The sequence below is a fragment of the Choloepus didactylus genome, chromosome 9, assembly GCF_015220235.1.
Source record: "Choloepus didactylus isolate mChoDid1 chromosome 9, mChoDid1.pri, whole genome shotgun sequence".
Classification (NCBI taxonomy): Eukaryota; Metazoa; Chordata; class Mammalia; order Pilosa; family Megalonychidae; genus Choloepus; species Choloepus didactylus.
In genome coordinates, this window is record NC_051315.1 from 131,664,281 (window position 1) to 131,736,369 (window position 72,089).

Sequence of the window (72,089 nt, forward strand, 5' to 3'; positions counted from 1 at the left end):
TTTAGCATTAATAAAACCATTGCCCCGTCCGCTCCCCAGCTGGACATACCAGATCGGGTCACCATCACTGAGCTCCAACAGCTCTGCGGTCAGATCAATTGGCTCCGCTCTGCATTGCCGATCACCACCGCGCAGCTCCAACCACTCTTTATGCTGCTGAGTGTCCCAGAAGCCCCGCCGCTAGCAATCTCCCGGTGCATTAAGCTCACCCAGGAGGCAAAGGAAGCCATTGCCGCCATTAACAAGGCGCTCGCCGCCTGCTGTCTCAACAGGTTCAGCACTAGAGAGGGCAATCTTATAGCACTCATCCTTCCTACGCCCGGAACACCCATGGGCTGCCTGTGGCAGGAAGGCCCTCTACTTTGGGTGCACCCTGCTAAAAGCCGGCTTAGGAAAATTTGCCCCGCAGTGCGGCTCTGGATCAGCCTAGCTTCAGATCTAGTCACCCTGGCTGTTCATGTATTTGGAGAGCCGCCAGAAAAAATTGTTTGGCCCCTGGACGCAGGCCAAACCCGCCTGCTTATACGTGATAACCCGGACATGCAAATCCTCTTAGAAGGATTTCAGGGGGAATTCAGCTGCCACTATCCTAGCCATCGGCTATTACAGGGACTCGCCAAGCTTCCCTTCCGCAGCCCCTTCCATCCTTTCCCCTCCTCTGCACCCATCCCGGGTGCCACTACCGTCTTCACTGACGCCTCCAAAACCCGTTTCGCCTTCCTCTCTTATTCCCAGGACCACCCGGAACCCCGCCTATTCAGTTATGTCAACCTTCATTCAGTCCAAGTGGGGGAAATTCTGGCAGTGTCATACGCGCTAAACACCCACTGTAACCACCCAGTAAACATTTTCACAGACAGCCTCTACACGTATCAGGTCTGCCGAGTCCTCGCGTTTTCCACCTTTTTCCCGGGAAACTCGGCCATTGATAAAGCACTTTCTGACCTCAGGAGCATCCTGGAGCATCGACAGGATCCTTGGTTCATTAGCCACATTCGTAGTCACTCAGGCCTTCCGGGGCCCCTGGCTAATGGCAATAGTATAGTAGACCAAGCGGTCTCAGCTCAGAATACCCAAGCTATGCTAACCCACATGGCAGCCCCTCCGGGAGATGCTGTTAACCAGGCTAAGTTATTGCATTCTAAATTTCACTTTTCGGCTACGTCATTGCATCATTTATGTGGCCTCCCCCTAGATACCTGTAAACATCTTGTCCGCAATTGTGCAACTTGTGCGCCCTTTGCGCCGCTTGGCCCCCTGCAACCTCAGGGAGTCAACCCACGAGGCCTAAAACCCAATTCTAGATGGCAAATGGACGTAACTCACGTTCCGTCCTTTGGACGCCTCAAATATGTACATGTAATGATTGACACCTTCTCGGCCATGTGTTATGCAGTCCCCCTCGCCGGGGAAACGGCCAAACACTGTATCAAGGCCCTAAGACAGGGAATTCTCTTCATGGGAGTTCCCTGGGACCTAAAAACAGACAATGGGCCTGCCTATCGCAGTGCCTCCTTTGCGGCCTTCCTTCAGTTATATAACATCACCCATCATTTTGGCGTCCCCTATAATCCTCAGGGGCAAGCCGTTGTGGAAGCAGTCCATCGCCGCTTAAAAACACAAATTGAAAAAGAAAGGGCAATGCTCCCCCAGGCAACTCCAGGGGACCTTATCATAGCAGTCCTTATTCACCTTAATCTACTCACATTCAATAAGGATGGGCTTTCGCCCCTACATAAACACTGGGGGCCCTCGTATAGGCCCACCCAGGCCCCGATGGTTTACTGGAAGGACCCAGAGAATAATGCCTGGAAGGGTCCCTCCCCACTCCTCGCCCAGGGGTGCGGGTTTGCTTGTGTTTTCCCAGATGATGCAGCACAACCAATCTGGATCCCAGGAAGGGCAATCCGGCCCGCCACCAGCAACCACGCGTCTAACGAGACGAGAACGCCGTCGTCTCCACAACCTGGTGCACCAGATGACAACAGTACACCTGGGCCTGGACCCCAGTCCGAGTGAATTCCTCCAACCCCAATCTTACCTCCTCTTGTTGGCTTTGCCTCTCCACTTCCTCCCCCCTGTATGAGCCAGTTGCCTCCAACCTCTCCTTTTCAGAAAACACAGAGGACAGCCCCTCGGAATGCAATTGGAATACCTCTGCCGTCCCCCTAACCTTTCATTCAGTCTCCTTTACAGGAAAGTGCATCCGCCCTCGCTCAAGTAACTCTCCCAACCTCACAGCTTGTGCCAACTATTCATCTCCCAGCAGCTCTGCCAAGTTTCTTATTCCCCACAACTCCTCCCAATGGCTCTGCTCCTCTACAGGACTTACCCCCTGCCTTAACGTGCAAACCCTCAATACAACTCATGAAACTTGCCTCCTAATTGTCCTTATCCCTAGGGTCCTATACCACAGCGAGGAAGACTTCTTCCTCCGCCTGGAAAGAACTGCAGCTCCTGCCCCTCTGCAAAAGCGAGAGCCCATCACCGCCCTCACCATTGCCTCCCTCCTAGGTCTTGCAGGCGCTGGCACCGAAATCGCTGCGTTAGCCAGTCAAGGTTCCGCCCTAACTCACCTCCGGGCGGCTGTTGACGAGGACATTCGGCACCTACAAAACGCTATTTCCCATCTTAAAAATTCTGTTAACTCCCTCTCTGAGGTAGTGCTCCAAAACCGCCGAGGTCTCGACCTTCTTCTCCTCAAAGAAGGAGGCCTTTGCGCCGCCCTAGGAGAAGAATGCTGTGTTTATGCCAATTCCACAGGTCTCGCCGAAGACAGCCTAAAGAAGGTCCGAGAGGGACTAGAACAACGCAAAAGAGACCGTGAAGCTGCCAACTATTGGTCCCACATCTTTACCTCCCTCCTCCCTTACCTCCTCCCCCTCATAGGCCCCCTACTAATAATTATTCTAGCTCTCACCTTAGGACCCTGGGTTATCCGCAGACTTCACCAACTTGCTAAAAGCCAGGCCAATACCAATGCTGTCCTCTCATCATTTGTGCAAGTCCAGTATCAACAACTTGCCTCCACTGAAGAAGCTAACCCTCTGCAGCGTCGCCACCCTCGTCCATCCCGCAAGCAGCGAGGCCCCTGTCAAGCGCCCGGGCGCCACACCAACGTCAAGCTCCAACCTCGCTGAGCCACCGTCAACCCCTTTTCCCCTCCCCGGCCTCCCCCTTCCCTCATCCCTTAGCGGACCTCTCCAGTAAGCTTCTTCCTTTAATTAGAAAAGAAGGGGGAAATGCGGGATACTGATTACGTGCTTCAACTTGGCGGGCCTGGGCTGGGGGACCTGATCAGCCCCTGGGGAGGGTGGTGGGCATGGGCGACAGCGCCCTCCACAGCCCCCCAGGCCTGGGAAAGTGAGGCCGGAGGCAGGCCCCATTTCCTCACCCAAAACACCACCGTTAGGGGAGGCTTGCCGGAGGGAACCGCCTTTTCCCCACCCCCTTATCTTGCCCGCACACCCCCCGTTGCCAGAGCAACTCCCGCCACCACCAGTGCGCATACACTGTTGCCAGACACCGTTGCCAGAGCAACTCCCGCCCCTTTTCAAACAACCTCCGTGCCCTCTTAGAACCAATCCTAACCTCCGCACCCTCTCAGAACCAATCCTAGCCTTTATCCCCTCAGCATTGGCTTGTAACAACCCCCGCCCTCTATGCCAGCCTATATAACCTGTGCTCACCCCTAATAAACGCTCTTGGCTTTACCCTCCTGAAAAAAGCGTCCCGCCTGTTCCTTTCTCGCCGCCCTCCACACCTTGCATGCCACCGCCGGGGACCTGGCCAAGTCCCCCGCCTCGCCCTCGCCTCCGGGAAAGAGCCCCCACCGCCGGTACCCTCCGAGCAACGCCGAGAGCCGAGGGTTCAGCAACCGGCCCCCCCCCCCCCTCCGAAGCAGTAGACGCGACCGCAAATGCCGAATGGCGGTGAAGGAGCTGCATGGCCTAATTGAACAGGAGCCCATACTTGGAGGGGCTCATTGCCAGGGACCCGGATTTGGGACGGGAACCAGGTGCTCAGCTTCCACTGCCCCTACCCATGGGCCTCCAGGCTGTGTCTCCTAGCAGACTGCCCACGGCCCTCTTTGCTTCCCCCAAAATTTTCTGTGTGGGGCCTTGCACGTAAGTTGTTGAATTAACTCACCAGTCATCAGAACATGATAGTGGTTAAGAACACAATTTTTTAAGTCAGACAGACCTGGGTTCAAATGGAGAAATCCCACAGTGTGGCCTTGGGGAAACCGCTTACATACATGTTGCATCACCTGCAGAAGGTTGGTGATAATTTCTGCCTTGCAGGATCCTTGTGAGAACAAAATGACAGCATATGACAGCTGTGAGCACAGTGATCAAGCACAAAGTAGGCACTGAGCATGTGGCAGCTATGAGCGCTGACGTCCTTGGGAAGAGTGTGTCCTAGCAGGCCCTCAGTGCCAGTCCCCCCACCCCCACCCCCCGGGGGAGGGCACCCCCTGGCTTTGCAATGCCTATCTGTGGTTAGACCCTCTGGCTGCTTGGTTTACTTTTCAAATATGGGATCTTTGGGCCCAGAGGAAAAGTTTGCTCAGCTCAGCATGGTTCAATGCCTCTTCTTTGGTGGGAGGAAAATTGCTGCTGGATTTCATTAGCGTTGAGACTGAACATTACTCAGAGACAGGTGTGAGAGCTGGTGGTACACGTCAACCACTTGAACAAACGAAACAAAACAAAAATGGCTGGAGCTGGGGTCACGCGGCTGGTTGGGGGGCCGAGCACTCAAACTCATGTCCCCTGACTGTGCCTTGGATTTTATTTTCAACTGGTTTCTAATTGTTTTCAGATTGTCCCAGTGCTGGGTATATTTAGAAGTGTCTATAGGTGTGAGATGGTGGCCTCTTTTGGAGTGCTGATTTGGTTTCGGGCATCATGTCCTGCATCCGTTCAACTGGGCAAAGTAGTTCTCCCAGCTTGTCAACGAGACTGAGGCTCGGGTGGGGTCATGTTCCAACATGGGCCGGGGAGCGGCAGAGCCAGGGCTGATCCCTCCCGGAGAGTCGCTCAAGGCCCAGAGCTTAACTGGGCAGAGGCTCCGGATGCAGATCACAGGAGCGCCGGGCCTGTCTGGACACTTCCCTCCACTGTGGACAGTGAGTCCTCTGCTCCTCAGTGGACAGCGATGGTGCAGGGGGCTAGCGGAGTACAGGCCGCCATGAGAACAATGACCCCATCCATGGAAGACGCTGGGGAGGAGGTGACAGAGCTGGTTCTCAAAGGATGCTCCCTGAGAGCTGGACGAGCTGCTCCAGGCACAGAGAATAGCGAGTGCCAGGCTGAAAGTGTCCCGTGTTCTCAGGGAGGGGCGAGAGCCCAAGGACAGGGCAGAGCATGCACGGGGCAGACAGGGCTGAGGTCCAGCTCTGAGGGTCATCTTGGCCACATCCACAGGAGACCTTGGCCCCGAGACCAGGGGTTTCCCACTTCTGCAAAGGAGATCCTGCCTAGAAGCCCCTTTTCCACTCGCAGTGAGGAGAGTGGGCCTGGAACCTCACCTTCTTGGTCCAGTCCCCTCACTCTGCTGACCAGGTGAGTGTGTGTGTGAGAGGGCATGAGGCGGGACCCCGAGGTACTCCATGGAAACCCCGGGGAGCAGCCAAATTAGGTGCGCTGAGGAGGGGGCTTTGTGACCCATGACTGTACAGGATTATTCTAAGGTTAAACCTTTTTCTTGAGCTATCCAAAGAAAAACCGTATTCTACTTCTCCGAAGAAGGGTCTTCTCTTGCTATTCGAGTTCTTTTGCTTTCCACCTCCCTCCTCTCTCACTTCACCACACTCATGAGCCCAGCTGTGCAGTAGCAAGACACTGGTGGGCTTGTATTTTGTCCAAACCAGCAATTTCTCCCTTCCTAGACTTTTGTGATGGTGTATCTCTATCAATACCAATTTACTCACACATACCTCTCAGTCTATATTTTAGATACTGGCAAAGTTTAATTTCTTATGTTTACATATTTTAATATCTTACCCGTAGCCCTAGAGAACTATCGTATGCTCTCAGGGTGCTGCTTCTCATTTGGGAACCACTGACCCAAGGAACTACACTTGTCCCATTTTGTTGCTTCTAATTACATCACCTTAGATTCATGTGCTTTGAATTGTCACCTCCTGGTGAGCAGTAAATGTGGTTAAATAAAATGTGTAATAAAATAATATCTTGGTCCAGACTACTCAAGCAAAAAAAAAAAAAAACTCCTGCCGGAATCTCCTTGCTCCAATGGTGTCCTCATCGAGATGGCCAACTCTGACCATCTACCCGTCTCTGCACAGCCACTGGGAAGCTGGATGTTGCAGAGACACCTCAAACTCAGAGTTCCCGCTCTCCTGCAGCCCTCCTCCTCCCTCACTGCTTCTGTCCAGTCTGCCCCTGAGTACTGATGACTTTACGTCCTCAGGATCCTCCAGGTGACCCCTTTGTTCCTCAGCCGCTGCGAGTGCATACCTGGGAGACTGAGGCAGTGGAGGTTTGCTCGCAGCTCCCTGCTTCCTCCAGTTGTGGACTGAAAGGGCCAGATAACAAAATGCTCCCCCAGGAAGAGACAGACCGTCCAGCCGTGTCCTCTCAAAAGCACAGGGATGACTGTGACTTGCAGAACTTGACTGTGATCTCTCTGGGACAGACAGATGACCCAACGCTCTCCGAGTTGCCATCACAGCATCTCAGATTCGTGGATGTGACCAGAAGGGAGGAGGGGCCTGCCTGAGGCCACGCCTCCTTTTCCTTTGTGTTTGTACTGGAAGTGCTGGAAGGGGGCACAGCCCTGCAATGGAGTATTATTTGTCCGTGAAAAGGAACGGAGTACTGATACATGCTGCAATATCGAGGAACCTTGAGAAAGAAGCCAGTCATGAAAGGCCATATATTGTATGATTCCGTTTATGTGAAATGTCCAGAACAGGGAACTCTCAGACAGAAAGTAGATTAGTAGCTCCTTAGGGCTGTGGGTCAAGGCTGGGGTGGCATCGGAAGTGATGGCTAAAGTGTACAGGTTTCTTTTTGAAGTGATGAAGATGTTCTAAAATTGACCATGGTGATGGTTGCACATATCTGTGAATAACCAAAAAATCATGGAATTACACCCTTTAAACGAGTGAATGGTAATGGGAACTACATCTCAAAGCTGTTTGGGAAAAAGTACCAGAAGGATAGCAAGCAATGGTTTTATCACATTGTCTCCGGACATATTTTTAACATCTTACCCTAGAGTGGAGAGTTAAGGTACGAGGTGAATTTGGCTTTAAAAGGCTTCACGTTGATCACACCTGGAGCTAAGGCCGTCTATGGGCCCGAGACGACACGGGGTGCAGAGATGGCTCCAGCAGGACTGGAAGGTGTCGTGGTGGGTGAACAGGGAGGTGGAGCGGTTTGTCTGGGACCAAATGGAGAAAACGACCCTCTGAGGCTACAATCGTGGGTAACCACTTCTGCGTGTCTCCTCTCCCCGCCGCAGCATGGGGCGAGGTTAGCCCAGCCTGTCTTGGGCTCCCTTTCATGTCTGGCTGTGCAGAGTGTTGAACGCCAGCCCATGAGCCGGAGTTTAGGATGCACCCCGAGGTCTGAACGCCCAAGGGCAGACACATATGGGTTTGAAGAACGTGGTCTCTGGGAAGTGAGGCAGCTGGGAGAGCTGTGTTTACTAAACCAGTTTGCAAACCGAACACATGCCCGGTAGAGCCTGTGACCCTTCCTTCTCTCTCCTGCCCCCCCAGTCTTGACGCCAACCTGGAACACATCAATGCTGCTCTCAGATGAGGCAGGTTTTCTGGACTGACACGCAACACTCTGATGTAGAAATTGAAATTTCACACTCTGAAGGGCCCGGATGGCTCCCGAGGTCAGCAGGCTGCTCTCGCGTCCACCCGCTGGTGAGTCACGGGGGGAGATGCCGCCCCGAATTAACATCAGCCCTCGCTCCTGCGTCAGAGGTTGTGTGCGTTCAAAAAGTTTGCTTGACATCTGTGTCCTCACCTCCCACCCGCTGCACACACTCAGCTTTTTAGAGCCGAGGGGCACCGCCTCACTCATCTGGCGAGCACATCAGCTGAATGCAATCTGCTTTCACAAACAGATGTCCCCGGAGTTGGGGATGGGGGGTGGGGCACACTGAGCGCTGCTCAGAAGTTGCTGGAAGGCTCTTTATGAGGTCCTTGTTTTGTGGAGTGGGGAGTGGAACGGCCAGAGAGTTTAATCGAAACACACCCAATGTGGGTGCTTGAGCCAGGTGTCTAAGAAGATCCTTCACATCCACGTCTACAAGGAGGGTTTCTGTTTCACGTCTCCTCACTAGAACTACTCAATCTGTCTTCCTGAAAAGACCAACCAGAAGTAGAAAAAGATCCCCACTTGGGCCTGGCTGGCTTGGCGGGGGATGTTTCCTGGGGACGCGGGGCTGTGGGCTCACAGAGACCTCTCCTGCGTGTTCGCCGTGGTGGCTGCTCTACTGGTTGGGCAACACGGCAACGCTGAGCCACAGTCACGCGTTCACTCGTACGTGTTTGTGCGTGTTTCAGGCCTGCAGGTGCGAAGCCGTAAGGTGAGCGGGTGGGTGTCAGTGGCTGGGTGGGCCTCTTCCCCGACAGCCCGCGCGGGGCGGTCCAGATACTCCTCTACTGCTCACGTTCTGTTTGTGTTAGCGACTTTCCCCCATTTGTACGAACTTCAGACGCCTCAGAGGACTGTTCAAATTATTACAGAATCCCAGAGGAGATTGCTATTACCTTTAAAAATTTCCCCATTTTCAATGTTCCCTTGTAAAGCATCTCCTTCTGGGCGATTCTGGCTGAGGACCCAGATGCAGCCTAGGACAGTGGGCAGGCACCACACGTCTTCAGTAAGGTCCGTGTGGGAAGCCAAGCAGCAGGGCCTTGAGGCAACTGGTTTACCACAGCAGAGGAAGGGCAAAGTATGATGCAGCAAATCTGGAGAAAATAGACAACTTCGAACTTGTCTCTGGTGGCTTGAGACCATTTAATTAGAGGTGTATGGAGACGTTTTTTCTTTAAAGGAGGTGCAATAGAAAAATAACGAGTCCTAGATTTTAATCCCAATTTTGACTCTGGGCTCTAGAAGCTTTAACAGTTGTGTTTACCCTCCCTAGCTTCAATTCCCGTATCCATAAACTTAGGGGGTTGGACTTGATGCCTTCCCAGGTCCCTCCAGATTTAACTGCTGAGGCCTTCAGGATCTTGCGTTCCCAAACAATCCCAAACAAGGAAGCCAACAGAAGCAGCCCAATGAAACCACCCAAGAACGACTGAGCCAGGAGGGCTGGGGGGTGGGTAGACAGACAGGATGATCCCTTGACCCCCGCCTCCAGCTCTCTCATCTGATCCCCTCTGCTTGAGTGTGGAGGGCACCTGTGGTTTGCTTCTAACTGATAGGAAATGGTAAAGGTGAGGGGATGCCGTGTCTGTGATTATGCTACATTATGTAAGACTCGTTGTGGCAGACTAGAGAGGGACACTCCGCAGCTGGCTTTGACGAGGGGAGCTACAGTTTTGTGAGGTGGCCTATGGGGAGCACCGTGCATGGCCTCTAGGAGCTGAGAGTGGCCCCAGCTGACAACCAGCTGGAAAACAGGGACCTCAGTCCTCCAACCACAAGATGAGCTCTGCCAGTAACCTTAGGGAAAGAGGTTCTCTCCCCAGTCCTGGGTTGCAGCTTGTTCAGAGACCCTGAAACAGAGAACCCAGCTATGCTTGCCCAGACCCACAGAAACTGTGAGGTAATAAATGTGTGTTGTCAAAAGCCACTTAAGGGTGTGCTAATTTGTTACTCAGCGAAAGAAAACTCATAAAATGGGCAGCTCGCTCTTGCCCCTTGGTGGCCCTTGCCCAGTGACAGTCCACGCCTGTCCTCTCTGGAAGGCAAGGCCTGTGCAGGGGCAATGCTCTTTCTCCTGAGCTCACGGTGGGGTTGGCTTAAGCGGTACAGACTTAAAAGGAAGTCACCTCAGCTCCTGCCAGGTTGTAGATGTAGTGTGGAAATGAGAGCAAAACAGCGTCGATAACATCAACAGGGAACTTAAGCCAAAGGACTGGTTATCGTATCAGCCAGAAATGGGAACCAAGGTGGGCTTCTCACTGGGCAGCGAGGACAGCCAGCTTATTAAGCAAACCCCAGAAGCGGAGGATGGCCTGGGGGCCACTGGGGGCCGTGGGAGGGCTGGGAAGTGCGTACGAGTCAGCCACGTGTCTGCAGCGGGGTGGAGGGTCTGGCAAGGCTCAGGGCCGGGGTCCGGGTCTGCTCCCAGGAACGTAGTTGGGCATCAAGAGTGAGGGACCCAGGCAAGACGACGGAGCCACGTGGGACTGGGGTGGCCACTGGTGGACGTGCACAGTGTCGGGTCAGCAGAAAGGCCTTCACACCGAGCTGGAGGACCAGGGCCGTCCACGTACCCCCTGCGGAGAGTGGGCATGGGTATCTGGAGGTGGAGGACCCAAATCCTCTCAGTGCCTGCTGAGGTACAGTCCTGCCCAGTGGGGCAAGAGGAAAACAGCACGCGGGAAACTTCCAGCGCACACCGTCCCAGTTAAAGTAAAGCTGACAGTAGACTGAAAACATATTTCCCAGTCCAGGGACCACTTTGCCTCTGGCCAGTGACTATTTGCACAAGCAGCTGAGACACCAGAACGCAGCTGATAGAAGGAGCCCACCCAGGACACAGAAGTCACGTGGGGATCATTTATTGATGAGTATTGATGAGATGAACACGCGGGAGAAGCCAGCAGGGAAAAGCTGCTTCTGGTGTGTTTGCTTTCATTCTTAGATCTAAATTACTTAACGGTACATACACTTCCATTTTGGGGTGTCTTGGTTTCTGAATTCTACCCTGTGCTAGCAATTTCTGACGACTGGGTTCCCTGAGGGGTCTAGTGCCATGATCCATGGAACTGTGTCATCTTCTCGGGAGGCTCTGGCCCTGGGGTGAGCCAGCATCTCCCAGCAGCTGGGTTAGGCCTGGTCAGCCCTGCACGATGGGCATTCTAAAGAAGGCAAAGCCTTCAGAGTGGTTTCTTTTCCAAATACCGGGTGTTGATGATTATTAAAGAAATAAGGAAGAAAAACTAAAAATGACCTTTTGTGGCATGCTTTGCAATTCTCAAAGTCTTTCTCACATACAGCAGCCCACCTGAGCCCCTCACTCTTCTAGCATTTTCCTTGGGAACAAGAAGGAACCGAGCTAAGAGAACTCATGCGGGGTCTCAGAAGTAGGACGTGGCAAAACCAGGACTGACTCTGAATCCACGGTTTTATTTTTGGTTTGGGACCCATGTTCTGCTTCATGATGAAGCTGTAGGATGTGGATGAAAACATCCGTTCTCCTTGGCATTCTGCGGGAAGTGGGTGTGGGAAAGTCTGCATGACTTTTGGAGGCCCTGGGCATATGTCCTCCGTGTCCTTCCTTTTGTCCTGACAACTGTCATTTGGACATGTAACAGTCATGTTTGGATTTAAGTGGATGTGATTCAGGCCAGCACGTGATTGACAGACTAAATTGTCTGCAGCTGGCACCCCCCTTCTTTGTTGCCTTTGAAAGCATCCCCCCTGCCGAGGGTTGACCTCCTAGGGTGGTGGAGCAGCCGTGAAACATCAAGATGACAGAGCCTGCGGTCTCAGGATGGCTGAGCCTCAGAGCGGAATTGGGTGGTTGAGTCCAGGTGACGTTAAACACGTGCAGATCCACATCTCAGCCCTTTACTGGGTGCAGGACTCCTCCTGCCTGGGGATGTGTGGCTAGCAGGCAGGTATCGGGGAATGGCCAGGAGCGATGACTCCATGTTGCCCTCCCTTTGGGCTGGGATGCATGTATCACAGAAATGGGATTTGCTGTCAAAAGACCAAAGAGTCAGGTATTGCATCTGGCTGCCTTCAGCATTCAGCTAGAATGGCGCTTTATGATGGGTTCATGACTACCCACATTCAGTCTTGTGTTCAGACCGTGGATGTATAGAACCAGAGCTGGGGGTTTCTCACACATATGGGCTGTTTTCAACTACCAGCGCCACAGCCACACATACCTCAACCGAGGCCATGAGCCACTGGCTCAGATGGTTTGTGAGGATAGCTACCCGAAGACACTCTCTTTAAACAAACTGCATTGCTACATGGCTCAAGCAAGAGAGACCTCATTTATGTCCCCACTGGCAGAAGAGGTACCCATACTCTCTTTTTAGAGAAACTCAGAGCTTATGGCTGACATCTGCCTTGTTATGGATGGTTCAGAATTGCGTTTGAACTACCTGCTTTTTCTCACCTGAGAACTTTGGCAGTTTGAGATTCAAATTTTCTATGCTTTATCTTACTGAAAGGTGAATTTTCTTGAAGTTTCTGGAAAGTCTGAACAAGATATGCTCAGCTGCTAGATGTTGTTAAGAATAAAAAGAAAGCATCTTTTAATCATCGGAGTGCTTGCCCCCAGACAGCTCTTGATAGCTCGGGCTCTGGATATTAACATTGCCCAGTGTTTCGGTTTTTGTTAAAGTAAAATTTTCTGATCCATCTGCACCTTGAATCAAGTGTTTGTGGAAAGATTCATCTTAGCCAACATTTAGAACCCAGTTTATTGGCAAGAGATCTCTAGACCATTTGAATTCAAATGTTGGAAGCCTTCAATGAAATGGGGAAGAAAAATCAGTACATTCTACTTTTTAGGAGAAAGAAGAAAAGCATGAGGAATTAAATGTATCTTGAGGATCTATTTAAAAGAAAGAAAAGTCTGCTACACTTAGGCCAACGTCTGCTCTTTCTAGAGCCACCTGCTCAGTGCCAGGAAGAGTTCATGTCCCTCTTTCTTTGGGCTCACTTGAGATACCAGATTAAATAAAGTTTCAGATATCTTTCCTATACAAGTCAAGGCAGAGAATTGAACTAAAATATGTTAAATCAGAACGTTGAAAAGGAGTGTTTCTGATTAGTTCCAGTCATTCAGAAAATTTTATGGATCCATAGCGTGCCTTCTCCTGGGTGTTCCCCTGCCTGGCGTCTTCTGGCGAATTAAGGTTTGGAGTGACTTACATTCATAGTCAGCTCTCAGCCATGCGTCTAGGGAAGTGGAAGAAGACCGTCCATGCACAGGACGCTTCTGCCTTCATTGGACCGGTCGGCCTGAGGACTTCAGACCACAAGGGACCATACTTAGAGTCTACCCATGATCGGAGGGGCTCCACTGACCCCCGGGGTCCAGCCCCCTGGCATCGCCTTGGGATGCCACCGTCCCACCCACACTGTGAAGGTGAATGTTTTTGAAGAGCCAAGAAGCATGACTCACTCTTCATGACGATCCTAACTCTGGAAGGTCAGCTCATGCTGCCTACCAAGTGGGAATGGGAGCGTTTTTGTTAACACGTACACCATTTACGAAAGCCTCAGTAAACCAGGGCATGTGAAACATCTCAGAAAAATTAATTAATTCACCTCAAATCCCCCTCCTTCAATTCATATGTAACACTGAGAGCCACTTGCTAAAAATCAAACAAATGGCATGTTGAAGATATCAACCAGTAGGAGGCAACTTGGGAGGAAACTTTTAAATAAAACATATTCAGATGTGTTTGAGTTATGCGTTAGTGAGGACAATCAGATTTTCCGTGACTGTGGCAACAATGATTGCTGTTTGTTTTTAAGGGCAGCACACATGTTTCAAAGATTTGTTTGTTTTGTTTATTCCTACAAAGTTAGGATTTGCAAGGCAAACATGACTTATCTTTTCAGAACATGGGGTTTAAAGATTGATAAATAAAATGCCAAATTCACAAAAAATTTATGAATCTCATTTATTTCTTTCATGATCATTCTTATTATAATGAAAAGAACGCTTAAGACCCAGATTTTTGGTGAGCTGAAAAATCATAAGCAACTCTCCTTATTGAGGAGACTTGAGGTGGAAGGAAAAGCTCCAGCTCTTGAATTGAAAAAAAACAATTAAAGTTCTAGATCTATCATGAACTGTGGACATTGGGGGAGTAATGTTCTTCATCTATAAAATGCTTAAAAGGTAATATCATACTTTGAAATCCAGCTATGCAATTTACTGTTTCTTTCAACTGTGGCCACACTACACTCAGGACCCTGCAATGTCTCTAAAATCTCTGCCCCTGGCGTGGCCAAATAACCGAGAACCAGTGTACTCGGAGGTGAAAGATGCAGACCCATTGGTGCATTTGTCTGACCTTTTGTCAGGAATACTTCAGAGGTGGTGACCTCTTTGCAGTGGTAGCAGTCATTCACGAATATTGCCTACATCCATTATTTCATGAGGGGTTGCAAAATGATCATATTATTCTAGCATTCCTTTACCTAATTAGCTGGAGTAGCTCCGTAAAGAGAAGCTTCCCCTCAGTTATTCCAAGGAAGAATTTGTACAGGAAAAGCAGGATTAATCCTTGATTCTTCCCCTTAATTAGTCTGAAAAATAATGAGTTGGATTACAAGTATCCTCTAAAGCTACCAATGAGTTTTTTTTTAAGGTGTTATTATAAACTCACAGATGTAAATATATTTGACATGTTTCAATCCATTGCAACTTTCCCCTTAGTGATGCTCAAATCATCCCATCTGTGGATGGTGCTGCCTCTTCTGATTCCGTTCGACCCCATCCGGTGGTGTTTGGGAGCTTCCTAGCTTCCGACTAGGAGAAGATGTTCCGAGCTCAGCCTGTGAATTTCCTGCTCCAGACCTGGAATTGGGCATTTCTCCGATGCACCCTGGTTTCTGTTAGCGGGGAGTGGCGGTCAGAGATTAGCGGGGACTTGGAGTGCTCGTGCCACTGGGTGGCCTTTCTGTCTAGGTTTTTTCAGCAGACAAATCTAGTATGTTTCAATGTTTAAAAAAATAGAATTCATCATGAACTCATGCTGTTACCTCCAGTGTAAATTTAGGACAAATTCAGATTTTTGTTTAACCTGATGTATCTTAGATTCCAGTTTACTAAGATTATATTTAGGACATTTGTGTTGATGTTTACAAGTGAGATTGGTCTGTACTTTGCTCTTTGCTTTCCTGTGATCTTATCAGGTGTGGGAATTAATGTTATACTTGCTTAATACAAAGACCTTGGAAGATTTTTTTTTAAAGGCTCTAGAATAATTTTGTAGCAATAAGATTGTCTGGTGCTTGAAAGTTTGATATCATTGCCCTGTGAAACCATCTGGGGGTGGTGCTTTTTGGGGGGGAATGCTTTACTTCCTCGGTGTCTTCTATCATAATTGGCTTGCTTAGACTTTCTGGTCTACTGGGGTCAATTCTGGAATATTGTGTTTTTCCAGAACATTTTTTATGTCACCTAAGTTTTCAAGTATATTTGCATTGAATTGTAAACGTGTGCTTTGTCTCATTTTTTTAATCCCTCTCAGTTAGAATGGCTGGTGAATTGTCCATTTTGTTGAATTTTTTAAAAAGAACTAGATTTTAAGTTTATTCCATTAGTCCCACTGCTTTTCCCCCGAAATTCACTAATTTCTGCTTTTATCATTAATAATTTCTTCCTTATGCCTTCTTTTGGTTTATTTTGTGCTCATTTTTATAACTTTTTGAGTTGACTTTTTACTTCATTTATTTTCCATTTATTGATATAACTATTTAATACTATAAAATTTCCTTTATTAACTGTTTAAGCTGTATACCATAGATTCACATGTCATGTTTTCATTATTGTTATTCTCAAAAAATCTACAATATTGATCTGTCTTTTCCACTTGATCCAAGAGCATTTAAAAATAGTCTAGATAGCAGGGCCTTTTTATCTTTTGATTTTGTTACTGATATCTGGTATTACTGATTGTGGTCAGAGTATGTCTGTGTATTACTGTTATTCTTTGGACTATATTGAGGTTTCCATTTGCAACATTTTATGTTCACTTGAAAAGAATGTGTATTCTCTAATCTTGGGATTCAGAGTTCTATATCTGTATAAAATCGACTTGGTTATGTTGTTAGGTCTCCTGTATATGTGCTCATTTTATCCCCACTTGATATACCTTACATTAAGAGAGGTGAGTTAGAGTCCTTTATTATTAGTGTATTTCTGTTTATCTCTGCTTGCATCTCCTTAAGTTTGGGCTTAAGTTATTGGTTTGGGTATCTTTATGCAGAGGTAGATCTTAGTGTTGTAAGTCAAAGTGTGTACTGCATCCTGTAAGACAGAATCCCATTCCTTCAGGGTATTGTCCCCGCCTTGGAGCTAACACCGAGACTTCTGTATGCCGTTCCACCTTTTGATTACCCCAGGTGCTTCCAGGTGACAGGATATGTGGTTAGAGCAGCTGTTTCCATGAGCCTGAGCCCATCGCTGAACTTCCTTTGTTGTAAAATGAGTTCCTGATTAGGAAGCGATGCTATGGGGGATGTCAGGGGATTGGGGGTTCTGTGAGTCTGTGGTTTGTGTGCTGGCAGAAGCATTACGGACAGGGAAGGCAATCCCATGTCCAGGTTGTGTGTCTATTTCTGTGAGGACAAATTTCTGCCTCCTCGTGAAGGCAGACATCTGATGTCATCAGCCTGTCACCAGGTGGTTGGCTCTTCCCCCATCTTGTCTCCCACCAACGTCCTGGGTAATGGGGCCATATTGGCAGATTAGGTACTCAGCAGTCTATTAGCCAGTCAGCCTGCTCAAGTGGACGCCGATGTTTTTGAGCCCAGGCCTCCATCCCTACCACCATGGCCTCTTTGTTCTGGATCCGCGGAGTAAGCACTGGGCTGGCTGGGAAAGAGGCCGACTGAGATCCGCGGGTTACATGATTTTGTCCACCTGATTATTAAGAGCCTCTGCTGCAGCGGATGCCCAAAGGGAATTCTCCTGGGGCACAAATATCTTCACATCTGTGCCCGTTCAGAGCCGTCCATGCACATCTTTCCCCAGACTTCCTTGCCCTCAATCTTCCATTTCTGTTTCTCCTGAGTTTCAGGCCATCCAGCTGAGCCGTCAGCACTCCCCAAGGTGAGTGTGGATCAATACTTCTGCCATCTCTCACTCCAGACAAAGTGGACCAAGCATAGTGCTGGGAGTTTTATTCTCTGGGAGAATTTTCTTTCGCCATTATCTTTCAGGGTCACTCAGGTGTGGGGCTGTAATGCTACCGGTGCCCACTTTTGGATGGTGGCACATTGGTCAAACCCATCCAAAGCAGGCTTGAGAGTTTTCTCATGAGGTCACAGGTATGGAGAGAGGGAGACAAAGTCACAGGAGACGATGCTCAGGCAGCTGATCTACCTCCTGGAGCTTCCCAAGGTCAGTTTATTGCAAAACATTTCCACTTGACGATGGATTACTACTATGCTGTTTTATTTGGGGCATGGAAGGGGATTCAGGGAGATGAAAAATATTCTACTTCTGCTCCTATCAGCCTGCCACCGGACTACATTTTAAAGAAAATTGGACTGTGGGTTTGGCTTTTTTCCTGTTACACAGGGGAGGTTCTGAAGATGAAGATCTGGTCAGTGATAGTGAAATTATGGAGCTAATTTTCAAGTAGTTGCTTGATTTATTTTCATGACTGCCCAACCCCCGTGGGAGCCTCCTGAAGAAAGGAGGTTCCAATTCTCTTTCTCCATGGGGGGAAAACTCCCTCCACCATCCCACTTCTTAGCTCACCGCTCTTGTTCAGACTGCATTAACTGGGCCGCTTGTACTGAGGAACAGTTCTCTGTGTTAAGAGGGCATGCTTCGGGGTGAGGGACTCTGCCTCAGCGTGCTGGCCATTGCTTCAGGTTCTGCATGCTGGGCTTTGCAGGGAAATTTGGATACCCAGGTTTAGATTTGGGTTTAGGATGAGAGATGGTCACTGCGTTACAGCCCCCAGTCCAAAGCACGCCTCCAACACAGCTTTGCCCACACCTTGCTGGCACTCTCTGGGGTCCCATTTCCCTCTGCTACTGTCCCTTGAGCTCCTATCCACCTTAGAAACCTCTCGGGGCACAGGTGGCTGGCAGGCATCCCTGGGTCCTTCTTGTGAGAGAAGAAGGGCAGGAGGACAGGGTGGAGGAAGTGGGCGGAGAGCCAGAAAGAGTCTACAGTCATATGTGTTTCAGGTTGCTTTTTAGAAGCAGGACTTTAATTCAAAGCAGAGGGAAGGTAGCACTGGGAATTTGGAAAACTTTCAGGAGACAGTGAAGGTGCTGATTCGTTCAGTGAGTCTCTTTTGGCAAATTTGAAAGTCATGGAGAGCCACAAATGAAGATAACTGGGACAAATATGGGACAGTCCATTTCAGATAGTTCAGCCAGCTGAGGCTCTAAGTTCTCTTTGAATTGAACTTCCTTTTTTTAGAGGGTGCCCAATGAGTAACTGATAATGTGAGTAGAAAATCCAGCAGGAGAGGTAGCACAGTGTGGAGAAAGTACTGGGCGGGAGGTTGGGTTCTGTCCTGTGTCTGGTCCAAACTCCTCTGTGTCCAGCTGTAAGGCCTGCATTGGTCTGGGAGGTCTCTAGGGGCCACCCCAGATCCCACATTCTCAGATTCCCCTGAACAGGGATATTGGGCAGCTTCTGAGCTGACCCCGTTCCTCGTTAGCCATCCTGTTGACCTTTCACTGGTGCCTTAGTTTCCACCATTGGAGATTGTTTTAGTTCTGTTGTCCAATGCTGGAGAGAAGTGCCCTTAAAGGGGTCTTTGTCACTCACCTGTGATGTGACTGCTTCTGTCAACTGCCTCTTGGTGACAGTGGGCTATGACTGCATCTCACTCTGATGGGGAGGAGGGCCATGAGGTCCCCAGCAAGCTGGAGAGAAGAGCTGAAAGAGGGAGAAACAGAGATGGAGAGAGGGGCCTGGAGGAACGTCTTCCTCCTCAGCCTTAGGGGACCTTCTCTGTCCCCACCATGTGGACGGGTGACGGGGTCTGAGTCAGGTCCTGAAGGGCCCCAGGGGCATTTGGAGTGGACTTCCCATCCTCCCAGGCTGCAGAGAGCTGCCTCTTTCAACTGGAAGTTGCTCCAACCAAATTCCCAGTCCTGGCCCAGCCTTCTGTTTGGCCTTTAGCAAACATGCATATTCTTTTCAAAGGAAACAAGATTTATTTCTCACTGAAATATTTGTATAAGAACCAAGTTCAAATAATTATTCCAGACTTCACTTCCCTTTCACTCTGCTTTGCTTCGCACACACACACACAAGTGAGTCATACATTAAGCTTTCCGAAAGTCAAAGGAGAGAAAATAAACAGATGCCTTAGAGGAGATGGAAAACTGGTATTGTTTTAATCAAAACCGTGAAGACAAAGGAAAGAACAGAAAAATCTAAAGATAAAAAGAGTAAATTTCAATAGCGGGTGATTCAAAGATCTCGTCAATTCCCCACCCTCCCCCGGGGGACATTTCCTAGGGGTGATGGGGGGGAGGTGGCTGTAAGCTCCTATGTGATACCACCCAAAACAAGAGTCCAGAACCAAAACGTTGGTTAAGGAAATGGTGGAGATCAAAATGCACTTTCAAAACTATATGTAGGTATGGAAAGGGCTAGAAGGCTATACATACAAATGTAAATGGTCATCTCTCAATAGGGAAATTATGGATGATTTTTATTATTTATATGCCAATGTGGTAGAGTGGATCATGCCCCTCACAAAGATGTGTTCAAGTCTGAACCCCCAGTTTGTGAGTGTGAACCCATTTGTAATTAGCATCTTAGACACATCCTATTTGGGCGAGGCCAAATTGAATTAGGGTGGGCCTTCATCGATACAGCTGGTCTTTACAAGCAGGGGAGATTCAGATGCAGTTGGTTAGGAGAAGCCAGAGGAGGAGAGAGAGCTCAGGATGTGACGGAGGCCGAGATGCTCCCGTAAGCCAAGCAGCCCAAGGACTGTGGCAAGCCAGCCCCAGAGGGCCACAGGCTCCGGGGGAAAGCAGAGCCTGGGACCCCTGGATGTTGGACCTCTAGGCTCCCAAACTGTGAGCCAATAAATTCCTGTTGTAGAAAACAAACCAGCCAGTGTGTGAGATTGTTCATAGCACCCCTGGCAAACCAAGACAGCCAGGACTAGTTCATTGGAAAAAAATTATAGGTTATTTAAAAAGTTCTAGTTGGCTGACCTCATTTGACCAAGTAGCTTAGGTAAGCAACTTGTCCCAGCTATTCTGGCAACTTAAGGGCAGACCTGGGAAAGGGACCCCTGTCTGGTGGTTCCCAGTTTTGGGCTTTGTTTGCTGGTTTGATTTGCTAAAGCTGCCAGAATGCAATATACCAGAAATGAGTTGGCTTTCTCATTGAGGTTTTATTGGGTTACAAATTTACGGTTCTAAGGCCATGAAAATGTCCCAGTTAAGGCATCAACTGAACGATACCTTCTCTGAAGACTGGTTAACAGGTGAGCTTGGGCTCCTGTCAGACAGCCAGGCACATGGCCATGTCTGCTGGTCCTTCTTCCAGCTTCTCTATCTGTGGCTTTTTCTGTAAACTTCCCTGAATTTTGGGTGTTCCTCTCAGTTTCATCTCTTAGCTTCTGTAAGTGTTTTATCCTCTCATAAAGGACTCCAGCAAGAGGATCAAGACCCACCTTGAATGGGGTGGGCCACATCTCAATTGAAATAACCTAATCAGAATGTCCCACCCATAATAGTCTGCACCACAAGAACGGATTAAAAGAACTTGGCCTTTTCTGGGATACACAGCAACTTCAAACTACCACATTTGCTCCCCACCCTCACCCAAATTTGGTGAGCTTTGCAAACCAGAGGGGAGAAAACATTTTTTAAAAAACGGTTTTTATTTTGCTTTTGTTAAGTAATTTTGGAAACTAATCGTAAGTCCATTTCTATCTAGGTAGAGGTAAATATTCTGCCATTGTCCAAGCATAATGGAACTTCTGGACCACTTTTCCCAAGTGCAGCCTCCCTGGGCCCGGCAGTGCACTGGGTTCCAGCTGTCAGAATCCAGGTCCTAAGAAGCCGTGGTCTGCCCAGCCCAGTTTTTAGGATAAATACAAGGTGTCTCCAAAGGCTGTGTGGCACTTGGCGTCCCCTCCTGCAGGAACCTCTGTGTTAAGTGGTGACGTCAGCACTGAAATCACCCTAAAAGCGTGTGCATGCCGTAGACCACGGTGCGTGACCCACCTGGTTAAACGCTGACCATGCCGGCAGACTCTATGGTTTTGTCACACCCACCAGGAGGGCCCCCAAAGGACCATTTCACTTCACACGGAGCTGGGAAACCCCATCAAGGAAACATAACACGTGAGAGACGTTTGCACCAAACTCGAGGACTTTGAAGGTGAAAAGTCCTGACAGGCTTAAACCTCCTCTTCAAACAAAAGCCTCTCCAATAGTTTAAAGTAATGGAGCTTTAAAGTTGACAACTGCCTTTGGAAGTAAGAAAGCGTAACTACCTCATCCCGGCCATTGAGGGAGAGGGCAGGAGGGAGACAGGAGTGAGGGTGACGGATAAAGGATGACACGGGAGGGACGAGTGGAGGCCGTCCACGTGCGAGGCACGACCCCGACACCCCGCTGGTCTCGGAGCTCAGGGTGCATGGGGGGCGCAGCTCACTGTGGCTACATCCTCGTGGCCCTCCGATCCGACGAGCCTTGTGGTGGACGAGGACCCTGATCTGTCCATTTTAGGGATAAGACGCCAAGACTGGAGAGGCTCGAAGATGCTCTCTCACCCCTCCAAGGTGACCTGCTTGGTACGGGGTCAATCTTGGGTTTCTCTAGAACCCACCGCATGCTCAGTTTCTACACCACCGTGGCTGACAATGTCACAATGCAATGAAACAAAACCTGGTATATCGCCCATATTTTTGAAATCTCAATATGGATTACTTTTTCATTCAACTATGGATATATTTAAATAATTTTTGAGGGAACTTGTGTGTGTGTGTAAAAGGTTTTGAGCCTCCATGTTTAAAAATACCTCTCTATTACCCTCACCCAGGCTTGGTAAGGAGGAAGATTCTCTGGTTTCCATCTTTTTGTCTCAAAGATTAAGAAATATTGATCAGTCTTTAAAGTTCAGGTATTTAGTGATATTAAGGAAGTCTCAGGATAGCCTGATTTTTTTCTTTTTAAAATAATTTCTCATCAAATAACACAAATACTTGGTTTAAAAAGTCAAACAAGACTTGTCCTCCCCTTTTCCTTCCTCATTCCCACTCCTGCAAGCATCCTTTAAAATTCTCTGACCTGTTTTCTCATGTCCTGACCTCCATATTTGTGAGAAACATGCCATGGCCTTTCTCTGCAGGCACCTGTTGACCTCCAGCTGCAGAAGAGAAGGATATGATTCCCTCTCCACCTCACCCCCCCAGGCCCACCTACCTGCACCTCCCTTCACTCTACCCCTCATCTAGTCATATCACAGTTTTTGGTTAATTCAATATACAGTGTTTGTGTTATTAATGTCATGTCAATATTTTCACAGTTAATGCACATATTGTGCCATATGTATATATATTTTGGTCAAGCTTTTTGTTTTCCTTGACGTTAGTAGTTGCCCCACCTCCTTTAAAATTTTGTTTTCTTTTCTATTCTTTTAAATTCAGCCTCAAACTCTGCTGCAATCTCTTAACCCCCTTTCAGTGTGGTTGATCACACTCTGTAATTGACCACTGTGTGGCGACATCCCTCCTGGTGTCCTCTGACCCCTGCTTCTGTCTCCTGCTCTCAAGGCCTCTGGTCTGTGGCCCCCGGGAGCATCCCTTCTCCTTCTTGGGGACCCCCTTTGCCTTCCAACTGGGTCACATTGTCCGCTGCATTTCACATCTTCTTTCCTGGTTTAATGCATTTCTGTAGAACACACCCTTCAACAGCTCCCTAGAAGGGGAACAGTGGAAGTAAAGCTTTTGATACTTTGAATGTCTGAAAATGTCTTTGTTCTATTCTTACTTGATTAAAATTTGGGTGTAGAATTCAAGGTTGGAAGTCATTTTTTCCCAGGATGTAGATGCCATTGCCATCTTATTCTTGCTTCCGGCATGGCTGTAGATAAGTCTTGCGTCACTATTTAATTCCAGTCCTTTCGGTGTGACCAGTTTCCTTCCTCTCTGGAACTGTCTTGGAGAATTTCTTTATCCCTGTGAAATATCCCAATGATTCATATTTGTCTGAGGCTTTTTCAGTCGCTGTGCTGGGTCCTTGGGAGACCCATTCCTTTGGGAAATTCATATTCTTGCAGGAAAGTTTTGTAGTAGTTATTTGAGAATCTTGTCTTTTTTCTTTCCTCTGTTTTCTCCTTCAGCAAATTCCAAGTAATTAGATGCCTTTGGGCTTTTTTTCTAATACTCTTGTCTTTTCCTTTCTAACTTATTTTTCTTGTTCCACTTTTCAGTAGATTTCCTCAAGTTTATCACCCAAATACTCCTTTTCAAAAAAAAAAATTGCTAGTATATTTGATTTCCTTTTTTATAATATGATGTTCTTGTTTCATGGATACTATATATTTTCTTATCTCTCAGAGGATATTGATTTTATTTCTTTGAAGTTTTCTCTGCTTTTTTTGTGTTATCTGTTTGTTCTGAGTTTCTTTTTATCTCTTTAGTTATTAATAGTGCCCTTTTCACCTTCACATGTGTCCCAGTTTGGGCAGTCACAGGTCTCGGAGCCAGCAGTGTTGGCCTGGGGATCCTCCCCTGGCCGAAGGTCCAGAAGGCCCGAGGGTGGGCAGTGGCAGCCGAGTGGAGATGAGTGATGGGCAATGAGAAATGCCTCAGGTAGATGGGAGGGATGGGGTGTTGGAGGGTGGGGGGAGGGAAAGGAAGACTTGGTTTGAGGGCATTTTGAAGGTCCCCGCAGGACATACAGGCACACATGATGTAGGGCACTGTGCTGGGAATGGGGTGGTCTGGTTCTGCTACCCCTGCCTCCGTGGGGTGCTTCTGGGACTGAGGCACATCACTGCACCTGGCCGAGCCAGAGGGAGGTAGGAGCCAGAGCAAGAGATCTCAGCACGCCTGCTTCACAAGGCAGCCCCTCCTCGAAGATCCCCACACCCCAACCCCTGAACCTCTGCACATGCTACCTGACATGGCAAAAGGGTCTTTGGAACTATGCTGAAGGCGATGGACCTTGAGAGGAGAGTACCTGGGTTGTCCAGGTGGGCCCAGTGATATCACATGAGTCCTTCAAAGCAGGGCTCCTTTCCCAGCCGTGGTCAGAAAGAGAGGTGAGGACTGAAGGGGAGTCAGATGCCGTGTGGGGGTTCAGCACCCCGTGGCTGGTTCTGAGGTGCACCAGGCTCCACGCAAGGCCTGGAGAGAGGCTTCTGGGAGCTGACAGCCACCAGGAAATGGGGTCCTCAGTCCCATGCCCCATGGAACTGAATTCTGCCCACACCCGTGTAAGCACGAAAAGAAATCTCCCCCTAGAGCCCCCAGAAAGGAACGCAGCCCCGCCCACCTCTTGGTGGCAGCCCGGTGAGACCTGTGTGGGATGTGTGTTGGTGTAAGCCACTAAATTTGTGGAACTTTGTTACAAACCTAGGTTTGTCTACGTTTTGCATTTCAAACAATGAAAATGAGGCATTGCATAAAAAGAAGTAGAAGACCACATCTGGTGGAGGAGCGTAAGAGGTTTGGCTATGGAACTGCTAGAAGTCTACAAAGAAAAATAAAATTCATTATCTTAAAAGTCATGCATAATTCCATCTGTCACTACTCCTTGTTCGTGTGTGTGGAATGTGCAGTCATCGAAGGCTCGGGGTGAGGTGCCTTAGCGAGTGTGCTGTGGCTGAGGTCACAGTTGGTTTCTTTGGGCTTTACTGGGGCGAGAAACCAAGAAGGAGGATGCTCCTTTCCAGCTCAGGAAGGCCCAACGCCGTTCTCCACCCTGGCTGCAAATGCTTCGCTAGGAACGTCCATCAGGTTTCACACACGAAATGGCTCCAGAGGAGCACGTGTTCCCGAGTGTCCTTTGATTTAGTATTTTGTTACAAATGGCTTTTTATTATACATCTTTACTGTAATCTGGTAACCAGCACGGACTCAGGCAACAAAGTCAATATAAAGTATTCGTTGATGAATAGATTTTATTTTTAGCTGAAAAGTTGGCAGAATGGGAGCCCACATGGAGGGGATTAAGATTTACCAGGAGCCTCTCAGTGAGCCGATGCAGAAATGACTACGAATGCAAACAGGAACCCCATGCGTGCCTCTGGGCTGTGGGGATCTTCCTGGGTGGATTTTGTTGTTTGAGGATAAAGCTCTTTGGTCTTAGCAATTTGGAAGAAACAAATGTATGTTCTTCCAACTCCAACAGCGCAGCTGGAGCCCCCTGAGCCATTGCCAAATCTCTGCCCTTGTCCCCGGCCCTCTGAAATCTCCATTTCTGAGTTTCTCCTTACGCAGAATTCTCCCCACTACCAACCGCGACTCATGTCCCGTTAGCAAAAGAGAGCCCTGGCCTGAGGGGTTGGGGTGGCTGTCCGAGGGGCAGGGTCCTTGCTCCTGTGAGACCCCCCTTAGGCCTTTTTGCCTGAACTCTGCCTGTTGTATGACCTTCCAAGGTCAGAATTTAAAATTTCTTCCCAGTAACCCTTGGAAGAGAAACCCTTGGGCTTCCAACTGCCAACACGCGTTCTAGGCCAACGGGTGGTCCATGGATTGAGCGATACAGCAAGCCAGACTTCGGGGGACCCGGGGGATCCAGGACGAGAGCTGAGGACATTTAATGCTTCTGATGATGCCAGGAGGCCTGAGGGAGACAACGAGGGAGGGGCAGGGCCTCAGGGACAAGTCTGTTTTCTTCTCAGTTTTGCCGAGTTGGTCTGGGGTTCGTTTGTTTCCATCTAAGCAGCAGTGAGAGATCCAGACGGTCAGGCCCTGGCCTTGGCCACGGCTGGAGCGCAGAGAACGTGAGTGGCTTTTAATGTCCTTGCACAGGGGATGTGGGAGATGAGAGGCCGATGGAGAACTCCCCCCTCCACCTCCTCCACACACCACATCCAGATAATTTCCGGTACTGTGCCTTGCCCCTCTTTTGCCTGGAGATATAAATGTTACAGTATTTTAATGTGCATGTTAGAAATGCACATCACGACTATTTGAGAGGCTGCTCTGTTCGGCACCTGCGGGAGAATAGCAAGGGTGCTGGATTGTGCAGGATGATGGGTGCCTGGGAAGTCGGGGGGCTTTGGTGGCTGTCAGATGATGCCCGTGAGCCTGGAGGGCATCATTTAAGTGGTTGGGTTCTTAGGTCTGAGGCCCAGGAAGGAAGCCCGGCTGTGCAGAGAGCTGGGTCTAGGAGCCTGACACCCCCACACAGTCAGGGGGGAACCTCAGCACCATGCGGCCCCTCCCAGGGTGGTTGTACAACTAGGTCTTCTAACTCCACTCAGTGCTGTGTTTTCAGGGGGATGCCCAGACTGTGGCAAAGAAGCCGGGCTCCACCCACAGATGTTTTGATGAAACCTTCTAGGATTTCTGGGTAAAGGAAACTGTTGGGGAGCAGACTGGGTCAGGTGGTCTCACCACGTTCCTCGTGGACATGCTGGACCTCGCCACCTCCCAGGGCCGCCCCTGCACGGACCCTCTCACGGGTTCCTCACCTCCAGGCCCCCTCCCTCTGTACCTACGACACCGACTCGTACACCTCATGCAGGCCTGCGGACCCCCTGCCCCTCTGGCTTAGCTTTCCTCCCTCTGCCCTCGCATCAAGTCTCCCTCACGACCGTCCCCTCCCATGGCTGTTGTTCTTCTGAGCCCCCTCTCAGGAGAATCCTCAACCCAAGGTCAACTCCTCTGAGGAGCCACATGGAAGAAGATGGGGAGGTGGGCTGACCACAGCCACCACCACTGTGGCCGCTGTCCCCTAGGCCACCGTATCCTCACAAAGCTGTCCTGGAGGTCACCATTTTCTTCAAGCATCTGTCCTCATCCCCAGGAGTGGGGCTTGCCCTCTTCTTAACAGTGGAATATTGGGTGGATTCACAGGATATCGTATGTTTTGTATCTATTCTTTTAGTGGTCACATATAACTTCTTAACATGTGACCCAAGTTTATAATTTTCAAATAAATTTGATCATTAACTCTACGTCCCCTTCATGAAGAAGGCAACAATCTAGGAACAGTTTGACTTCCCTCTGAACTTCCTTTCTTGTGTATTATTATCTAAATTTTAGTTCCTGGTTTTGTTTTTTTAATAAATTCTTTTTTCCATCATAATGATTATTCTTCAAAATTCATATCCAATTTGAGCTGTTTATTTTATTATTTAAAGTTAAATATTTAATCAACTAATGTGTTTAATTGATTGCTTTGCCCACTGTTATATCCCTATATCCGCCCCCCCCCTTTTTTTTGGCTCTTTGAGTTCATTTTTCTCTTTGTTCAAGTTCATTCTTGAGTATTTCATTCAAAGGTATGTGCCAGTGGTTGCCAAACTTATGTGTACTTAGAAAAATTCCAAAGCCCATGTCATACCCAAGTCCAGTGAAATTACAATCTCTGGGGGTGGTGGTGAGTCGGGGTGGGGAACAGACAGTAATTTTTGAGGTTTCCCAGGGAATTTCAATATGTAGCCAAATTTGGATGTTCTCTTAATCTTCGCGTATCTAAATATATCCTTGTATCAGTTTACTTGAACATAGAATTGTAAGTAGATGGTTATTTTTTCTTAGCACTTTGGAGCTATGGCTTTAATGCCTTCTGGCAACCACTTGTGCTGATGAGACTCTGCTGTTGATCTGTCTTCTCTTTCTGGCATTCTGAATATTTAACCTTGCCCTCAGTATTTCTCCTCATATGTCTTTCTCTGGATTCCTTTACTAAAAATGAGATCTTCATCTCTCAGTAAACGTCTTCAATATGAGGACTCACATCATCTTTCTTCAATTCTAGAAAATTCTCTTCCATCCATTCTATCATTTTCTTTTCCTTCTTCTGGAGCTCCTTTGGATGTGTCTTAGAGCTAGTCAACCAATCCTTCATGGTCTCTGAATTTATTTTTCATCTTTTTATGCTGTGTTCTCCTTAGGCCTGTGTTCTAATTCATTAATTCTCTCTTCAGTTATGTCTAGTATACAATTTAAGCCATCTATTGATTTTTTGTTTATTTCCATAACTGTGTTTTTCATTTCCAAGATATTCAAATGAATTCTTCTTAAGTATGAAACTTCTGTTCTCATTTAATTGTTGCGTTCCTCCTATTTCTTTCTTTAAATTTTAAAGTGCTTTGCAAATTGCTCTGTTTCCCCCTATTTCATTAGGTATAAATTCTCCCATGAGTTCTTTCTATTTTCTGTGTCTTAGGGCCATAGATTTTGTCAAGTGTCAAGTGTTTATCTTGCCTGGGAGTTCATCCCCCACTCAGATCCTCTTTTTGCATGGTTTTATGGCATTCAAAATAACCTTCCAGGTTCAGGTACTCCTAGATTGTCTTACATTATGAGGTAGCACTTTTACCCTGTGTGATTCTTGATGTTGCACCCTTAAGAGCTAGATGAAAATACATATGAGTATTATTTGATATGATATGATATTAAGAAACTTGTTCTGATTCAATCTTTATGATAGTTAAAAGAAATTGGGGAAATAAATTGATGCAAAAAGATGAAATTTTGATTATTTAAAAAATTTTAAAGTTCTATGTGCTTACAAATGATGTAAAACTTAGTTCATGAAATAAGAAAATTTGATTTGGCAATGAAGTTAAACTTGAAAAGAAATAGGCAGGATATAAACAATAGCATTTATGGAACTCTTGTTAGGGACTAAAACACCCGATGCATACATGGAAAGTACTGGATGAAAAGGCTCACTATTGTGGTTATGGAAGTTGCCACCTTAGTAGTACCTTATTTATTTTACAATTCTAATAAAAATTTCTACTGTTTTCTTTTTAGTAGGCAGGGAGGGTTCTGAACACCTGATTCGAAAGTTCACGTAGTTAATGTATGAAAATAAGAGAAGCAATGGGTGCAATTGACATACCAGAGTCACTGCACCCATTCAAAGCCTCAGCAAATAAAATCATGTTGAACTGGGGTGGAAAAAGGAGACAGAACAATGGAACAGAAGAGAAAAAGTCAGTGTGGATAACAATTAAGTATATACTAAAAGTGACATTTCAAACAATAGAAACAATAGATTATGCAAGAAATGGTGTTGGAACAACTGCTGAATGTTTTGGAAAAAAATTGGTCCATTTCTCACACTCACTACCCGTCCATTAAATATTCAAGAAAGAAACCATAAGAACACTCATATTTAATGCAGGTGACAATTTCTATAACCTCGTGTTAGAGAAAGCCTTCCTAAGCAAGACAACGAAACAGAAATTATGAAGGAAAAGCTGATAGATTCAACTGTGAACAAATTTTGAAATTCTACATGCTCGAATGCCTTAGAGTTAAAAAACAATTAACTAGGAAAATGGAAACTATTTGCAATTTATATGACTTAGATATTTGTAATTTTACTCTATAAAGAACTCTTGCAGATAACAAGGTAAAGGTGAAAACTCTAATAGAAAAATGGATTTTGGGCATGATGAGTCAATATATAAATGAAGAAATGAGAAGGGCCAGTGCATATAGGAAATGTGTATATTCCTATTGCTAGTGCCATTTTTCAGCTTCGACTTGGTGAAATTTTAAAAAGTAAAGTTAATCCCGAGTGTGTGGGGGCTGGTCCTCTGGCAACACCTGCTGGCTGGGGCTGTGCATCCACTCTGCGTGGAAGGTGTTCGTGTCAGGTTTGGTGGGCAAATCCCGATCACTGTTCTGGTAGTGTACTATCCCATGTTAAATTAGGACTTCATTAACTATACACCTTTGCCCGGGAAATGTTTGTTATTTCTAGATGGTAGGACTTGAGGGAAGGGTGGACCATTTTGAAAATGTATTTTGCTTGCCTCTGTTTTAAAATTGCTTTGTTTTGCTTACATCTATTTTAAAAATTGTTTATACAGAGATTCCTTGTGTAATGAAAGAAAGAAAAATTTGTAAGCAGGCATCACTGAAATGTAAAGGGCAATACCCCTGTTAGGAGAAGGGCTTACGCAAGTAGATAAAGAAAAAATTCAACACAAGGTCCTAAACGGATCGTCTGTGCAGGTGTTTAATAAACGACCCAAGTATTCAACTTCACCGGTAGTCCAGAAATGCAAATTAAATTAAGATAACAGGTGATTCTATTTTCACCCATTAAATTACAAAATAGTGAAGTGATGATAATATTGAATGCGGGTGAAGGTTTTATGAGACGGGCACTCTCACTGCCTGTGGGAATTCAAATAATGTTTTGGGCAAGCAATGTAGCAATGCATCAACAGCAATGACTTACTCATTTGCTGAGCACTTACTATGTGCTAGGTGCTGAACATTGCAACCATTGAATGTATCTACCAAGAACAAAAATGCCTTATCGTGGCGATATTTATAAATGCCCAGCAACAGGAGGATGGTAAATTACATTTTTATACATTTTGCTTCCCAAGGGTTTTCTTGACAAGAAAATATGGAATTTTAAAACAAAACATTTTAACAGTGTAAAAACGTCCTTACAAAATCATCTGGTTGGAAATGCATCCGTATGTCAACAGCAGTTCTTTGATGGCAAGATTTAGGATAATTGTTCTTATGTCTCTTTGCACTTTTGTGTCCTTTCCAAATTTTCCACAATGTGAAGTTATTACTTTAATTAATCTAAAGAATTTAAGTGAGGGAAGCAGGGCTTTCAGCAGTAAATGCTTTGCAGAGGGGTAAGATCGCCAGCACACAGATGCAAGTCTTTTGTCCTGAGAGAGCCCTTCTCCCTCAGCCCCTCCTCCTGCTTGCAGCCTCTCCACATCGGCTCTACCAGGTCATCTCCAGCTGCCTCTTGGACCCCTGCATTGACAAACAATCACCAGACAGCTGGTTCTTTGGGGGCAGCTCTGCCTGCTAGGAAGATCTTCTTTAAATTGAACTTTCCAGATACATTTGGGGGCTGTTGGATGTGGATTTTATTGTAAAACTGCCTTTGAGGGGTCCTGGCTCTGTATAGCAGGGGGTGCTGTTTGCCTTCAAATCTGAAATGCGCTGCTTTTGTCCAACTGTCTGTTTGCAGTGGGATTTTGCCCCACCCCAAGTAGACATTTGGCATTGTCTGGGAGCATTTTGGGGTGGAGGGTGCTACTGGCATCCAGGGGTGCTGCTAAACTGCCTCACATGGGCCGGCTTATCTCCCACAACAGCAAACAATCTGGCCTAAAATCTCAGTAGTGCTGAGGCTGAGAAACCCTAATTTAGACGTAAAGGTATTTAAAAGCTCTTGTGCATAAAGCCCATGGTCCTTTACATTTTTTTATCATTTTTTGTACACACAAAAAATAATATCATACCTTTTATGCCCACACATTGCATTTAATTTGTTTGCAAATAATTTTAATGCAATTTTATTGAGATAGTCATATACCGTGCAATCCATCCTGCAAATAAATTTTAAGCTTCAAAATGTCCCTTATTAATAAGAAAAAAGTAATATTGAATAACTCACTCGATCAACTCTGCTAGAGAGAGTATGGGTTTTAAGACCAAAAGGGATGAAAAGGCATGCCTGGGAAATTAATTTGGCTATACATCGGGCCTTCCCGGAGAAGACGGTTGTTAGACTCTGGAATGAGGGTTCTGGAGACTCACTCCCCTACCTTGGGGTGCCCTTGGGGCAATGCTGTTTGCTCCTCCCATAAAGCCACGATCAGAGCGGATGCAAAGAGGGCTCAGGCAGAAGATTCTCCTGTGAGGGGCAAAGTAAAGACACATGTTCTGTCTTTGTTCAAAACAGTCACACATGAGAATCTCCTGCTTGGGGTCATTCTGCATTTCCGTTAGCAACACCCTCGGCATGAAAGCATAAGCAGGTTGGAGAAGTCTTTGCGAGATTCCCTGGCCCCGTTCCGGAGGTCAGGGGGCTGGCCCGGACCCACCAGCCTGCTAGCTCTGCAACGCAGCATCTCTCTCAGCCTCTGTTTCTTTTATCTGTAAAACAAAGAGATTGTATCTGAGCATCCTCTGGTTTCTTTAAGCCTTGAAAATGCTAGGATTTTAGAGCAATGTCTAAAAAAAGACAAGACAAGCATTGTCAGTTAGCAGAGCAGGGCACTTTATAAATTATTCTTTCACCACCGTTTCCTCTTCAAATTTGGAAATGGATTCAATTTTCTTTCCACAGTTTTTCTTTAACAAAAGCAGTGTGACTCACTAGTTATTGAGTTTATTTGGGATGATTTTGGAAAGAAAATAAGTTCAAAGAATCGTTTGATAGGAAACGAAACCAGAAGTTAGTTGCATAAGCTAAAAGGTATGACCAGTTTCTGCTCTGGCCAGTGTCTCTTCAAAAGAAAAAATGCGTCAGAATAAGAGGGTTTGGCCTCTTTGCATTTGGTTGCGGCATTGTCGTTTAATTAATAACTGTCTTTGGCCAGTTTTCATCTGGTAAGGCAACATAACCAGGAAATAATCAGGAAAACATTACTCGACAGATTGCCTATAAATTAGAAGCCAGCAACTGAAGACATCTGAGTTTGGTCGGTCCTTGATCTCTTCACGGACCATTAGAAACAATTTCCACAGGGTTCTCACAGGTGGAAGAAAAAGCTGGAAATGCTGAAAACTGGAGTTTAATCAAGAGGGCCGTGCAGGGGATTGGTTATTCTTTGACTGAACTGGAACTGCTTTCCCCCAAACTGGAATAAAATTCGAATTCTGCATAACCTGTCGATCTAGAGAGAAGGCTCCCGACTCCTGATTCCTTCCTGGCGCCAACAGCAGTCATCTTGGTTGGTGCCATGTCTGCGGGCCGGTCTTATTCTGGTTTGGTTCTGTGTTTTGGGGTGGCTGTGGTTGGTGCAATTCCAAGACAGGCCCCCAAATCCCTGCCCTGGTGAACAGCCCCTGCCTAGCCCTCGGGGTGGCGACGGGGCTGGATTTCGCCCTGTGATTAGGTGATGTCACGTGGCACAATGTGCTTTAGGAAGAGAGTTTATCGTGTGGACCTGACCCCATCACTTGAGCCCTTTAAATCTGCATCTCGAGTCAGAAAGAGAGGAAGCCAGAGAATGGCAGCCCAAGAGGGATTTGACAAGAGGGAGATTCTCCGGTGCTGGAGGGGCCGGGTGGCTGCCTTCCCTGTGAGCAGAGAGAGGCCCCTGACTCCACAGCCAGTCAGCCCTGGACACCTCAGTCTCAGCCTCTGAGACCCTGCAAAGAGAAGCCGGCCATCCTGCACTGGCCTTCTCACCTGCAGAACTGTGAGTGAACAGGTGGGAGTTGTTTTGAGCTGCTAAAATGTGCGGCAATAAAACACAAACAGCGCAGGTGTATGCACAGGATCAATGGACGGGCTGTGGTTTTAGACACATGGAAAGATGCCATCCCCATGTACACCTGTCAACCCTTACAAAAGCCTAGACCCTCTGGGTGGAGCAGCCCCTTGACCTGCTGCACTTGCCCTTCTCCGGTTTAGCTGGAATCCACCCCATGTTGTAAAGCTGGAGATGGGGAGGCACGGGTTCTGGTGTTCTCAGCTTTGCCATGGCTTGGTGGCCTGAGAGCAAGTCACTATTTTGAGGTCATAGTTCGCTTATCTATGTAAACATAATTGAATTTGGTGCTATCTGAAGTCTGTTGCAGGGGCTCATGTGATCTGCTCTGAGTTTGATCGTTTGCAACCTCTCTCTGCTGTGGGGGGATTTTGGACACTTGGGGCTCACTCCGCCTTTGGGCAGCTGTGGTGTTGGTCTTTTCACGCCCTCATCCCACACGTGGTGACCACGACTTGAGCCGGCCACTGTCCTAGACAGAGAACCAAGGCCAATTACAGCCCAAAGAAGGGAGAGAGAGACAAATTCAGAACTAAGGCCATCGACTGGTGAGGGCGAGAGGAGGCTTTCCCTGCACAGGCCACCTGGTAAGGAGGGACGGAGGGAGAAAAGCATTTTGAATGATCCACGTGGGGCAGGACTCCACCCATTTGCCCAAATACTGCGCAGCCTTTAAAATGAGGTCCGAGGACACGCTTACTTATGCTAAGTGAAATAGACAGGATCCGAAGTAGCGTGGACTGGAGAGTCTCGTTCACTCATTCACACTGGGTCAGGCAACTGGTTTGGCAACTCCTTAGGAAAGTCTCCTTCTAGTCAAGGAGTGGCAGGGGCTGCGGGGCCAGGCCTGCTTCCCCAGGGACCCGGCCAAGCAGGACTGTGGCCGATGTGACACGTCACCTACATGTTCCATGTCGCTAGACGTATGGGTGGTGGGTTTCCTTTTCGCTTTTATTAAACATTTTTTGCAGCGCGCACAAAGCTCGGGTACACAGTTCAAAGAATGTTTACAAAGTGCAAACACCACGAGGGTAGAGCGTGCCCAGTGCCCCAGAACCCCTCTTGCTCTTCTACTCCTTTATCCCTCTCCCCCAAAGGTAACTGCTATCCGCCTCCTTCCGCCAACTCTCAGTTTTACTTGTTTTTGATATTTTACATGAGTGGAGCCATACAGTCCCTGCTCTCCACGTCTGGCTTCTGTTGGCTGGCGCTGCACTGCTAAGATTCACTGCGGTCGGGGTTACTGCTTCTAGGGGGAGTGGCGGCCGGTAGCCGAGCCCTCAGCTCTCGGGGCTGCTTAAAGGTTACCGGCGGCGGGGGCTCTTTCCCGGAGGCGAGGGCGAGGCGGAGGACGTGGCCAGAGTCCTCGGCGAGAGGCGTGCAAGGAGGGCGGCGATAAGGACAAAAACACTCTTCATCCAGTAGGGGTATGCGCCAAAGAGATTTATTCAGGGGTGATTACAGGTTATATAGGCTGGTAAGAGGGGCAGGGCTGGAAAGGAGGTGAAGTAGCCTAAAATGGCAATACTGAAGGAAGAGGGGCTAGGATTGGTTCTGAGAGGATTCAGGAGCCGTTGCAACGGGCGGGGGTTATTTCGGCCACGGTGCATGCGCGCTGGCGGTGGCAGGAGTGGCCTTGGCACCAGGGAGCGAGTGGGTAAGATAAGGAAGTGGGGAAAGGGCAGTTGGGAGAAAGGCGGTTTCCTCCGGCAAGCCTCCCCTGCCAGAGGCATTTTGGGTGAGGAAAAGGGAGCTGCCTTGACCTCGCTCCTCAGGCTCGGGGGGGCTGCAGAGGGCACTCACGCCTGTACCTACTACCCTCCCCAGGGGGTGATCAGGTCCCCTGGCCCAGGCCTGGTAAGTCGAGGCACAAGCTCAGTCCCCGCAATTCCCCTTTCTTTTCTAATTAGAGGAAGAGGCTTTACCGGAGAGGTCCGCTAAGGGTGAGGGAAGGGGGAGGTAAGGGAAGGGAAAAAGGGGTTGACGGTGGCTCAGCGAGGCTGGAGCTCAGTGTTGGTGTGGTGCCCGGGCGCTTGACAATGGCTCCGCTGCAGCGGGCTGGGAGAAGGTGAGGGGTTTAAAGTTCAGGGGTTTAAAGTTCAGGGGTTCAGAGAAGCTGGAACTCGAGATGAGAGCGATGTTCAGGTGATTGAGAAGGACCTCGCGGTCGGCGGGTTGACCGGTGGCGTTGAGGTCGCGGAGGGTTGGCTGTCATCTTGGAGTGGGGGGCGTCAGAGGTGGCGAGTCGCTGATACTGGATTTGCACGAACGAGGAAAAAATGGCATCTGTTTGTTTTCTTACAAGCTGGACAATTTTGCGGATGAGGCAGGGTCCTAAGATGAGAGCTAGAATAATTATTAATAGGGGGCCAAGAAAAGGAAGGATGTATGGGAGGATGGGAGTGAAAAAACTGGACCAATAACTGGTGGCTTCACGATCTCTTTTACGCTTTTCCAGTCCTTCTCGGACCCTTTTCAGGCTGTCCTCGACGAGACCTGTGGAATTGGCATAAACACAGCACTCTTCTCCTAGGGCGGCGCAGAGGCCTCCTTCTTTGAGGAGGAGAAGGTCAAGACCTCGGCGGTTTTGGAGCACGACTTCAGAGAGGGAATTGACAGAATTTTTTAGATGGTAAATAGCGTTTTGTAGGTGGCGAATGTCCTCGTCAACAGCCGCCCTGAGGTGAGTTAGGGCGGAGCCTTGACTGGCTAGTGCAGCGATTCCGGTGCCAGCGCCGGCAAGACCTAGGAGGGAGGCAATTGTAAGGATGGTGATGGGCTCTCGCTTTTGCAGAAGGGCAGGAGCTGCAGTTCTTTCCAGACGGAGGAAGAAGTCTTCTTCGCTATGATATAAGACCCTAGGGATAAGGACAATTAGGAGGCAAGTTTCTTTATATTCACTGATGATATTCGTGCTGAGACAGGGGGTAAGTCCTGTAGAGGAGCAGAGCCATTGGGAGGAGTTATGAGGAATGAGAAATTTTGCCGAGCTGCTGGGAGATGAGTAGCTGGCACAGGCAGTGAGGTCGGGAGAGTTACTGGAGCGAGGGCGGACGCACTTTCCTGTATAGGAGACTGAATGAAAGGTCAGGGGGACGGCAGAGGTATTCCAACTGCATTCCGAGGGGCTGTCTTCTGTGCTTTCTGAAAAGGAGAGGTTGGAGGCAACGGGCTCGTACAGTGAGGAAGAGGTGGAGAGGCAGAGCCAGCAGGAGGAGGTAAAATTGGGGTTGGAGGAGTTCACTGAGGCAAAGGCGGCTTGGATGAGGCTGAGGAGGGGAGAGGAATAACGAGAAGGGGGCAGAGGAAGCTGGGGTGGTGGGGTTGGCGATGCGTTGTTTGTAGCTGAGGTGCAGCTGGTTGGAGCTGAGGTGCGGCTGGAGGGCTGTGGAAAAAGGGGGTTAATGACTTTATTGGGACCTATGCCAGAGGGTGTTTTTAAAGCAGTATTTTGGTATGGTTGGCTTACAGCCTCCTTTTTTTATAAGAATAAGTGATCCTCGGTCGGCTCCTTTCTCATAGATTCTGAAGCCTCAAGTTTGACTGAGTAACCAGGAGGGATTAGTGGGGAGCTGCACTGTAAGATTAAGATGTGTGCAGGATCCTTTACTTTCTTGGCCGAGCCAGTTAACAGTAGGGAGTTTGCACCCTGTAGGGGTCCATTTTAAGGTAAGGTAATGATCAGGAACAGGAGGCTTCCAATTAGTGGCTAATGTTTCACACCCCCAGTATGCACAGTAGTACTCGTTGGGGGAATTGCAGTACGATTTTCCAGGATTTGAGGATGGGCACATGTAATATTGGGCCTGGGGATCGCTTACCTTTTGAGCGCAGGTCTCTTCGACTCTGGAGACAAAGGTGGCGAAAGGCTTACTCGGCTCCTGGAAGAGCTTGGTGAATTTATTAGGCCGACAGGCAGAGCAATTGGCAAACGCGCGTAAGGCGATGCCTCTGAGGACAGTCCAGAAGGCAGCAGGGACATTAATATAAGCAGATGCATTTAGAAATGCTCCAGTGCCCAAATAGGCTTCGGGGGGATGATAGACTTCAATGGCTGCATCTTGCTCACTTTGCTTAGCTGCTTCTGCCTGGAAGTGAGCACGCCAGTCAACAAACTGGCCGGGGTTAAAAATTGAACGGGCAAGCGAGGCCCAGTCTTGGGGGATGCAATAGTTCATGGCGAGATCCTGTATTATTTGGGAAGCATATGGGCTACCTAACCCGTCCTCCTTGACGGCCTTGCGAAGCTGCTTGATAGTATCTAAGTCAATGGGATACCAGTCATGCGGCCTCTGTGGGGTGGGGGCAAGGTTAAGAGGAAAGCAGCGAAAAGCACGAGAGAAAGGAGGACACGCTTGCAGAGGACTTGGCGCGGGAGTGGGGGTAGGGGGAGCGTTGCCCCAAGGGTTGCCTTGAGGTGTAGAAGGCAGCCAGGGGTTGTTAGTCGGCAGGGTGGAAGGAGCGGCGGCAGCTGCCGGCAGCGGCTCCGAGGGGGAGCTCGCCGGAGGGAGAGGCGGGAGTGGGAGGCCCCAAGCGTCGCAAGATGGCGGCGCGGTAGGCGTGGCTAAGACACAAGATGGTGGATCAGCCCCGCCCTGTGAAAGGGTGGGGTTCAAGGCATAAGATGGTGGACTAGCTCCGCCCTGTGAAAGGGCGGGGTAAAGCGTATGCGGTTTCCGGCCCAGCTTAGGGCTGATGTCATCGCTTGGATTTAACGGGGCCTCTATCAGGGGGGAGGGAGCCTTGAAGGCAGGAGCGGATGGTTATTAAGGTGGGGAGCAAGCCGGGAGGGAAACGCTTGCTCTCATGTTCCATGGCGTTAGTGACTCGATCAATAAGGCGATCATAAGTAACAGGGTCCCAAAGATGGCAAGTGGTGAGCCATGGGTTAAAGGGCAGCAGGAGATCCCAGTATATCTGCAGCTGCCGGACAGACACTTTACAGCTATGCGTGTCTAGGAGACCCGCCAGAGCACGAACTTGAGGTGCCTGACATGTAGATATACGATTACCCATAGCTGAGGGGAGAGGAGGGGGAGTTGTTCCCGAGCCGGGCCGGCCGGCTGGCAGGGAGGAGAAGGAGGAGTTGTTTATCGAGCAGAGAGAATGAGATAAACTGTGGCTGCAAGGCCGAAGGAGACGGCGAGAGCAGAAAGCAGTGCCCTTTGGCAACGAGAGCAGTCAGGGGAGGGCGGTTGCAAAAAGGCACACGGCACCAAATGAGGAAATAAAGATACAAAGAACTGCAGCAAAGTAATGGAGGGGAAGAGGGAGAGTGTTAGGAGGGACGGGGGTCATAGAAGTGCGCATACAAGAGGACGAAGAGAGCGTGGGGGAAGGGAGGAGTTCCTACTGGATGAAGAGAGCGTGGGGGAAGGGAGGAGCGGCTTCGGAGCAAGGAACCTCCCACGGCTCCGGAAGCGGCGAGGGAGAGGCGGCCCTTTACCTTGCAGGCGAGGAAATGGGAAGCTGGAGAGGCGTCCGGGCGAGCGGGTGACCTGCCAAACTGTCGTGTGGAGACGTTCCTCACACGGGGCACCAGTTGCGGTCGGGGTTACTGCTTCTAGGGGGAGTGGCGGCCGGTAGCCGAGCCCTCAGCTCTCGGGGCTGCTTAAAGGTTACCGGCGGCGGGGGCTCTTTCCCGGAGGCGAGGGCGAGGCGGAGGACGTGGCCAGAGTCCTCGGCGAGAGGCGTGCAAGGAGGGCGGCGATAAGGACAAAAACACTCTTCATCCAGTAGGGGTATGCGCCAAAGAGATTTATTCAGGGGTGATTACAGGTTATATAGGCTGGTAAGAGGGGCAGGGCTGGAAAGGAGGTGAAGTAGCCTAAAATGGCAATACTGAAGGAAGAGGGGCTAGGATTGGTTCTGAGAGGATTCAGGAGCCGTTGCAACGGGCGGGGGTTATTTCGGCCACGGTGCATGCGCGCTGGCGGTGGCAGGAGTGGCCTTGGCACCAGGGAGCGAGTGGGTAAGATAAGGAAGTGGGGAAAGGGCAGTTGGGAGAAAGGCGGTTTCCTCCGGCAAGCCTCCCCTGCCAGAGGCATTTTGGGTGAGGAAAAGGGAGCTGCCTTGACCTCGCTCCTCAGGCTCGGGGGGGCTGCAGAGGGCACTCACGCCCGTACCTACTACCCTCCCCAGGGGGTGATCAGGTCCCCTGGCCCAGGCCTGGTAAGTCGAGGCACAAGCTCAGTCCCCGCAATTCACCTGTGTCGTTGTGGGGAGGAGTGGCCAGTCCTTCTGCTGTGTAGTAGTTTTCCACTGTACGAAAATGCCTCTACTTATTTATTGATTCTGTGGGTGTGATGAATCTTTGTTTTGTTTCCATTTTGGGGCTGTTATGAATGAAGTTGCTAAGCATATTTTTATACATGTTCTTACAGCTGTATGCATTCATTTCTGTGGGGTTATACATCTAGCAGTGGGATTGCTAGGCCATAGAATAAGTATACATTCAGCTTTAGCAGATGCTGCCAGCTAGTTTTTCAAAAGGGTTGTTCCATTTACACTCCTTCCAGAAGCTGGAACAATTGGAAAAGAGTTCCAATGGCTCCACATCCTCACCAACACTTGGTTTTGTTGTTCTTTTCATTTCAGCTGTTCTGGTGGCTGTTTGGTGTTATCTCATTGTGATTTCAATTTCTATTTCCCTGATAATTAAGGAGATTGAGCATCTTGTCTTGGGTTCACTGGCCATTTGGATATCTTCTTTTGTGAATGCCTGGTCAAGTCTCTTGTCCATTTTAAAAAAATGGGTAATCTTTTTTTTGTTGATATTTAGGAGTTAAAACAAAACAAAACAAAACATTTCTTGGATGTGAGACCTTTGTTAATTACTTGTATTTCAAATATTTCCCTCTACTCCCACCCATCTTGTGGTTTGGCTTTCTACCCTCTTAAAGGGTATTTTCAGATGAATAAAAGCTCTTAATTTTAGTGTAGTCCATCAGTCTTTTCCTTTACGGTTAGTACTTTTTGTGTCCTTCTTAAAAATACTTTCCTACCACAAAATTATGAATATATTCTATTATGGTATCCTTTAAAGGCTTTACTGTTTTATTTTTCACATTTAGATTTATAATCTATCTGGAATTCACTTTTTGGTAATTTTGGTACCTTTTGTCTTTTGGTACTTTTTGGTGAGGTACAAGGCCAGATTCATGTTTTCATATGAATATCTAATTCATTAACACTATTTATTTGAAAGAGAAGCCTTTTCACAGTGCTAAGAAGAGTCATCTTTGTCATAAATCAAATGCTTGTGTAGGTATCAATACCCTTCAGGACTCTTCATTCTGCTTCTTTATTTTTTTATCCTTATGCCAAGCTATAGTGGCATAAGCTTGTTGTGCCACTACACATAAATATATAGCTTTATTACATCTGGCAGGGTAAGTCCTCCAATTTTATTCCTCTTCCATATTGTCTTAGACATTCATGACTCTTTGCAGATCCTAATACATTTTAAAAATCTGCTTGTCAATTTCCTTACTGAAAATACTGTTTTACTTAGGATTGTATTGAATCTATGGATCAAACGTCTTTACAATTCTGAGTCTTTGACTTCAAGAACATGGTTATTCTGGTTTGCTAAAGCTGCCGTTATGCAAAATACAAGAAACGGATTGACTTTTATAAAGGGGGGATATTAGGTTACAAATTTACAGTTCTAAGGCCTTAAAAGTGTCCAAACTAAGGCATCAACAGAGGATACCTTCACTGAGGAAAGGCCGATGGTGTCCGGAACACCTCTGTCAGTTGAGAAGGCATGTGGCTGATGTCTGCTGGTTCTTTTTTGCTCCCAGGCTGAATTACAAATGGATTTTTCCAAAATGTCTCTGGGCTTCTGTCTTAGCTCGTCTCTCTCAGCTCCTGTGCATCCTTGCTTCTGTCTCTCTGGGATTTTCTCTAAGCATGTGGGGGTCCTCTTTTAGCTCCTCTGGGGCAAACCCTGGGCTTCATCTCAGCTTAGCATCTCTAACCGTCCTCTGTCTGCATCTCCAAGCATCTGGGTCTGAGTTGGCTCTTAGCTTCTCCTGGGGGTAAACTCTGGATTACATATCTCAACTTCTCTCTAAAATGTCTCTCTCTGCTTCTCTGTGCTCCTTCCATCGGTGAGCTCTCTTAAAGGACTCCAGTGAGTTAATCACTGGATGGGTGGGGTCACACCTCCATGGAAACAACCTAATCAAAAGGTCCTACCAAATGAAAAGACGAATAGGTCTGCCCCCACAAGTTTGCATAAAAACATAGCTTTTGTGGGGGACATATTAGATTCAAACAGCACGATGGTATATATCACCATCTAGGTCTTCTTTAACTACTTTCAATAATTCAGTGTCAGGTTCTTTCCTGGTATTTTATGATTTTTAAATGTTATCTGAAGGTACCATTTTTATTTCATCTTCTAATTTCTTATATAGAGAAATACAATTTTCTTTGTTTATTGACCTCATATTTAGTGATTTTGCTAAATTTGCACATTAATTCTAATAGTTTAGAATAAGTAGAATATTTGGCCCCACACATTCAATTAATTATCTGCAAATAATGATACTTCCTCTATTTCCAGTCTTCATGCCATTTGTTTCTTGCCATATTCTCGATGAGAATATATTATTGCCTGATTTTACTGGCTAGGACTTAGATCTGCAGTGCAATGTTGAATCAAAGTTGGGGATAGCAAACATCTTTATCTTTTTCCCCATTTTCAATATTTCACAGTGTTCACTATTTCGCCATAAGCTATAATGTCTGCTATAGCTGTTTTGTAGGTGTTCTTTATCTGATTAATGGGACTTCCTCTCTATTACTATTTTGCTACAAATTTTTATTATGAATAGGTGTTGTCTTTAAAAGTGCTTTAAAAGCATCTATAAGATGATCGTATAATTTTTCTCCTTTGATGTGTTAGGTAGTGAATTATATTAATAAATTTTAAAATGATAAATCAAACTTGCATTCTTAGAAGGAAACCAACTTGGTCATAACGCATTATGCTTTCCCTTTATTGCTGGATTCTATTTGCTAATATATTGTTTAAAATATTTGCATCCATGTTCAAGAGAGAGAGAGATTGGCCTTTAGTTCCCTTTTCTTGTAAAATCTTTGTCAGGTTTTGATATCAAAGGCATACTGGCTTCGTTGAGTGAATTGGGGAGTGTTTCTTCTTTTTCTTATCTTTTGGAAGAGATTATGTACCTTTGACATTATTCCTTATTTAAAGGTTTGGAAGAATTTACTGGTGCAGCTATCTGGGCCTGAAGTTTCTTTCCCAGGAGTGCTATGAAATTTCAGATTAAATTTCTTTAATAGATAAAGGACTATTTCAATTTTCTATTTGTTTTTGTGCCATTTTTGATAAGTTGTGTTTAGGAATTGATCCATTTCATCTAAATTTCCAAATTCATTGTCATAAAATCGTTCATAATATCTTCCTATAATCTTTTCAATATCTGTAGGACTTATATTGTCACCTCTATTTTTCATTCCTAATATTAGTAATTTTGCCTTGAATTAATAGTCTTGTCAGTTGTTTCAAAGAACCAACTTTCAGCTTTGTTGATTTTCTTTACTCGCTTCTTTCAGTTTCATGAATATCTGGTCTTTATCATTTCCTTTCTTCTCTTTTGGATTAATTTGCTGTTCTTTTTCTAACATCTTGAGCTAGCTACTTGGATCACTAATTTTCAGAGCTTTTATGTCTAGTCATAACTTTACTGTACCATACACGTTTTTAATGTGTCTTGCATCCATTTACATTCAGTTAAAAATGCTTTCTAAAATCCACTGTGATTTCCTCCTTGACTCTTAGCTTATTTGGAAATCTATTGCTCAATATCCAAACGATTGAAAATCTAGATATCATTCTATTATTAATTTCTAGCTTAATCCCATTGTGGCCAGAGAAGGTATTTTGTATAACTGAAAGTGGTTGAGAGTCCCTTCAGAATGGGTCGCCTTTGGTAAATATTCTGTGGGGACCATGGGGAAAAGAATAAAGTTTGAACATATAAAACTGGGATTTTTTTTTGGTTGCACCAAGCAGATGAATGTTGGCAACTTCTTACAGTACAAGTTTATTTTTTTCAGATGTTTCATGCATTATTTTTATAATGTAAATTGAGTAAAACTCAAATTTTCTACTTGTGTATTTGTGTTTGGTCTTTTGTTCTGTTTTAGAGTTGGAAGCGTTAAAAGCTTCACCATGATTGTGGATTTGTCTATTTCTCTTTTTAGTTCTGTTAGTTTTTTGCTTCGTATATTTTGAAGCTGAGTTTTGAGGTGCATAGTTTATGGGATTATTATATCTTCCTAATGAATGGACACTTTTAAAAATCATAAAATGTTTCTCTTTATCTAGTAAAGCTTCTTGCCTTAATGTTCACTTTGGTCTTTATGCTTCTTTTCTGTTTGCTTGCTTTTTTAGTGCTTTATGGGCATATCTTTTTCCATGCTTTTACTTTCAATCTCTGTGAGGCCTTATATTTATGACATGTCTCCTGGAAACAGTATATACTTGTGGCTATTTAATTCAGTCTGACAATCTTTGTTGTTAATTGGACTACTTAGTCCATTTATTGATTATTTTAAATATTTCTTTATTGTGAAATATAACATATATACAGAAAAGTGATAACTTTCAAAGTACAATTTAACAAGGAGCTACAGAGGAAATTTCAAAGCATATTACAGGTTACAGTTCCTCAATTTCAGTTATTTCCTTCTAGCTATTCTAATACCCTAGAAACTAAAAAAAAAATTATATAAATTTCAGTGTTGGTAATGTTTTGTTAAAGCCTATCTTGTCAGTTTCTACCCCTCTCTCTCATTTGATCCTTTCTCAATCTGCAAGGATATCTGGGCAATGAGCACCCTAACTTGTTGACGTTGAAAAGGGGTGTTGACATTATGGGGAAGGGGGATGCTTCTGGTTGATGTTCTTGGAGAGGCTATTGCCCCTGGGTTTTGGGACTTATCTGGCATAGGAACACTCTGGAGGATTTAAGTTTCTGAAACATAAACTTAGTGAGTGAAACGTTTATAGAGTCTCGGATAGGGATCCGAGTATTCTTTAGTATTTTCGGGACTACTGTTGATTTGGGCTTGGCTTACTGTGGACATTTGAAATATCTAGCTGGAGCTTAGTCTACTTTAATGTGATTACTGATGAGTTTGTTATTAAATCTCTTAAGTTTCTCCTCATTTTTCTTTTGTCCCACCTGATCTGTACTACTTTTCACTCCATTTTTGCCTTCTTTTGAATTAATCAGATATTTTCTATTGTTCCATTTACCCCTGTATTAGCTTGTTAGTTATGCATTTATTTACTGTTCTATTGGTGGCAGTATAGTGATGAACTCATAGATTTAAACGTATTTGATGTGTTTCAAACTATTTCAGTTATTCTTCCCGAGACTTGACAGACCGGGGGTCCTTGGTACCATCTTGCTTTTCGGGTGATGCAGCGCTTGGGGGGCTGGTCCTCGGTGTCTCCTGCCGAGACCTGGACTCAGCCATTCTCCAAGGAGCCGTGGCTTCCCTTAGCGGGAGATGGTAGGTAGAGGCAAAATTCCCGTCTCTAGGGGTGCCGTTTGCTACAGGGTTTTCATTTCCTGTCTTTCCAGCAGTACAGCTAGGAAATAAGCGAATTTTTAACAAGATAAAATACTTCTTGAGTTAAATAATTTTACTTCTATCTCAAATTTAGAACTGCTACTTTTTACTAAATTTGATTGATCCACACAAAGCTCCTTTCTCCATGGCAACAACATAACTACTCATTTGCCTCATCCTGCAGTATACACACAACCTCAGGACAACTGTGGCGACGTTATTAGCAGCCGCATATTTACTGAAAACAGTTCAAACTCTTTTTTTTCTCTAGTTCTTAATGTCCCTGGGGTTTATCCCGCTAGGGTTGAATAGTCAAATCAGTATGCACAGAAGTCACATTCAGTGGCTCTTTTCTGTTCGGTTTATCACCAGCCTGATACACACCCAGGTTCGCTTGCTTCACTTTACTTTTGATTTTGTTTTTTTCATTTAATTTTGTGTTATAACTTTTTATATGGCTCTAAAGTCAGAGCAATAATACTGTTATATTTAGAAAAATGCAGCTTCTATCTCTGTCTTCACCGCCTATTCCCACCCTCTTACTGTAAGTAATCTTGTGGAAATTTAGGTTTTTATCCTTACATTTAAAATATAAGGAAATGCTTATATATTTTTGTATTCTCTCATTTCTTCAATAAAGAGTACCATACATAATACTTTCATTCATCTTGCTTTTTTAATTTAATAATATGTCCCACGTGTCATTCCATAGCAGAACCTAGAAATATTCTTCACTCTTTTTGCAGATGTACAGTACCCTGTTAGGTGGGGATGCTGCAGTTTATTCATCCAGTCCTCTTTTGAGAGGCCTTTGGGATATTCTCAGTCTTTTGCTATTATAACAAGTGCTGGAATGATTGATCTTATGCATATATGTTTTTGTATTTTTCCCAGTGTATCTTTTGAATAAATTCCTGGAGGTGGAATTCCTGAGTCAAAGGGAAAATGAATACATGGTTTTGCACTTTGCACTTTGGTCTGCAGTATAGGGTGCCTGTTTCTTCACAGCCTTGCTAAATATATATTATCAACGTTTGGAAAATCCAATGTGTTTTCAAATTCAACAATGTGATCATTGTGCTTTGAACAAATCTGGAACATTTTATTGACACACCTGTTACCTTTTAATATACAAATAACATGCAACTTGAATATGCACACAATCATAGAAATTAACATAAAGCTAACTGAAAGGAACAAAGCTTAAATTTTAAAAAAAACAACTCGAAGAACAAAATTCATTTCCCACTGCCACTGACATTGGCATCATCTTTATCGCATGCTACCCATTTTTTAATTGTCTTTATTTTTTGGTCTACTAATTCTTTTACCTCACATCTGACCTGTTACAGATGGGAGCCTCACGCTTTCCTTGGCAGAATACACAATCACCCTTTTATTTGGGAATCTGTATTTGTACTTTCTGATCTTTCCACTTGTCTCTATACTCCAGATTTCCTCTTGTCCTACTGGCTGTAACCCCAGGCTATCCTGCACATCTTCTCCCTCCTGCCATCAGCTTCTTCGTGTACCATTTTGCTCCGAACAGTGTGGGGGGCACCAGGTATATTCAAATCTCCCTTGAGGGGTGGGGGCATAATTCAGAGCAGGACTCTGTTGTACCCAAATATGTGGTTCTGTGGGTGCTGATTTTTACTTTTTACCTTTGCCTATTTTAACTGTCTATCATTTCCACCATCACCATATTCACTTAAAAAATTCTTTTGTTTATTTTTTCCTCTTGTATATATTTCCAGTATCAGTTTCTTAGGATTGTAAAATGAATTCATATTCATTGTAGAATGTTTGGAAAATACATGAAAGTACAACATGACAGAAAAAAAATATATGAACACAACACCCAGATGCAACCACTATTAACATTCTGGCAAGCTAACTTCTGAGGATTTTCCATGCTTTTTAACATAATTGAGATCATAGTGCATATGCACATTTTTATTCTGCTTTTCTTGTCTATTTATTGCTTTTCCAGGGAACACATGGTTTTATTTATTAATAGCACTGTTCTCTTTCATAATTTCTTAATTCATCTTTTATTCCTTATTATTTCCTTCCTCTAACATTGTTCCAATTAGAAATATTTTTGTTCCCTTTCTGTTTACTGAATGCATAGATAATATATGTTTCTTATTTTCATTCAAAATGAAATTTCAGAGATTGATTTTTCTGATCCTCAAAGTAATTGATTTTTATTAAAGTAAAAAAAACACAGTGGGACAAACATGTGATAACACCATTCACTAAGAAAAAGCTGTTGCAGGCTTTCAGATTGTTTTCTGCGTACCTTTCCCCGAAGTTTCATGACTTCTGATTTCACCTAACTACATTTCATGAACATTTTCTAGAATATGCAGTGCTTCATTGTCCTTTTGAATGGCTACATAGTATCTTATTGTGTAGATGTACTACAGTTTATTTTATCAACTTCATGTTTTTAGATGGTTGTTCTGGTTTGCTAAAGCCGCTGGTATGCAAAACTCCAGAAATGGATTGGCTTTCATAAAGGAGGTTTATTAGGTAACAAATTTATAGTTCTAAGAACTTTAAAGTTTCTAAACTAAGGTATCAGCAAGAGGATAACTTTACTGAAGAAAGGCCAATGGCGTCCAAACACCTCTGTCAACTGGGAAGGCACTTGGCTGGCGTCTGCTGGTCCTTTGCCCTCAGGTTCTGGTTTCAAAATGGCTTTTTCCAAAATGTCTCTGGGCTTCTGTCTCTTTTAGCTTCTCTCTCTCAGCCTCTGTGTATCCTTGTTGTTCTCCCAGGGCGTTTCTCTCTAAGCTTCTGGGGGTCCTGTCTTGCCTTCTCCAGGGCGAACTCTGGGCTTCATCTCTTAGCTTAGCATCTCCAGACGTCCTTCTGTCTGCTTCTTCAAGTGTCTGAGTCTGTGTTGGCTTTTAGCTTCTCCTGGGGGCAAACTCTGGATTACATATCTTAGCGTCTCTCCAAAATGTCTCTCTGACATTCTGAGCTCCTTCTCTTTGTGAGCTCTCTTAAAGGACTCCAGTAAAATAATCAAGACCACCCTGAATGGGCAGGGGTCTAATCAAAAGATCTCACCCACAGTTGGATGGGTCACATCTCCATGGAAACAACCTAATCAAAATATCCCACCTACAATAGGTCTGCCCCCACAAGATTGCATTTAAGAACATGGCTTTTCTGGGGGACAGAACAATGGCTATTTCTACCTAACACTTCTGCCTTAAAAACACTGCATTGTAATGAATATCTTTTTAGATATCTGTTGGATATAGCTTAATTTCTAGAAGTAGAATTCATGGGTTAAAAGGCATATGTATTTTATAAGCCTTTATTGCATATGTGTATTGCCAGCTTTCAGTTCAGATTAATTTCTGTTTTGTTCCAGAGTTCAGGATAGTATTGTCTTGCCTTCTCACATACATTTAATAGACCTCTCCTCCTAGGTAGGGAAACATGGCATTTTTCTTTAGTTGTTAATGAGGTTGAACATTTCCCTGACTTATGTAGCATTTACAGTCATGTTCTTAGCCCAATTTTATTCCCCTGCTTGTTGTTTTTAAGTGATTTCTGAATATGAAGATCATTAGCAATTTGTCTTGTATATTGTAAATATTGTTTCCGTTTTGTCATTTTCCTTTTTATTTCATTGTTAATGTAAATAAGTTTTACGTGTTTACGTAAACTAATCTATCAGTTTTTCTCTTAATGGCCTTTGCCTTGGGGGCACTCTGAAAATTTCCCATTCCGTCTTATCATTTCTTATACGACGCTCGAAAATTGTGCTTTTTCTTTAGTGTTTAATATTTTAGTCACAATAAGGATCATTTTAGTTTAAGACATGAAATAGTGTTTAGCTATATGAGTTTATATTTGTTCGTTACTTAAACCCCACTTAGTAGATAACCCGTGCTCTCCCCTTTGGTTGGAAATGCCACCTTTAGTGTGGTCTTAATATGTGGAAACACAATTATATGAAGCCTTGGAGATGAAAGAACAAACCCAGAGTCAGAGGCGAAGACTGCGAAGGTTTCACACGCCATCATCTCTGACAGTCAGGAGGCGTCTCCTGCCCGGGCCGTCATGTCCTCGGTGTGAGAAGGTGCGTGGGTGCTTGCAGGGCTCTCGGAGCGTCCACCTGGGGCAGAGCTACCTGGTCAGCTCTCCTTCTCCAAACCATCATAGATCCCTTTTCTTCTCCGCATTGTGGATTCAAGGTCTCAGAGGGTGAGAGACAGTTTTCCTTCCACCACAACCTAACCGTCCCGATGTGCAAACCCCCTCTCTCAGGCTGGGCTCCCCCGGTAGCAGACCCCGAGATGAGGATTTGAGCACACATAATTTATTTTGGAGGTGGTTCCAGGAAGCACTGGCAGGGGTTCAGCATGAGACGTGGGAAACGGTAGAACATACCTCAGCATTTTCCCACTCTGGGGGTGAGAGAGCTGGGGTCTTTATCTACAAACTCCTTCCAGGCACTGGTTCAGGGCTCTTCCCAGGGAACGCAGCCCCCTGGCATTTCTCACCTTCTCTCAGCAGAGAAATCCCGGAGACAAAGAGCTGCAGGTTCCCTTGACGGGAGTTGTGTGGTGTCCACCCTGGGAAAGCCTCCCTGACTGTTGTCCACGGTGGGAGAATTCACGGCCTTTGCCATGCTTGGGCAGCTCTTGTTAGAAAGTCCTTCTCTATTTTGAGCCCAAATATCTCTCCCTAAAATTTCCACATATTGTTCTAGTTCTGCCTCCTGGAGATAAAAGTATCAGAAATATTTCCCACAAGAGTATGAGCAATTTCCCAGGAACATTAGAGTCTACCCTCTTGCACAAGCTAGACTGTAGCACCAGGTTGCATAACCGTGAATATCTGCCTCATCCTCCGTGTTTATCTTTTGCTGTAATTTCTTAGAACAGTTGGTATGATGCAAACGTGGGTGTAGGCTAAGGAGGAAGCCAACTGAGTTCTCATTTCGGTAGTGTGGGATAGTATAAGGTCAGCATAGCCAATAAGCACCTTGATTATGTTAGCTGCTCCAGGGAGTTTGGGAAAAATGTACCACTGTATGACTAATTCATGAGTCATATGAGTGTTTATTCTCATTTTCAGATTTTTTAAAAACTCACAATTGCTTCCCTCCCACAGCAAACAATTGCCCTTTTTGTTCTAAAAGACTGTAAACCTGCCAATTCTATCATCATTTTCATCTCTTACCACATTTTAATGGAATACATGCATTTAATCTGGCTTAGAAGAAGACAGATTCTCAAGATAAAATTTGATTTGGGTTGATTTCCTTTACTTGTTCCACGAGCAAATCCCAAATGAAACAAATGGAGGCCAGCACTCAGAGACACCCCAGAACAAGCCAATGGGTTGAGGAAGGAATTTATACTTTGCATTCAAATATTCTGCTGGGACACTTGCTTCTCCTACTTTAATGACAGGGAGGGTGATGAATGAGATCACAAGCTAAGCTCTGCTGTCATCACTTTACGAAAGTCAAGGTGGATTAATTACAAAGCATCTGGGCAAGGGGCACCCCTCAAGGTCAGCAGGAGAACGCAACTTCAACCCTCAGAACATTCCGTGGTGCCAAAGACCTCTTGCTCCATCATTTTAGTTTGCAGAGATTCACTGGTCTTTGGAACTCGGGTGAGCTGCACGTTTATTCAGCCTGACTTTCTGACCTAGAAGTTAGAGGCCAGGTTTATGCACACCTGCAAAGGGCAGGCCTAATTTACACAGAATTACACCCTTCCTGATAGTGTGCACTCAAGTTCATGGCCCCAAAAAATCTGCTGTGAAGGGTCTTCTACCTTGGCCCTTGACTCTCCCTCCCCCTGCATCTGGGCACTGCTCTCCTGGCCAGGCCTCCAAGCCCACCAGAGCTGAGCAGAACTGGCTGTGATGGGGACGGAACTGCTGGGGGGATCCTCAGAAGAGTGCTGAGGGAGTCCGGAGGCTGCCCATGATCTGGACCATTGGCTCAGAGCCCCGTTTCTCTTGGGTCCCCATCGGGGAAAGTGCAAGTTCATCTTAAAGAGACAAGAACAGAGTGAGTATGCCACGGCCTGGGGCCAGCCCCTGCTTGTGCCTGTGTTACCTGTAGAGTGAAGAAGGTGGTATTAGGCCTGACACATGCTCGGTAATGTACTGAAGACTGGTCGTGGCCATGAGAGGGGACTCCATGGGCCAAGTGAGCTTGTGACAAATTGAACAACCTCATAAGCTGCACGTTTGTGTCTCACAATCAATTTTTATTGGTAGTTTTGACATTGTGGAGATAGAGGTTAAGATTAAATTTTTAAGGTTTCAGGATGCCAAGAATGAAAAAGAGCCCTGTAGCTAAAATACTAGCTGTGATGGTTAGGTTCATGTATCACCTAGGCCAGGTGGTGGTGTCCAGGTGTCCGGTCAAGCAAGCACTGGCCTAACCATTACTTCAAGGACATTTGTGCCTGGTTAATAAACCAGAAGGCTGATTTATTAAATCATCAGTCAATTGACTGCACCAGTGACTGATTATGTCAACAAAGGGCGTCTTCCACGAGGAGAATTCAATCAGCTGGATTTAATCCAATCGGTTGAAGACTTTTAAGGAAGAGAGGGAGGACCTTCATGTCTTCTTTGACTAGCCAGTGAAGCGTTTTCTGAGGAGTTCATTAGACACCTTTGTTGGAGTTGCTAACTCACTGCCTGCCCTATGGAATTTGGACCTGTGCATCCTGCCCTACAGAATTTGAAGTCATGCATCCCCACAGTTGTGTGAGACACTTTTATAAAGTCTTATATTTAAAGATATCTCTTGTTGGTTCTGTTTCCCTAGAGAACCCTGACTAATACACTAGCCAAACTTAGAAATCCTTAGGTTAGAGGGACCCAGCATTAGCCAAGCATCAGAGACCTAAAGTTATTTTCAAAAAGAAATATTTATTTATATATAATGCAATATATAAGCAATAAAGTATGGGAGTGTATGTCTCTGAAAATTTTGTTGACATTTCATTGGTTCAATAATGTCTGACAACTGAGACAGTCGATGGCACTGCAGCCCCTCTCTGGGAGGATATAGGAGGGAGCACGGTCCCTACATTGGGGGCCCTGAGTTCTCTTTGAGGCTCAGTCATCAGATAATCTTTGGTCAAGGATGGTCCCTAGAGTCATCCAGGCTCCTAATGTCCTCATTAGGTCAATAATGACTTTAACCTGCCAAGATGACACCTGGGGTTAAAGGTAACACCCTTTGAGCACCTGGGCAGGAGAGGAGAATATGGATTCCCAGGTGGGGCACCTCCAAAAGAAGACTCTCCAAATGGTGGGGTAGGCTGAGCTCATTTGCTACCAGAGAACTGAGGCTCTTAAGTGTCATCAGACTCATTCATCATCTGTTTTTATATGAAAAGAATAGAAATTTCATTACTCATAAGAAACAGGAGAAAATGTCCATTTTGATGCAGTATCAGGGACAGATATTTAATTTCAAGGCATGCATAAACATACTGTATTTACCAACAAAGTGGAAGCAAGGACTCTAAGCAGCCTTAACCAATTAGTGGTGACTCCGTAATCCCCAGCACACACACTGATAGCTAGGTTGGTGTTTAGAGCTATGGGATTAAAGGAGACTATCCTCTGAGACTAGCCTCAAGTCGTACTTTGAGGCTTGCCACCAAGAGTGGGCATCTTTTGAGGGCACAGTTATCTCCTGATGAAACCTTACATTATGTTTTGGCCACCCTCCTGGTTTCAGCCCCCACTTCCACTGAGGAGACAGGGTGTGGGAGAAGACACAGAGATCGTATTCAAATCTTGGCTCCACCCCTTACTGTGAAGTTGGGCAAACTATCTTAACTTGTACCTGAACCTTGTTTCTTTATCTGAGAAGTAGGAATACACATATATAATTATACATCTCATAGGAATCTCATGAGGAATAAATTAATGTCAGCAAAATGCTTTGCATATTGCTTGGCACATTGTTAATGCTCAGTAACGGGAGCAATGGTGATGATAATAGTGATGACGATGACGGTGATGAAGATGATGGAGACAACAGCAATGATGGTAACAGTGATGATGATGAATGTGGGATGATGATGACAATGATGATGATGATGGTGCTGGTGATGATGACAATGATGGTTATTACAATGATGATGGTGGTGATGATGGTGATGATGACAAAGGTGATGGTGATGATGACGAAGGTGACAGTGATGATGATGACAACAGCAATGATGGTAACAGTGATGATGAAGAATGCAGGATGATGATGATGATGACAATGATGATGACACTGACAATGATGATGGTGGTGATGATGGTGACAGTGATGGTGTTGGTGATTATGGTGACGGTGATGATGGTGACAATGATGATGTTGATGATGATGATAAATCTTTAACTATTAAAGAATTCAGTGTAGGGACTGGCTTAGAGGAGCCACTCAACAAAACTTAAGAAAAGAAACTGAGTGATGATAAATAATCACATATTAATAAGAGTTCTTTTTGCTTATAAACTGCTTGCGAATGCCTTATTTGATTTCACTGTTAAGACCATCCTCTAGGGCAGGTAACGCAGGAATGCATGACTCATTTCACCACTGAGGACGTGCCAGTCCACCTAGCAGCAAGTAGAGAGCCGAGCCTGCCCTCGGGGCTGCACCCCACTCCCACCCCCATCGGGTCCACATTCCATGACCTCTCCCGTCTTCTCCATTCCTGTGGAGGTGCACCTCTTGCCTCTGCTTCTCATACAGCTTCCCCCTGTGCTGGGTGCTTTTCCTGCCCTCTGCTCTGTTCCACTGTCCCCTCTGTTGGAAATGCCCCCACCTGCCACCAGCTCCACATGTGAAAATGCCCCAAAACTTCAAACCTGCATCTGTGCCACCCCTGACATGACCCACCCCTGCCCCAGATACCCCAGGGAGAAGTAAATTCTTCTCTAAGTTATGATACTCCTGAGTTATTAAAGTATCAGAAGCAAATACAGTGAAGTGTTCATATAATTTTGGAGTGGGGCAGGACAAGAATGAAACCAAAGGAAGACGTATGCAGTAAAATACATAAAAATGTAAAATACCTGCATATGAGTTCTGAAAAGGGGTTTGTTTGATTCTGAAATGACCAAATAAATGCAAAATTAGGGTAAAACCTATATTATCAGTTGGATAGCTAGGGAAAAGCTCATTGAAATGTCAGGACCACCAAGAAATGTGTGCTAATTGTTGTGTAGATGGAACCAGATTAAAAACCACACATCCCTCTGCACGCTGTGGGACTGAGTGGAGGGGACCCGGGACTCCACAGAGGTTCCGGCCCCCAGCTTGGAGCGGCGAGGGCCAGGGGCTTCCCGGCAGTGTGCCACGTCCATGGGGTCCCCTGGGCTTTCCTGGGCCAGCAGAGTCCTGGGACCCAGGGGCAGCTGGGACCAGGTCATGGGTGGACATGGGAAGGCAGAGGGCTGAGCAGCTCTGGGTCAACCTGGATGATAAGAACGTGCAGTCACACTGGGTTCATGCTCCACAAAGGGACATCAGCACGTGGGGAAAAGCAGGAACATGGATGAGGAGCCCCATCTGATGCCTGTGGCTCCTTCAACGAACCCCCCAGCTTGAGGCCTATGAGAAAGCTGTTGACAACTGCTGAACAAACCCATGCACTTGGTTTCTGGAGAAACGCCAGGCAACCTTAGTCTGCGATGCCTCAGATGACATTCCCCTGTGTTTGCATCCTTAGTTATAGTAGATAAGCTCTCCTCAGTCATGACCTCAACACACGTAACCAGCAGCCAGAAGAGGCGATCCTGAGCAAATGGCATTAAATGGCCAGTGCAACTGATGCTGATGAGGCCAGGTGCCGGGCTGCTTCTTGTGGGGGCAGTGTCGGTGGCACGGGCCCACAGGTGCAGAGATTGCGTGGGGACAGTTGATCTCATGGGCCCATAGGTGCACAGATTGCTTGGCGGCAGTGTCGATGCAGGGGCCCGCAGGTGTGCGGATTGTTTGGGGGTCAGTGTTGATCTCACAGGCTGCAGGTCTGTGGATTGCTCACCTGGTGACACCTGTCCTTCTTCACTAACCCACAGTTTCAGCACAGACACGTTCTCTTTCCGCAGTGTTCAGGTATGGGCCCTGTGTGACCCCGAAGGGACCAGCTCAAGAAAAGGACAGTGTGCAGGCTTAGGAGGAAACTCACTGGCTCAAGAAGATGTAAAGCTTGCCTAGGGACTCCCTGACTTGAGGCCAGCTCAATTTTGACTGATGTCCAGGTACAAATTAAATCATAATGTGGGGTTATCTATGGACAGAAAATATAAATGGAGCTATGCATATGTGTAGTAGTATAAAGAACGTACATGGGTTAGAAGAGAGACTAACACACTTTTGGAAAGGTATCCTGCAGGAAGTAGAAGTAAATTCTGAGCAGCAAACTGCTTTATGACTTCAAAAATGAAGAAAAAATTTTTTGTGTGTGAAACTAGAGATCAAAAAAGAAACAGCAACAAAGATGAAAAGAGCTGGTGAGAGGCAGGCAGAGTTGAAAGGAACCTTGACATGATAAAGAAATATGGTTTTGAAATCAGAGAAATCATTCTAGAATTTTAAATTGCTATAAAGGACCAAAGCAGCACTTGAGAAAGTCCACCCGGTAATGTGGAGCACGAGCCTGAGAAGACTTCCAGAATGCATATGAAAAAGGCAAGTGCCAAAGTGACTAAAAAAAGAAGAAAAGAAAAAGATGATGGGTGTGGGAGAGAAAGGGCGCATCTCCAACATCTCATTCATTTTTCTGAAATTGGGGTGTTTTAATGACCCTTACATGCATTAAATATAGTGTCCCCTCCCAGAAAGGTGACATCAAGTTAATGGTTTATCTTCTACAGTGTTGTCTTTGATTTAATGAAATGCATCAGTGTTGAGAAAAGGCCTTTCATTTGCAATAGTCAACAGAATAATCAAGTTTAATGCACTTTTAATAGTGGGAAACATGACAACTGTGATGCTTATGGCTTCAAATGAAGATGGGGCAGGGAGACAGCCATGTTCCTGGGTGGGGAGATTTTATGGCTAAACATGCCAGTTCTCCTCTAATTCCCTGAGGATGAAATTCCATTGAAAATCCCCAGAGTCTATTTTGGAGATAAAAAGGATAGGTCCATTTAAAAAAATGACTGTGCAAGAAGAAGCAAGAATACTCAGAAAAATAACAATGTCAAGTGACTCAGATCCCCAAATATCAAAACACCTTAAAACCAGCATAACGAAAACAGCCCGCTGCTAGTTGCTGATGGGAATGCAGCCATGGCAGAAAACAGAGTTCTGAAACAGACTCAAGATATTTAAGTGTTTATTCCACAAAAAAGGAGAATTAAATCCGTGTGGAAAAGAAGGATTGTGCAATAAATGTTATTGGCATAAGTGGTTACAGTTTTTGAAAAAAAAATTAAACTTGGATTCTTACCTCACAATAAAATAGATTCCAGATGGTTTAAAGAGATAAGAGTAACACAAATCAAATGGTAAAGGAATTTGAGGGAGATCTTGGTGAATAATTTTACACTCTGGAGGTGAAAAAGGTTTTCCTAAGTATAACACCTGCATTAGAAAACAGAATGGAAAAGTTGTATTACTCTGTCTAAAAATGTGAAACTTCCATATGTGCGGTGAAAGACAAATGAAACGCTGAGGCCACTATTTGCAACAGGAAATAAAGGATTTATATCGTTAATTGATAATAGCATGGCCCTTATCCTCTGCCCAGCTCTCTTTCCATCCCTTTAATTATGGAGTTACGTCCTTGTGAGGTGGGCAACTAATGCCTTTTACTCAGACTGAGATGCAAAGGGGTTAAGTGACTTGTCCAGGAGCCCCTGCAGCTCCGTTCCAGCAGCCCCGGGATCAGCACTCTCCAGAGGCTCCTCCTGGGGCCGGCACCCTCCTGGCGGGACTTCACGTGCTGACTCCACTGCGGCAATCGAAGGGGCCCACGGCCAGCTCTTTGGGGACTGTGAAACGGAATGAATGTCCAACATCCAAAGCATGCAATTCTTCTGCCTTCCTGGGGGGTCTGCGGCGAGGTCTGCAGCTCTCGAGCGGAGAGAAAGCAGGAGGAAAGGCAGGAGAGGAGGGGACACGGCCGCGCACTGGATCCGGGCACCCGGCACGCGGCGGGGAGCAAGCGGGGACCTGGGCGCCGACTCCAGAAGAGTCCGCCTCGGAGGCGCCTCCCGGGGCCCCCTGGTTCCTTAGGCCCGCCCGGGGCCGCGGAGCCGCAGCCCGAAGGGTCCGCACGGGCAGCGGGGCCGGGAGCGGCCAGCCCGCCAGGCCACGGCGCTGCTTGGCTGTGCGCCCCCGCGGCCGGCGCTTTCGTGCCTCTCCAGGCGTCTCCTTCTGCCAAGCGGGCCCAAGCGCTCCGAGGCCGAAAGCAGAGCCCTCGTTTCCTGCGGGCTCTTCATTTCCTTGTCGGAGCGCGGCCAACCTGCCCCCCCGAGGCGGCTGCCCAGGCACCGGCAAGCAGGGCTGGGCGCTGCCGCCCAACCCCACAGGCACCTCCCGCGGGGGCAGCGGCGCTGGCCGGACGCGGCTGTTAGGCAGCGCTGGTGCGAGACCCCCGCCGGGCCCGGCTCCTCCTGTTTGGTTTGGGGCTGCCTCAGTGAACCCGGGAATGCCAGATTCTTCGCCTGCGTTCCCCTGAACAGGGGCCCCTAAATTCACTAGGGAAGTATTCCGGGGGCGGGGGGGGGCAGGAGTGAGGGACAAAAAGGAGGGGAGAGTGTCAATACAGGGACACTTTATGCTTATAGGGAAATTTGCTTGACCCCACTGAGACCTCCCGGGAGGGACAAAAGGGGGGCCACGTTGACCAACAGCTCACATCCCCCATTGGCAAGGGCTGCCCTCCAGCTACAACCTGCCCGGTTCCCAGGCTGCACACACAGGCCCCAGATGCGGTGAAGCGGTGCACCTGCGTGAGGCTGACCCCAGCCTGCAGGTTGCTGGTCACTGCAGCTGTGGCCGAGCCCACTGGACACAGCCCAGAGAGGTCCCTTCTTAAAGACGCCAGAGTCACTCTCCCTGAAGGCACCCCACTCCTTCCACTAACCTCGAACCCGGCATGGTTTCGATTGTGCCGTTACAGGTTGGGGATGCGTGCTTTTGCAGCTTCCAAAGGATTTGGAGGTAAGTTTGGTGAAGGCACATTGGGCTGCAGCTACCCAAGTGTAATCGGAATAGAAGTAGGGTGCTCGCAATACAGAAGGGGACAGCCAGAGTATTGGCACTGGTCAGACCCTCCCCGACGGAGCTCCTTCTCAACCTGTGCTTTTTTTTCCTTCCAATTTTATTGAGATATTTCCACACACTATATAATCCATCCAGAGTATACAGTCAGTTGTTCACAGTATCATCATATCGTTGTGCCTTCATCACCACATTCAATTTTTGAACATTTTCATTACTCCAAAATAAAAATAAAAATAAAAGTTAAAAAAGAACACACTAAACAACCCACCTTCCCCACCCCACCCCCTATTATTCATTTACTTTTTTTGTCCCCATTTTTCTACTCATCTGTCTATACACTGGATAAAGGGAGAGTTAGCCACAAGGTTTTCACAATCAGATGGTCATACCATATAAGCTATATACTTAAACACTCTCTTCAAGTAACAAGGCTGCTGGTCAACCTGTGCTTTTGAAAGCACTGGATTTGATCACCCTTTCCACTCTGGCTCCCAAGAGATAAGAGGTGGTTCAGGCTGCAGGGAGCCCTGAATTTCTGGGCTGCACCCCACCCTGGGCACCAGCTGCCTTCCTACCAGGAGAAGTGGAAGAGCAGAGTATACAGAGAGCTCCCAGCCTGCACCTTTCTGCCCAAAGCTGGAGACTGAGGGGCTTCTCCACCCTGACCCCTCCCTGCTTTCCTGTGCCAGCCCTGAAGGCTGATCACGAGTCCCTCTAGCTGGAAGACACCCCCAGTCCAAAAGAGGGAACAAGGGACAAGGTCTAAGCCCACAGCAACCTATTGGCCTCAGAGGAGCAAGACTTGCCACGCTCACAGACCAAACTTCAGTAGCTCCCCCAAGTCTGGTGACGGCCTCCTCTCCCCCAGGCATGGACCCTGGACTTGGGGTGATGACCTTTGAGGTTTTTGAGTGGCCCCACTTCCCCTCAAAGCCATTCTGCCTCCTCCATTCACTGCTCGGGCATCTTCTTGGCCCCCCTCCCCTGCCCACCCTCCAGCGGGCTGAGCGGGGACGGGCAGTAAAGGAACGCAGATCCGCCATTGGAGTTGGAGGAGAGGACCCCAGCAAGGGTGGTGGGTAGCGTGTGATCCCCACCATGGAATTTGCCGTGAGATTGAGAGTTTAGATCCCTCTGGTGTGGACTCAGTGAGGGGGCACAGGCTTTCGCTCAGACACCGGGAGAGAACTTGGGAGAGCCGGAGGTGTGCAGGTGACCCTGACATGCTGGTGTTCAAGTCCTGTGGGATGGACGGTTGGCTGGCGAGTGTGGCGGGGGCCCTGGCGCTGGGTGGCCGAGGGTGGGGTCTGGCTTCAGGGCCTTGTGGACCGAACGGGCTGTGAGTCTACTAGTGGGATTTCTTCTCCACTTAAACTGAGTCAAGTGTTGGAATTACTAACCTCAGCCTCTGAGCCCCGGGTCACCTAAGGAGATCGTGGCCCATTTGACAGGCAATGCAAGCTCGTGTAAGGCCTCAAGGAGATAGTGCTGTCCTCTGCCTCTCCTCTGGTGGCTGACATTCGGCGTCCTCATGGGATGGTCAGGCCCACGTCGAAACACGTGTGGAACCTTGGGGCCTTCAAGGACCAATCTGCAGATGGAGAAATGAGGGGAGTTCATGGTTCTGGAGTTAGCTGTGGGCCTCCGCCAAAGGGAGCGCGCATCCCTCAGGGTCCGGTGCCGATCGTGTCCTTTCTGTGTGCCCAGGGTCCTTTCAGCACCAACCTGAAATCCAAATACCCAAAGAGAAGATGGGGAGGTCAGACAAGGTGGGGGATTGCTTTTAACAAATTTTAATTTTTTCGACAGTCATGTATTTAAAAAATAAATGCCAAGACAGTACAGAAATTTCCCGTATACCCATGACCGATGGGGAATTTTAATCTCCCATTTTCCCACCCTCCAGCCTCGAGGGGCAGCCTCCAGGCAGAAGGCACGCCTGTCCAGTGGGGGCCCAGGTGCCGGAGGTCTGAGGGATAGGCCAGGAGCCAGGCAGCCTCTAGAAGCTGGGAGAGGCAAAAAAGCGGCTTCTCCCCTGGAGCTTCCCAATGGAGCGCAGCATGCCCTGCTCCCCACCAGGCCCTGGGGCGTCTGTGCTTGAGCCCCAACCATTTATCCACAGGCACATTTTCCAAAAGTCTCACCTCCTCCCCTGCCTTCCACTCCAGCACTCACAGGATTCTGCTTCCATAGAACCATAAGCGCCAGCAGCAGATGTGTTTGAGGAACAAAAAGGAGACAGAGGGAAAAGAGAGGGGGGGGAAGGAGGGGGAAGGGGAGGGGGCATCAAGCACAGACACCAGCTTTAGAGGTCATTCCGCTTCTAACAGCCACCTGCTTCTACTTGTTGTATTTCCAGTGTTTCATCTGGGAGCAGTTTGCAGAGAAGCTAATGGTGTATTTTCCTTGTGGTGCTCAGAATCATGGGCCAACATTTCCCTTCTTTTGTGTGTTGAAAGGAGATTTCTTCCCAGTGCTCCTGTAGCCCCATCTCTCCTGAGACAAGGACCATGTGTCTTTCTGAAGATGATGTGTTGCTATGTTTCTGTCGAGGGTCTTCCCAAAGCCATCGCCCCTCTCGGAGGCAAGACCTCCCAGACCCTGAGGACTCCGTGTGAGCCCTCTGACTGCTGTCTTAGAGCCCTTCTTTGCCTTTCTCTAATTTGTATTTGTCAAGAAGTTTTTGCACCTAACATATGTCTTAATCATCTCTCTCGTCTCTTTTTCCTCACTTCCCAAATTCCCGGTTGTGATGCTATGGGGTCTGAGCTAACTGGCTCCTCTTTGTAGCAGCAGTGCCTTCCTCTGCCACCCAGGATGGCCTCTGCCTCTGGCCTGGGGCCGGGATTTGCGGTGCTGCTGGGCTTCTCACGCTCGTCTCCCCAACTTCCCTATTTCACCCTCTGATACACCATCCCTGCCCTATTACCCGCCCCCCCCCACCCCCACTCACACACACACGTGCTGGGATTATTTGTGGTTGGTTTTCCTTTTATAGGATGTTCTGGTTAAGAAGACCTGATTCCCGAATAAATAAGTTGTGCATTGCTCAGCTCCTTGCTCTCCCACCCTTATGTCTAGTGCCTGAAACTCCCAAATGACACCTCCTGCGATCAGCCACAAACCTGCTCGCATTGATAATTTCACCTTATCCCGAAGGGGCCCCAGCTTGTGAGGGTCAGTGTAGATGAGGACAGAATGCTCTGGAGCTGGGCTGCCTCTGTGGGCCGATGCAAACATCTTGTACCAAGCTGGACCTTTTATACTTTATGGGACTCCTGCATTCTGGCAACCAGTGTATTCATAGTTAAATGCTGTCCTGTGGCTCAGAAACTTCATTCTAGGAGGAAGGACAATTCTACTTCAGGACACATGTTGCATGTTCTCCATAGTCAGGTAGAACCAAAGAGAACCTAAAGAGAATCTACTGGCTCCTGTGTGTGAATCCGCGGTGAGAACCTGCTCCCCAGCTGCTCAGACGGTCTGGGAGCTCGGCACAGCCCGAGGGCGGGAAGCAGCCCCATCAGCAGAAATGCTTTTTTTAACCAAATTTGCCTTTCTTTTCTAACTGATTCGTATCAAGCTGCTTTGTCATCCCTCGTCCTGTCTTTGTCCTCTTACTGTTTTCTATGTTTCGATTTTTTTTTTTCTTTTGCTTCTTTGCTGTGCCTGTTTTTCTCCTGCTCTCTTTTTGTATGGATCAGGCGTTGCTTGCTGCTGGAGTTCGTTGTGTGGGAGACTTTCTGTTTTTAATTCTGCCTATGGCTACTGCTATGACATAAAATACCATGTTGAATCTGTACCATCGTCCCATCTAGCAGGTTCTCACGCTCCTGTGGGGGATGGGGGCCTGGCGTGGGCCTCTGTGGGTGCTGACAGATGCACCTTCTCAGGTCCGGCTCCCAGGGCAGGTGGGGTGTGCCTGAATCTAGCCGGCTGTCACCAGGAGGGCTCTGTGGATGGCGGTGGGGTCACCCCCGAGGGAGCCCAGTCCTGAGCCTCGCTCGCAGGGTTCACCCACTACTGCTGGAAAAGCCTAGGACCCTGTGGCCTCCATTCCCCTCCCAGGCTGTCCTGATCAGTGACCGAGGTGATTCTAAGACCCCCCGCCCAGTCAGAGACCTGTTCAGAACACCCAGAGGCCGGGGCGGTGTGAGCAGCTTCTGCCAGGAGGGCCTCTGGGCCGTCCATCCCAGCGGCCACTTAACTGCACCAGGCCCTCCGGAAGCGCCTCTGTGAGGGTGAGCGCCTGCCCTCTGGCCCTCCTGCCCCCAGGTTCCTCCCAGCACCTGGCCTCTGTGGTCGACCCCAGGGATGGATGAGCCCCCCTGGGCTGCTCTCATGCTGTGACCCAGAGCCCGTCCTCCAGGTGGGCCCCGTGGGTGCCGTCAGGGCTCTGGGGCCGACGGGTGAGGCCACAGCCCTGCTGGGCTGCTAAGCCTCCTGCACGCTCAGCACCCCTGGGCAAAGTTGTTGTCAGCCCCTAACTCCCCTAAGAGCCACTGGGGAAGTTCATAAAGAAGAGAATCAAGGAGCTTTGCATCCTGGACCTCCTCAGTCGGCTCATGGAGCACGGTTTTTCTCAGACCTTTGCACGAGGGGGCAATGAGGGGAGGTGGTCCCAGAGGCGTGGCCAACATGCCTTGATCATCCCGAGCGAACCCACTTTTTGTTGTCTTGGAGTTCCTTTCAGCCCAAGTACCTGACCGGGGCTGGCTTCCTCCACTGACTCGGCGGAGTCTTAGGAAATTGATTTCAGACCTTTCTTGTCTTCTAAGATAACGTTTAAATCTCTACTTTTACCTTGATGCACTGATTTAGATGCAGCCCACATACGTTCAAAATATTTCTTAACTTCCTTTGTGATTTCTTCTTTGATCAAAAGTGAGTTATTTGATTTCCAGATATTTATGACTTTTCTAGATGTTTTATTATTGTTGATTTTGAATATAATTCCATTGTCTTATGAGATCATACTCCTTTGAGACTTATTTATGGACCAGCAAATGAACATTCTATGGGCGCTTGACGAGAATGTATATTTTGCATTGTTGGCTGTTGTATTCCATAAATGCAGCTAGATTAAGGTATGATTCAGATCTTTGATATCTTTCCTTTTTATCTTGGCTATTATTCTATCAATTACCGAGAGATGTGTTTAAGTCTCCAACTATGAATGCAGATTTGTTTATTTCTCCTTCAATTTGGTCAGTCTTCGCTTCATGTATTTTGAAGTTTTGCTGCTAGGTGCATATTTATAAATGTTGTATCTTTCTGGTGTATCATTACGAAGCATCACTCTTTGTCTCTAGTAAAAGTCCATATTTTCTGGTATTCATATACATAACCCAGCTTTCTGCTGCTTGCTATTTGCACAGTACCTATTTTCCCATCCTTTTACTTTCAGTCTATTCATGCATTTTTAAAAGTGTCTGTCGTAGAGAGTGCATACTGGGCTCTTGCATTTTAATCAAGTCTAACAATCTTTTAATTTGAGCATTTAGACCATTTAAAGTAATTACTGATATGGTTATTTTCACATACACCACTTTTCTGTTTTCTATTTGTCTAAAAAATTGTTTTGTTCTTCTATCTCTCCTTTCTTGTCTTTTTATGTGTTAATAAAATGTTTTATAATATTGTTTTAATTCCTCTATTAGTTTTCTAGCTATAACTCTTTTGAATTTTTTAGTAGTTCCTCTGAGATTATAATAAGTATCTTTAACTAACCAAATTACTTAGAGTTAATTTTTAATATCTTCAGGTAAAATATAGGAACTTTGCAAAAGTATGTTCCATTTTCCAGCACCCCAGATGTCGTGCTGTTGTTGTCACGTGTATCACTTCCATGTGTTACAAATGTGTCAATGCAGTATTAAAATTTTGGACTTAGTCCTATGTCTTTTAAAGTAAGAGCAGAATTTACTATGCATATATTTATATATACATAGTCTTTTTATATTCTTTATATTGTGGTAAGTATACATAACATAAAATTCGCCATATTAACCATTTTAGGTGTACAATTGAGCGGCATTTCGTACATTCATAATGTTGTATAACCACTGTTATCTTTTTCCAGAATTCCTTTATCCACCTTCTCATGTACATGCTGTTTTTGTCAGGTGTTTTAATTCTCTCTATATTTTAAACCTCACAAGAATTATTATTTTATACAGTCAATATTCATCTATATTTGTCCATGGAGTTATGATTTTAGTTGCTCTTCAATCCTTTCTGCATCTCCTGTTTTCCAACTGGAAATATTTTCCTCTGCCCCAAAGATACCTTTTTTCCTCTAGGGCAGGTGTTTGGTGGCACAGCCTTTCAGTTTTTGTTTATTTAAAGGTGAATTATTTCCCTTTCATTTTTGAAAAATATTTTCACTGGCCATGGAGTTCTGGGTTGGCAGTTAATTTCTTTCTGCACTTTCAGGTTACCATTCAGATATCTTCTGTTAATTCTGTTGAGAAGTCAGCTGATGGTCTTATTTTTACTCCTTTGAAAGTAATCTGTCTGTTTTTCTGACTCCTTTTAAGGTTTCTTTTGTTTTGTTTGGATTTCAGAAGTTTCACTATGATATGCATTTTTTTTTAAATTCAGTTTTATTGAGATATATTCATGTATCATCAGTCATCCACAATGTACAGTCAACTCTTCACAGTATCATCATATAGCTGTGCATTCATCACCCCAATCAATTTTTGAAGAAAAAATTACTTACTCCAGGAAGAATAAAAATAAGAATAAAAATAAAAGTAAAAAAGAATACCCAAAGCATTCCATGCCCCCCATCCCACCCTATTTTTCATTTAGTATTTGTTCCCATTTTTCTACTCATCTGTCCATACACTGGATAAAGGGAGTGAGAGCCACAAGGTTTTCACAATCACACAGTCACACCGTGTAAGCTACATAGTTACGCAATCATCTTCAAGAATCAAGGCTACCGGGTTGCATTTCCATAGTTTCAGGAATTTGCTTCTAGCTATTATAATAGACTAAAAACTAAAAAGGAATATCTATGTAGAGCATAAGAATGCCCTCCAGAGTGACCTCTCAGTGCTATTTGAAATCCCTCAGCCACTGAAACTTTATTTTGTTTCATTTCTTTTCCCCCTTTTGTTCAAGAAGATTTTCTCAATCCCACAGTGCCAGGTCCAGGATCATCTTGGAGTAGTTCTATTGGGATCTATTCTGTTTGGGATATGCTGCATATCTTGAATCTGTAGTTTTATGTCTTTCATATGAGTTGAGAAATTTTCAGTGATTATTTCTTCTGTCATTCTTTCTGCCCCTTTTCTCTTCTCTTCTTTTGGGACCCCCGTAACATGTATATTCATGTGCTTCATGTTGTCATTCAATTCCCTAAGATCCTGCTCAATTTGTTTCATTCTTTCCCCTATCTGTTCTTTTGTGTGTATGATTTCAAATGTTCTGTCTTCCAGTTCACTGAACCTTTCTTCTGCCTCTTCACGTCTAGTGTTGTATGTCTCCATTGTGTTTTTCATCTCTTCTGTTGTGCCTTTCATTCCCTTAAGTTCTGCCATTTATTTTTCCAAACTTTTGAGTTCTTCCTTATGTTCACCCAAAGTCTTCTTTATATCCTTCATCTCTTTTACTGTGTCTTCCCTCAGCTCATTGATTTGATTTTTTAATTAATTTAGCAGTTTGAACATCTTTAATTAGTTGTTTCAATTCCTGTATCTCAGTTGAAGTGTTAGCTTGTTCTTTTGGCTGGTCCATATTTTTGTGTTTCCTAGTATGGTTTATTATTTTTAGCTGTCTAGGCATCTAATTTTCTTGATTAGTTTATTCTGGAGCTCATTTTCACTCTTTTATCTAGGGTTTTCTTGTTGATTGGCTTTGTTCTCTATGTGTTCTTTGGCATTCAGTTCAACTTATTCTAGACCTCTACCATAGCTTCTTATTTAGTTGATCAGAATTTGTCACCTCTTTTTTTTCTAGTTCTTGCCCTGCCTCTGTGTAAGCTTTTTGCAAGAGGGTCTCTCCAGATACGATTGATCCCAATCAGATTTCCAGTCCAGAGAGGCCCAGTCTCAGGAGGAGGGTATAAAGATTCCCTGGTGATGAAGCCCAGAAGGTTGTCAGACCCTCCTGTGAAGCCTCTAGACTCTGTGCTTTTTCTATACTGTCCAGCAGGTGGCACTTGTCAGCCCACAGCTTCCCACAAGTGTAAAGAGTTGCCACAGGTGCCTTTAATTGTCTGCAGACACTGTCCCTGCCAGGGGTGTGATTGACTCAAGCTGATTTCTGTTTTCCAGCCCCTGAGGTCTGACTTCTCTGAAGGAGGGCTGTCACTTGTGCAGGGCCCTGTCACCCCTTTACTTGGGGAAGTCATGCCCTTTAGGGAATTATCTCCCCCACTAGACTCATTGCTTTGTCTTTCAGACCTGTCTTAGCTCTGCCCTTGCCTGGGTCCAGCAATAAATTGCAAATATCTGAGTCTTTCTGAAATGAGCTACTTAGAATAGTTATTTAAAAAAAAGAGAGAGAGAGAAAAGTCCCTTTCCAAGGCTTTTCCCCAGCCCCCAAGTTTTTAAGGATACACCCTTTAGGCTATTATCTCTTTCACCTGAATAGCTATTCTCTGACAACTTTAATTCCTCCCTTGCCCAGGGCAGTGCTGAAGCAGGAGCTCTGATGGGCTATTGAAAAGTAAAATATATAGAGTTGGAGAGCAATAAAATAATAATAATAATAATAATAATAATAATAATAATAATAATAATAATGAAACCCTTTTCAGAGCTGGGTCCAAAATTCCTGAGTTTGCAAACAAGAGGTCGAGTTGGTACCCATTTCCATGTGCCCCTTTTCCCCTTTTTTCTTGGAGCCCAGCCCTTTTCTAGTATTCTGAATACCTCCAACTCCAAAAGTCTCTGTTTTTTTGTTTGTTTGTTTGTTTGTTTTTTGCTGTTATTAGCCCTGCCTCCTCTCTGCTAGGCCAAATCCCCCCAGTTCCTTTTGTGCGTGTTCTTGGTTTATCTGAGCTTTTATTCAGCAGTCTGAATTTGTTAATTAATTCTGCAATTGGGACTGGGTTGAGCCCCCCTCCTTGCTCCCAGCACAGATTGTTTCTTTTTCCCTAGGGGAACCAGCTCCAAGAGAGTCTTCCATGCCTGGGGGGAGGAGTGCCAGGGAAACTTACAGATCTTCACTGTGATCTCAGCCTTTCCACCCATTCCGGACTGGTATACAATGCATGACCAGTCACAGACATCTCCAAAACTGCTATTCCATACAGTTCCTGGCTATTTACCAGCTGCCCTAGAAGAGTAACTAAATTCCACACCTCACCACTCTGCCATCTTGCCCTGCCCCTCATGTCTGTGGTTTTAGACATATTTATCCTGTTTGGAGTTCATGGAAATTCTTCAATTTGTAGGTAGATGCCTTTCCACAGATATGGAGAATTTTGGGCCATTATCTCTTTAAATATTACTTCGGCTACATTTTTTCTCTTTTCTCCCTCTTGGAATCCAATTACACCTTAAATCTTTCCATCATGCCTTATGTACTGGTTTGTATATATTATGTCCCCCAGAAAAAGCCATGTTCTTTGATGCAATCTTGTGGGGGCTGACATATTAGTGTTGATTAGTTGGAACATTTGGATTAAGTTTTTTCCATGGAGATGTGACCCACCCAACTGTGGGTGATAGCTCTGGATAATTTCCATGGTGGTGTGGCCCCACCCTTTCAGCGTAGGCTTTGATTAGTTTACTGGAGGACTATATAAGCTCAGACAGAAGGAGCAAACTTGCTACAGTCAAAAGGGACACTTTGAAGAATGCACAGGAGCTGAGAGAGGAGCTGCAGATGAGAGACAGTTTGAAGATGGCCACTGAAAGCAGGCTTTTGCTCCAGAGAAGCTAAGAGAGGAAAAATGCCCCAAGAGCACCTCAGAGTGACATTTTGAGGAGGAGCTGTGGCCTAGAGAGGAATGTTCTGGGAGAAAGCCATTTTGAAACCAGAACTCTGGAGCAGACGCCAGCCAGGTGCCTTCCCAGCTAACAGAGGTTTTTCCAAATGCATTGGCCATCCTTCAGTGAAAGTACTCGATTGTTGATGACTTACCTTCAACATTTTATGGCCTTAAGACTGTAAAATTTGTATCCAAATAAACCTTCTGTATAAAAGCCAATCCATTTCTGGTGTTTTTTGAAAAGGCAGCATTAGCAAACTGGAACACCCTGTATGCTCTTTTCTTTATCTCCATCCTTTTTTTTCCTCTGTGTTTCAGTCTGGATATTTTCTTCTGCTCTTTCAGTTCTCTAATTCTTTCTTCAGTTGTATCTAATATATTAGTAAATTCATCCATTATGTCCTTAATTATGGTGATTGTATTTTATCAGCTCTAGCATTTCAATTTTTTTAAAAAAATAGTTCTTGGCCAAATTTTCCATTTTGTTATTTATTCACTTAAACCTATTAATGATAATTATTTTAAAGTTTTCTTCTGATAATTCCATTACTGGAATCCCCTCTGAATCCATTTCTTTTGTCTATTGGGCCTGGAATGACATTACTGTTTCTACAGAGAGGACTTTCATTTCCTTCTGGATGGTGACTAGAAGTATTGGCAATCCCAGACTATCTTAATCCAAACAGGATTTGAGATGAAGCTGGGAACTGACTTTGTGAGGATTATGGTTCACTCAATCTCTGTAATCTGTTACCAATAACTCCCTCCTTGGCAGACACTAGTTTATTCTCCAGCCCCAGTGAATCTAAAGCACTATTCAGTGTCTTGCCCTTCTCTTCTGGAATGAACATATGACCCTGGGGAAAATCTGGGCTTCCTGAGTGTTTTTTCCTGAATTTTTGCCTTATAATAGTTATTTGCTTTGTTAGGCTCTGATGTCTTCCAACAGATTGTTTCCCCAGCTTTTCTAGTTTTTCTCAGCTGAAGGGTTGGCAGGAATTACCTGTTCTACCATTCTTGGAAGTGGAAGCTTTGGATAATTTTCATACTATATGACATTGTCCGTTTTTTATTTTATGCATGCATTTATTTTATAATGATAGAGAATTAAGTTATTAAGTAATAGTGGATAGATGTAGAGGAGTAAATATCAAGGGAAAGTTGGTAAGAATCCCTTATCACTGCACTCTGACATCCAGCAAGAAGTAAATTGCTGATACACTGGGGAGTCTTTCATTCTCCTCTCCATGGCTCTCCAGCCACTGGTTTTCCAGGAGGAAAATAAAATAACTGGGAGAACCAAAGACATTGAAGGAATGTGTGGCTGGCTGCTCTGCCAGCCAGGTGTCTGTACTGCTGACCTAAGATACATGAGGAGCCTAATGTCTTTCTGAAAATCAGATCCAATGTTTGCAAACAGAGAAATTTCAATATGGACAGTGGAGTCACCTGAATTGTTTTTAAAAATAAATATATTGAGTATTTCTTTAGATGTGTCTTGAGATTTACTTACTTTTTATCCCTTTAGCTTTTGGATCAGCTGTAAAACACATATAAGTTTCCAACATTAATAGCATATAACATTGTGATATTTTGCAACTTGAAGCCAAGTTAAACATGCTATTTTAATATTATTTTGTTGAAAAACTTTTTTGGAAAGCCTTTCATTCACTCTTAGGCAGATCTAATTTTAGATTGATTTTTAGCTTGCATGTTAAGCACATGATTTGGTAAGCTTGAACAAGTAAGAAGGGGCCAAATCTCCCCACTGGGAGCAGGCAAATCCTTTGGTTGTACTGGAATTTTTTTATTTTGTATTAACTATTGCTCCAGTGATATCAGTCATTTTCCAGGGGCTTCCAAATATCTTGCTTGTAACACATTTCTATTCCATTAGGATTCAATCTGCATAATCAAACAATTCAAGCATGGGAACCGGGAGGGCAGGGTGAAGATATTGGAACAATTATTATTATGTACAATCTCAACTTTTATGTTTACCATCAATTTAAGGTTTAAAGGAGTCAGAATTTACCTGTAGGAGGCCCAAATGCCTTTTGACAGCATGTCTGTGCTCTGTCTTCTGTCCATCCGGATGTCACCAGTGGCCTCTGCAATGATTCACGCAGCAGTAGTTTCCTGGGCACCTGCTGTGTGTGTAATCTAGTGCTAGGACCTATGGAGGCTACAAAACCAGAATGACGTGGTTCTTGCGACCCAGTTAGCAGGTCGGGGCCATGCACCATTTCAGCTGCTATCCCAGAGAACAGCCCAGGAGCCTGGAACCCAGGGTTAAGGGATCCTTTAGGCAGGAAACTGGCCTTCCTGAGCGTCAGCCCTCTTGTCTCTAAGTAGTGACAATACGGTAGATGCACCAGGGGATTGTTCGGAGAGGTAAATAAGATAATGTGTGATAATAAGTTTATTTCAGGGTCTGGCTCATGGAAGCCTCCAAAATATATATCAGGTGTCTTCACTGCTATTAGAAATCCTGAACTGTCTTCCTCACATACCCAGCAAAGCAAGAGCTAGAACCCGTAACAGGTTTTTATCCAGACACCACAGTATCACATGCAAAATTATCAATCATTAGTGACAAACTGGGGAAGAGAGATGAGACAAAATAAAGTTTCAGTGGCTGAGAGATTACAAATGGAGCTGAGGTTATTCTGGAGGTTATTCTTACATATTATATAGATATCCCTTTTTAGTTTCTAGTGTATTAGATTAGCTAGAAGGAAATCCTTGAATCTGTTGAACTCTAATCCAGTAGACTTGATTCTTAATGATTATATATCTGTGCCGCTTTTACAGTGTGCCTGTGCAATCATGAAAACCTTGCAACTGACACTCCCTTTATCCAGCGTATGGACAGATGAGTATGACAAAAAGTGTAAGACAAAAAGTGAATAAATAATAAGGGGAGATAAGAAGTATGGGATATTTTGGGTGTTCTTTTTTATTTTAATTTTTATTCTTATTTTTATTAATTTTTTTGGAATAATGAAAATAGTCAAAAATTGATTGTGATGATAAATGTGCAACTATATGATGATACCATGAACCACTGATTGTACGCTTTGGATGATTATCTGGTATGTGACTATATCTCAACAAAATTGCGTTAAAAATTAAAAAAATCATTAATGATGGAGGCAGGGAGTGTGCTGAGGTTCTTGGGTTAGCACGGGGCTGTGGCTGCACGGGCGTGTGGGATCCTCTCACCGGGGACCCAGAGCAGACAGCAGAGGGAGGAGGCTGTGGAGCTCAGAGCAGGGGAGCACAAGGGACTGGAGAGAGACACTCGAGCGACTGCGGCTCTGCGTGGACACCAGGCCCGAGGGCCGGAGAGGAGGAGCGCGGCGTGGACACAGGAGAGGCCCGGAGTGGACAGAGGCAGGCCCCACGGGCCCTGCGGGAGGGGGGCTGTCCTCAAGTAGGGTGTGCCAGTTTGAGTGTATTGTGTCCCCCAAATGCCATTATCTTTGTAGTCTTGTGTGGGGCAGAAGTTTCGGTGCTGGTTGGATTTGCTTGGAGTGTGCCCCACCCAGCTGTGGGAGATGATTCTGATGAGATGTTCCCATGGAGGCGTGGCCCCACCCATTCGGGGTGGGCCTTGATCGGTGGAGCCATATAAATGAGCTGACTCAAAGAGAGAAAAGAGAGTGCAGCTGGGAGTGATGTTTTGAAGAGGAGCAAGCTTGCTAGAGAGGAACGTCCTGGGAGAAAGCCGTTTTGAGGCCGGAGCTTTGGAGCAGATGCCAGCTGCCTTCCTAGCTAACAGAGGTTTTCCGGAGGCCATTGGCCATCCTCCGGTGAGGGTACCCGATTGCTGATGTGTTACCTTGGACGCTTTGTGGCCTTAAGACTGTAATTGTGTAGTGAAATAAACCCCCATTTTATAAAAGCCTATCCATCTCTGGTGTTTTGCATTCTGCAGCATTAGCAAACTAGAACATAGGGGGTCCCTGATGGGGAGGCCGGAAATTGCTTCACCCAGTAAGGATC